This window comes from Oryza brachyantha, chromosome 4 (assembly GCF_000231095.2).
Source record: "Oryza brachyantha chromosome 4, ObraRS2, whole genome shotgun sequence".
NCBI classification, from domain to species: Eukaryota; Viridiplantae; Streptophyta; class Magnoliopsida; order Poales; family Poaceae; genus Oryza; species Oryza brachyantha.
This window is the reverse complement of record NC_023166.2, coordinates 15,283,099-15,351,057: the sequence shown is the minus strand read 5'-3', so window position 1 is coordinate 15,351,057 and position 67,959 is coordinate 15,283,099. Positions and strand designations below refer to the sequence as shown.

Here is a 67,959-nt window from a genome sequence, read left to right as displayed (position 1 = left end):
GAAGGATTTTCAAAGAAAATTATGAGGAATTAAACTGTTTTATGTGAAAATCCTATAAACTTCTTGTGTGCTGAATATTCCCAAACCAATAATCAGGTCATGTAAAATATTTATATTTTTTTTTCCTTTTGTGCAGCGAGCTTTACTTTTCAGATAGAACTGTAATTAATTGACTTACCGGTCTATGAAGACCATTGGGCCCGTAGTCGGCCCATATAATAATGGATCACGGCCCACCAATACAAATCCGCGCGGGAAGATGCGGAGGCATCGAGAGGTAGGCCCCGCTCCCTCCGATTCGCTCGCACGAATCTCAAGGTACGGAGCCCCCCACTCCACTCTCCCTCTCTCTTATCCCCTCGCGAGCTCAACCTGAGACGGGAGCCCCTCCTCGCCGCACTTCCGCCTCCCCGCGCGCTCCACGCTGCCCGGCTGCTGTGCCGTGCCGCCACCACCGGCGACGCCATGCTTCTCCACATCCTGGGCTCCTCCTCCCTGGCTCCCTCGAGGCCCTCCCCTCTCCGGCAGGGTGGCTCTGGGTCTGGGTCGGGGTCGGCGACGGTGAGGTGCGCGTCCTCCTCCTCGCCGCCGCCGTCGTCGTCATCGGCGGCGGCGGCGGCGGGGCAACAGGTGGCGAAGGTGCACAGCTACGGTACGCTGGACTACGAGCGGCGAGCCGCGCTGCGGTGGAGCAGCCTGTACCGGCGCATCGCGGTGGGGCACGGCGGGCGGCCGGTGGGGCGCACGCTGGCGGCGTGGGACGAGGGTGAGCGCCGCCTCGACAAGTGGGAGCTCTGTCGTATCTCGAGGGAGCTACGCAAGTTCCGCCGCTTCAACCTCGCGCTCCAGGTATGCTTCTGATGATTGATTGCCTGCTTAATCGAGTCTCTCAGCCATCTAATTTACAGTTCTTTTTAACTTGTTATCATAAGGTATAATTTCAGTTATTTTTGGGGTACTACTCAATAAAAGATCCGCAAATTTGGAGAATTTTCGTGCTACTTTAGTTCGAATTATGGCGGGCCAGATGGCCAATATTATTGGTAATATTTGGCCGAACTCCTAACTTTGGCACTTTGCTAAAGATGTAAAATATGAAATTTTCTATCTGATGTACACGTTAGTTGCCATTTGGTAGTTGCAACACTATTTAGGCTCTATTTGTTTGGGCTTATAAGCTACTACCTCCATTTCATAATGTAAGATGTTTGACCTTTTTTGTTGTAACGTTTGACCATTCGTCTTATTTAAAAATTTAGTGAAATATAAAAAATGACAAGTCGTTTAAAGCTCTTTTGATAATAAAGTAAGTCACGAGCAAAATAAATGATATTCCCATAATTTTTAAATAAGATAAATGGTTAAACATTACAAGCAAAAAAGTCAAGTATCTTATATTATGAAACGGAGGGAGTAACTTTTAAGCTTAAAAGCATATGCCTAAACAAACAAGTAGCTTTCTCATTGGGATTTTTTAGAGCCATAAGCCACACTTATACAGTTAAGTCAAAACTCAAAAGCTAGTTCAAGTAGCTTTTTTGGCTTATTTGGAATAGATGTAACACCCACACTGTTAATTTTGATGCTATTCGAACCTAGCTTTTGGCTTAACAGTGTAAGAGTGGCTTATGGCTTTAAAAAAGCCCATTGAAAAAGTTGTTTATTTATTCAGGCTTATCCCTGTTGGTTTAAATGTTGGCTTATAAACCCAAACAAATAGGGTTTATAAACCATATAAGCCGAAAAGTCGGCTTAAAAGCTTAAGCCAATAAGCCTAAGCCTAAACAAAGAGGGCCTTAGTCTGGAATTTAATGTCAAAATAATGCTAGTAAATGCCGTGTGAAAAACACAAGTTAGAAAACAAGGGTAATGGACAATGGTTAAGGTTGGGTCAAATTTCTTTATATTCAAAAAAAGGTTGAGTCAAAGTTGGAATTCTCCGTATTGTAAGAAGATTTCTTTTAGAGAAATATTTTGAGTAAATTTACCACTAACATTAGCAAACTGAGTTGAGTTCTCAAAATATATCTTACGGATATGTAACCAGATAAATATTGAAATATTAATTTTTTTTTCTTTTTTTTCCTTAATCCAATGCATCAGTTTAATGTCATCCTTCATAGTTCCCAAAAGGTACATATTATTCTTTTGTACCTCTTTGTAAGATGGAAGGTATCAATACCTCCTCTTAAGGGTAAAAAGATAATACTTCTTTGTGCCTCTCCAAAGAGAAAAGAAAAGTAAAATATTCACCTTGAAAAGGTACTACCTCTATGTAATAATGCAATGTTTCATTACAGTAATGCTTTGAACAACAATTGATTTACTAATATATCATATATGTGACATAAAAATATAAGTACAGTCGTAAGTACTGTATACTTTTGAATACGGATCTTATAACATCAATTTTGCATCACAGAAATATATTCCAATAGAGTAATATTTGGTCAAATACATGTCCTAATAAAACAAAATACACCTTATTTTTTTATACGGAGGGAGTAACATTGTTTCTTCCAGTTTAGAGTAATAACTAGGTGCAGGGGACAATATATCCTTTTCCGTGCTCGCTTTTGTAGAATTGAAGTCTATTATTGTTATTATCTTATTTTTTGATGCATTTAACATTTTTATGACTAAGCCTATAAATGTAATTGTCATATTAGTTCTCATCAGGCATTTTCTGGGACATGCATAGGTGTATGATTGGATGACAGAGCGCAGGGATAGATTTTCACTCTCATCTAGTGATATGGCAATCCAACTGGATCTGATTGCAAAAGTACGTGGTGTTGCACATGCTGAAGAATATTTCGAGGAGCTTCCTGATCCCCTGAAAGACAAGCGAACATATGGTTCTCTTCTCAATGTTTATGCCCAAGCTATGATGAAAGAGAAAACAGAAAGCACATTTGAGCAGATGAGAAAAAAGGGGTTTGCAACTGATACATTACCTTTTAATGTGTTGATGAATTTTTATGTGGATGCTGAGGAGGCTGAGAAAGTATCTATAATTATTGATGAGATGATGGACAGAAATGTTGCTTTTGATGTCTGCACTTACAACATTTGGATAAAGAGTTGTGCGGCTATGCAAGATGCTGATGGAATTGAAGAAGTCTTTAACCAGATGATTCGTGATGAGACTGTAGTTGCAAATTGGACTACTTATACAACTCTTGCTAGTATGTATATTAAGCTGGGGAACTTTGAGAAGGCAGAAGAATTTCTGAAAGAAGCTGAAAAAAGAACTACAGGACGGGAGAAAAAATGTTTCCATTTTCTCATCACACTCTATAGTCACCTTGGCAAGAAGGAAGAGGTCTACCGCATCTGGAATTGGTACAAAGCAACTTTCCCCACAATTCATAACCTGGGTTACCAGGAGGTACTATCTGCCCTTGTTAGGCTAGGAGATATTGAGGGAGCTGAACTTCTGTATGAGGAATGGGCATCCAAAAGTTCCAATTTTGATCCTAAGACTATGAATATTTTGTTAGCGTGGTATGCCAGAGAAGGATTTGTTACAAAAGCTGAGCAAACTCTGAATAGATTTGTTGAGAAAGGTGGAAACCCAAAACCGAACACCTGGGAAATCCTTGCCACAGCATACCTGAAGGATGGTCAATCATCTGAAGCTCTGTCATGTTTGGAGAAAGCCACTGCAGTTGTAAGTCCAAGTAAATGGAGACCAAGACCCACCAATGTTGAGAATCTCCTTGCAATTTTCAAGGAGAGAAATGATACCGAAAGTGTAGACAGGTTGATGAATGTACTGAGAAGTAGAGGGTGCGAGGAGAATGAAGAGTACAAGTCATTGATCAACACCTATGCTTTTCAGGGCACATAACTGCGAACGAACAGCAACAATTTGATGACATTACACCCTGAAACAAATGCATTACTTGCATGTAATGCCTTTTAGACTCTACAGCTGTCTCTACTCCAGTCTCCAGAGTAGATCCATTGGGCAGTTGATTTTCCTTAGGCAAAACCGCGCGGGGTACATAGATATACCTTCTTTCCGTTCACTTGGCTCAGTTAGAAAATTGTGAAATCGCCGAAATGGCGGCCAAGTACAGGGCTCATTTCTATTTTCTACATGTATAAGGAGTAATGAAATTGTTAAATCCTCAATAACAATTTTGAAAGTTTAAGGAATGTTGTCCTAAACTTTAACCATCAACTTTATCTTAGAGTTTATAAAGTTTAATAAGGCAACATTAAGATTATTTCAATGCAAATTTATGCATAGTTTTTTTTAACTAATCATTTGAGGAAAAAATGGTAGTCAAAGTTTTAAAATTTACTAAATCTTATCCTAAACATCAACTATTTATGGCCTGAGAGAGTCGAAAGATTTCCATGCCGCTAAATGCTTGTGTTTGTTCATTATAGAAACATATAAATAAAATTCTAGTACCACACCTTTCTTTGAGAGAGATCGATTGTATTACCACACTGTGAGCTAGGGTTGAAAACGGGATGGGAAAATCCCGTCCCGACCGACACCGTATATCGATTTTCCTATCCGAATATCTTTTTGACATGAAAAACAGGAAACTAGGAAAAAAACCAGGAAAAACCGACGAAAACGGTTTAGGTGTTTTCCCGACCGTTTTCACGGTTCTCGTATTTTCCCGGGATAATTCCCGTGGTTATTCCTGTACATGGGCTGCAAAATGGCCCAAATCTCCCAGCCCACCTCGCACCTCCCCGTTGCTTAGTAGTTAGCCCAGCCCAAATCCCGCATAGACACCTCGACGCATCGGCTCGGCTAGGGTAGGCATCTGTGCAGTTGGCATCACCTCCATTCCTCCTCTTCACGCAGTGCGACGACATCTGTGTGACGACATGACCTTTACTGTTATTCCCGTTTTGAAATATCGATTTCCGATCGTTATTGGAATGTTCCCGATCGAAATGAATCGTTTTCAATATACTGTGTAACCGATTTCATTTTCTCGACCGGCGTTCCCGCTCCCGCTCCCGTTTCCGAGACAAAAATGCAGGAATAAATGTGGTTAGATAGTTTTTCCGACCCTTCCTGACCGTTTTCAACCCTACTGTGAGATCAGAAAGTAGATGCTTGGTCCAACTCTTTTCTTTTCCTTTTCTTTTTCTGAGAACTCTTTCAGCAAACTCTGTCAGCATGTTGCGCCTTGTCGAAGGCCCAGCCCAGCACAGGGCCCAAACTCTCTTCCAGCTTTCGCACGGAATAAAAGGCCCATCGTTCATGGCGAAGGCCGGGGAGCGCACCTCGCCGCCGTCTCCTCCCGTGCCCTCTGAGCGCCGCCGTGCTCCGACCTCCGACCGGCGCTGAACACTGCCGTGTCTGAGTCCAAAGACGGCGATCGACCGTGAACAGAGCCGATCGAGACCGTGCCACGGTGGACGAGACGCTCGTCCTCACATTTAGGGATGATTGTTTGGCATTTTTATTAAAAAATAAAGTCGAACGACGTATCTACAAATAAAAAATAACTTATAAAAAAAGTCTTTACATTCTTAGTGATCTAAAAGTGAAAGCTAGAAATAAAAAATAAACTTCGATAAAAAAAAACTCTAAGATCAAATTTAAATTTAATGTTAAAAATTTAAATTTAACTTATAAATATAAGTAAAAAATGAAAAAACGAGGGTGATCGTCTCATCAAACTATTACCTCATCTGCTCCAACGAAGACGCCAAGAAGTCGCCCTCCATGATCTCCCCCGCACCCCTGCCTGATCAGTTCATCTGACTGATTGCAGTTGCAGATTGCTCATAATAGTGAGCGAATTGGAGCATGTGGGGGTCACTCATCCGAGGGGCTGCACGAGCAGGGGTGGTGGTTGCAGTGAGTCACTTGTTGCATCCAAGTGCAGATCAAGATGCAGCTGCACTAAACTAATGGATCCAGATTCCTTCACAGGCTCACACAGCTAGGTGACAAATCTAACAAAGAGAGGGCTCACACAAGGTAAAATATTTGTAACGATCTGGAGCTCACTTTTATTTCAGGCTGCTTAATTGCACCCCCATTTAATTTTTCGGAACGGGAGTTTAGTTTAGGCAGCAAATTGCAGTTCAAGGGTACTGAAATTATGTCCTGGTCTTGCGCACAATTATTCAGATTAGGACGTCAGAAGTTAGAACGCGATCGAGACCTTCTACTGGTTCTCTCATTAGTTGGCGAGAAAGTTAGCAGGGACACGAAATATTTTGGTTTAATGAATCCCAACGAATTACCACTAAAACAAACCAGGCTCTAGAGTTGCACAGCTACTGATTAGTTTGCTTCGAAGCAGAAGAGGACTTGTCGTACAACCTTTTTATTCAGGCAGACGTGATCGCCATTTCCGTCAACGTTGTCAATTTGTGATTTGCACGTCCTCGGGGGCGATCAATCCTGTGTGTGATTATTTTCTTCGAGTGATGAGCACGAAACGGTGAAAAAACAAAACTGAAATCATTTGCAGAAGTAAGAAGAAGATTAGTCCTTCCTCTCGCAGCCAGATCTTGCTCGCTTGCCGTGCATTCCTCGCGCTCCTCCAACGTCACTTCTCTTATCAGTTTTGCCCACTCCCTGCTCGAATGTGCCAAGTAGAACAGCCCAGGATGCAACTCCTGACAGTAAAGAATGGAGTCTATTCTCTTTACTTCACCAAGATTAGTACCTAAAATACCTAACTGATCAACAGCCAGCCATATACTGGTACCAACCGAGTCAAAAATACAACGAATATTCGATAGTAAAATGTTAAAAAAAAGGGGCCTAAATGCACTGTACGTACCAAGGTGTGAGATGATTGAGCCATTGGATGAACATCGCAAAGCTGAGAAAAACTACTCGATTTACTCAAAAAAAAAAACTACTCGAACGATTGTGCTGTTGCAAGTAGAAATTGTGCGCGCCGCCGCGGCCACATTCCCTCCATTTTATATGACGAACACTTCAGCCATCCACCGAAGGTCCACTCCCCTCGCCGCGACTCCTCCATCCAGCTCAAAGAATTCGCCACGCGCGCGCCGCGCGAGCAGAAGGCCAGCGATCCTCTCCGTCTCCGATCGACCATGCTGGCCGAGGAGGAGGACCTGGCGGACATGCCGCGGGTGGTGGGCGTCCTCTCCGCGCTGCTGGAGCGCGTCACGGAGCGGAACGACGCGGCGGCGGAGCTGGAGCTGGAGCTGGCGGTCGCGCCGGCGGCGGCGTCGCCGTTCCGGGCGACGACGAAGCCCGACATCTCGGTGCGCGCGTACATGGCGCGCATCGCGCGGTTCGCGGGGTGCAGCCCCGCGTGCTACGTCGTCGCCTACATCTACCTCGACCGCCTCCTCCGCCGCCGGCGCGCGCACTCCGTGGACTCGTACAGCGTGCACCGCCTCCTCATCACCGCCGTGCTGGCCGCCGTCAAGTTCATGGACGACATGTGAGTGTGCCCTCCCCCACTCTGCCACCCGTGGCCACACAATAATTGATTCGATAGCCATTAGCCATAGCACGCGCGTGATCGATCGAGTTCTTGGGATATTTGCGGCGTTCCCATTCTTGGCTTTAGTTCGTGCTCTTACGTTAAACAGCAAGAACCAAATCAGGATAGAAACAGAATTCTATGTTTTTGCGATGAATTTTCATACAACATGGTAAACAGATCACACTGAATTTCGCTATTTATAAAGGAATATGCAAATTGGCGTGCTGTTTGCACAGAAGAGGAATTCAGAGAAATCAGGATAGGCATAGCTTGATTCTGGCTCTAATTACATTATTTGTGCTTAATATGGACAATTCAATCCAGCTACTGATATTTTTGGACCAAACATTCTTGTGTAATTCTTATCTTGCTTCGTTTGTTCAAATCACTGTCAATCAAATACTTGCTGGGAGTTAAGAGTTAATACCATCATGCCAGCCCCAAATTTGGACTGTTGTGTGAACAACAGTACGCAATCCTGGTGAATTATGGATAAAGAAGCTTCTGATGAGATAAGATCGTCATCAAATTTTGGAATCCAGTACCGGAACCCTTTTTCTTTAATTTTTTTTTCAGGAATACACCAAACACCATGTAGCCATGTAGGAACTAGGAAGCATCAGCTCAGTGCGTTCTTTAAGTAGCAGAAACCAACAAACCCTTCCCTAAATCTTAACAAGCACAGGCGACTGAAAACCTCATCAAACTGTACATGAGAAAGAACACATTGCAGTGCAGAAATTTGTTAGGCTATCTCACGGCCTCACACTGAACGCACCAAGTGTTATCTGCTCTCTGTTGAGAGGTGTGTGGGCAGCAAAATTATGCTTGTCCGACAAAGAAACCAAGGTGGTTCCACTGTTCCTTCCATCCAAACCACACATGCACTGGGGACCCAGGACATAAGATAGGGTTTTTCTCATTTCTTTTCTCCTCCCCTTTTCCCTCTCACCACCTTTTCCTCTTTTTTGGAATTTAATTCATTGCCAAGTTGTGGTGATGTCTAGCTGCTAGCCTAGGATGGGGCAGTGGCAACTTGCCCTCTTGCTGATGCTCATTAGCCCAACTCCCTCCTGCCAGGAGCATCTCATCTGACCCAAAATCACTATTTTTCTTCTGAAATAATTACCCAATTGACAAGCCATCATCAGATATCTTTCTTCCCTCGAGCAATGAACCGTACCACTCAGTTACCCAGTTGATATTAATCTATAAAAGATTTCGATCTGGTGTGCCTCTTTGGGCGCCCATGGTATCATCTGGTTGACGTTAACTGCACATATGTTTGGTAGCCTACTGCCACTAACAGCTCTAGCTTGCTTCTGCAAACAAGATGTGTAGCGTCCGGCTGGTCTGATCTGAAGAAATGTGCGTGCGTTGCAGATGCTACAACAACGCCTACTTCGCCAAGGTCGGCGGCGTCAGCCTGCCGGAGATGAACTACCTCGAGGTCGACTTCCTCTTCGGCGTCGGCTTCGACCTGAACGTCTCGCCGGAGACGTTCGGCCACTACTGCGCGGTCCTCCAGTCCGAGATGCTGTGCCTGGAGCTGGAGCCGCCTCCTTCCCCTGCTCCGGCAAGGCTGCATTGCTTCCTGGCTGAGGACGACGCCACCGGCAGCGGCGGCAGCAGCAGCAGCAGCAGTGGCAGCTGCACCGCACTCAGCATCAGCTAGCTGCGTGAACAGTCAGCCAGACGCCGACGGATTGCTTCCAAGCAAGCAGGCGGAGGCCGCCTGCATGCATGTACAGAGGCACGATTGCTTGGAAGCATCAAGCAAGCAGTCCAGTCCAGCACATAGTACTGTCACTACTGTGATGTCTTCTGTTTGCTTCTTAGATCTTCACTACTACGTGAGTAGCTTATTAGTAGGTGAGGTGGTACATGTGTAATCGCTGTGCTCTTGCAGTGCCATCGTTTTCTCCTCTGCTGTAGCTATGCGGTGTTAATTGTGCTTCCCTTTTTTGGTTTATCGTTTTCTCTGCTGCAGCAAAGGTTGGTGTGATTCATTTCACCATAATGCAGAGAGGGGAAAACGATGTGATGGTGATGATGATGATCCTGGCTGCAGCGCTTGTGATGGATCCGTGCGAATCGCCGCATGCCGTGCACGGATGATTCTAGCATCGATCCTGGATGATGCCATGCTCACCAACTGATGAGTGAGTACTGACCAAACTGGCCGTAGAACCTGTATGATTACGTGACAGCAAAAACCCCTTGCTTAATTAGATCCCAACTATTTCGTCGGTTTGTCTATCCTCTCTCGCTCCGTTGGTCTCTTTGTGGATTGGAACGAAGAGAGGGTACCTAGTAGCAACGACGACGGAGAGAGCCAGAGACTAGCGGATGCAATGGATTGTTTGACCGGTCAAAGTCACGACGAATGTGCCAGTGAGTCAGCGTGAAGGTGCCAGCGGCCCCTGCCACTTGGCCAATGCATGCGGCGTTTGGCGCAGCTCCCGGTGATCTACAGCTTTACGCGCCAAAACACTGAGAACCGAGATCGTCCGCAGTATCACAGACTGACATGTGGAACTATGACTTGTGGGGTCCACTTATCAGTCTACGGTACTGCAGATGTACGTCCAAACAAAGAAGGCATCGGGGTTGCCGGCTACCGCTGGGGAGTCCGATTGAGCCTGCAGCGTTCCGATGGCTAATTCCTCGTTTTTTTTTTACGTTTCCAAACTTCTAAATTATATTTTTTTAATAAAAAATTATAGAAAAATTGCTGTAAAAATTAAAACCAAAGTTTCGAATCCTAAATAACTAATATGTCACGGTCACGGTGTTTCCACTCCAATTCGTTCAATCAAACTCGTCAACTTGACCTTTACATCCCTATTTTTCGACAATCAACTGGTGATCTCTACCGTCAACTGTTTCCTACGGCTGAGATGAAGTCAGCTTTCTTAATTTCACTTTTCTAAGAGCAATTTCACCTAATATTTATTTGTAACTAACCACTAACTAATTAAATCTACAAACTAGGTGCTTTGCGACATAGTGCCGCTGAGGATAATCTCTTCTTAATTACATGACTTTGCTTTATCGATTATATAAAGAACATAGCATAATCAACATGATTTTGCTGTGTTTGTTTATACATGGAAACATTGCATTGGTATATTATTGCTCTGAAATGATAAAAAAAGGACAGTACTTAGCGTGCTAACTTAGAAGAAAAGAAGTATACGGTCCTAAGTTTGTTGGCTGAGACGTTATCAGCTACGGGTCAAAGAAAGTAATTTTAAATTAACTATACTGTATACATTATTGATAGGGTTAGTTAGAAAAGATTGAAATGGCTCTCTATCTTAGCATTGAGTGTTGCTATACTACGATGACTTTTCACAGTACCTGTACGATCAAACGGCCCATAAAATCGCGCAACGGCAGCATGATGCATCCACTCCATATGAAGAATGCTCACGCCGTATTGTCATCGCTGTTTGTTTTGTAGTACGTAAAAATCGTATGTATAGTATTTTTTTCCTTAGCATTAGGATAGAGAGAATCCCCGTAATCTCTAAAATTTTACCTAATCCTCCTAATGACCCTGAATTTTGCTTTCTTTCTTATAGTATTTATTAGGAATGCTCATAGGGTGGCCGGCAAGCTCCTTAACCCAAGCTCAACAGCAATTCCAACATGACAACGCCCTTCAAGGAAATGATAAGCATCTATCTATACTTATACTAATTGGGCACTTTCTAGGAGCTCCCACGTTAATCAGAAAGATCTAGCCATTGGTTACATAAAAGATAAAATCTAGGTCATACACCATACATTACATGGCTTTATGGTATGTGGGCTGTAGTAAAAGCCCATCTCAAAGTCCATTTATCAACATCGTCATAAGCTGTCTGTCATTGGTTTTGTGAATCAAATAATCCTTACCTATAGTATTTATGTAATATCATGGGCCATTGGTTTGGCGGCTAGTTGTTGATAATTGATGGGTATGAGCTAAAATGAACTATGATATATGTACTGAGCAAGTTCAATAGTATAGCCAACTATCAGCTTCAATTTGCCTATAATTAATCTAATAGCCAATTCATACAATAGTCACCTATAAAACATTAATACATGATACCATATATCATACACACACTGCATCTTAGAGCTCATGGTGTGTAGCTATAAATTAGTAGTCCATTTCTCTCTCATCTCTTATCTTTTTAAAATGTGTTTATAGCTGACTTATTGTCTACTATTATACCTGCTCGTAGTGGTGCGTGATGAATTGCTAGATATGATTATGAATATGTGGGATAGGGAAAATACGATACTACTAATACAAACAATGCATTATGATAAATGATACTTAAGTAGTGTGTGTGATGTTTTACTATGGAGGTTGAGTGAGTGTAATCTAATACAAATAAATTATGAAATATAGCAACAGAAATAGATATGGACAACCTTTTGTAACTCTAGACTAAGATGATTGGTTAACTTGGAGTGATAGGTTCACAGGTTGTGATGTTGGCAATGATTAATCTAGCATGTATCAATATGAAAGGGTACCAAAGATTAAAAAAAAAAGTCATGATCAGTAATATAGATTTAAGAACGGGTGATATTAGTCGTAATTAAGGACACAATAATGACCAACATTATCTAAGACAGTCAATAAAATTTAACACATAAGCTCGAGGGCGTTACCGGACAAGTAAATGGTAGACATTGTTAAGCCATCAATCAAGCATGAGCTACCAAACTAAATATAGACAACGGTACATCCGTATATGAGATGTATCAAGTGAGACACTAATACGAAATGATAATTTATGAGAATTGGTTGTTCTATGAGATGTTTTACTAGCATGATCTGATAGAAAAAAAAACGAAATAATACCGCGTCATCTCGTAGTTAAACATGCATAAATTGAATTTGAATTCGAGGAAAGGAATCTGACTCGGGTCCTGACGCTCTAACGACGGTAGTTATTTTTCACACCTTACACTTTTTAAATATAGGGAGAAAAGAGTAGAGTTGAGTTGGCGATCAATAAATTATCCAGGTTAACATTGGCATTGGGAATCATAGTCTTTCGCTCTTTTGGGTTGGTATTTTCCAAAGTAAATATTAGTATCCGACTAAAAAGGAGAAAATCCAAGTATAGGAATAGGTACCATTATCTTGGAAAGCCACCCGGATGGCAGGCTAGTATCGATCAACAGCTAGACCCATAATGCATCCCTCCGTTCAAAAATAAATTAATTTATCAGTTTTTTCTATAATATTTGACTCTTTGTCTTATCTAATTTTTACGATTAATATTTTTATTAGATGATAAAACATTAACAATACTTTACATGTGACTATTTTTTAAAATTTTTAAAGAAAATTTCAAATAAGACGGACGGTCAAGACACGAAAACCAAAAGAATTACGAATAGAGGGGTAGAACTATGGGGCTGTTTGGATCCTCCAACTTTTTTGTTAGTTCCTGTCACATCGAATGTTTGGATACTAATTAGAAGTATTAAATATATTAATAAAAATCCATCCCATACTCTGGACTATTTCGCGAGACGAATCTATTGAGCCTAATTAGTCCATGATTAGCGAATGTGATGCTATAGTAAATATTTGCTAATCATGGATTAATTAGGCTTTAAAATTTTGTCTAATAAAATAGCCTTTATTTATGAAATTAGTTTTGTTATTAGTTTACATTTAATACTCCTAATTAACATCTAAACATCCAATATAACAATGGTTACAAAAAGTCTCTAAATCCAAATAGTCTCTGTAGAAGTAGGAGGGAGGGTGGACGTAAAACTGGGCATGACCGTACGAGTAAAACCCCATGAAGCTGCGGTCATGTATGGCCAAATCGGGTGACGCCGCGCCGACATGGTGTATGGCCAAATCGGGTGATGTCGTCGTCTATGGGCCCACATGTCAGCCACCATGACCTAAGTTAGAGAAGCTGGTTTTATGGCGTACCCGTCGTATCTGACTGTTTGACTCGGATTTAGTACCTCTTTTAATCATAGAAATGAAAATAATGGAGAAATAGGAAAAACATAGAATTTTGATAGGAATGTAAGCGTAAAACAGAGGATTGCAAAACACAGGCAAAACAAAACACAAGATTTGACGAGGGATAAAGACTCAAAAGGATTTTTTCCCATGTGGTTCTATCCCTTGTTAAGTTTCCTTTAAAACTTATATGTGAAGAGGCATTCTATAGGAATTTCATAAGATTTTATAGGTTTTATTACTTTGATTCAAAAGATTTTATATGAAAAATTCCATATTTCTATAAATTTTCTTTGGATCAACGCCCCGGCCCCCGTCCCCGGTAACCGTACCGCCGCCCCGCTGCTCGGCAGTCGGCACCCCCACCACCACCACCTCCGTGGCGCCCCTCCCGGTGGCACACCGCTCACCTCCCCTCTTGCCCCTCCCGCTGCTGACCCCCGGCGTCCTCGGCCGTGTCCTGCCTCCTCACTGCTCCACCATTGTAGGAAAAGCCCCTCCCTCCTCGCGCGGCGCCGCGTCGCCCCCCCCCCCCGGTCCTCCCGGCTGGTGTCCGCCCCCCGGGGCGCCCGGCGCGATGGCCGCGTCTCGCTCGGTCACTTCTGTTTGATCCGCCCCTCGAGGGCGTTATCTCCGCGTACAGTGGGAGTGGTTTTGGGAGTTGGTGGGTGGGGGTGGTGGAGGGATTCTGGCCGGACTTCTCGTTCGAGCAGGCGGATGGGGACCCCGGCGGTGCCAACGAGGGCGGCCGCCGGCCCCCTGAGGTACAAGGCGCTCGCGTCGTGGCGCTTCCAGCCGGGCTTCGTCAGGCAGCCGGTCGAGCCCCACGCCGCGGCGCCGAGCGCCTTCAGCGGAGGAGGGGTCGGGGGCACGCCTGGCGCCAAGGGTCCTCGCGGAATAGGGGCGTCGGGGAAAGGCCGCGAAACCAGAGGAGGGCGGGGAGGTCCTCAATCGAGGAGATGCACCCGCAGCTCGAGCGCTAAGGCCTCTGATGCGAGTGTGGAGAAGGGCGGCCGCCGTGATGCCGGAATCGACGGTTATTTGCGCAAATCCGGCAGCAACGCCGGTGCGGGGGAATCCAGATTGGACGGCTTGAGAAGTGGCGGTGGCGGTGGCGTTGGCACAGCAGCTGGAGAAGATTGTAGTTTGGGGAAGTCCAACCCTAGTAGTATCGTGAGAGATACTGATGTGCAGCATCTTGGGAGCGGCAGCAACGCAAGAAGTGGGGAATGCGTTTCCGATGAAAGTGTGAAGAAGCCTAGTGTAAATAGTGTGTCAAAAAGCAATGGTTCTTCTGCTGTCGATTGCATGCTGAAGGTTGACAGCACCACGCCCGATAGACATGCCGATAATGCTGCTGTCAAAGGTACCAACTTTGCAGGTCCTGGCAGCAATGGTGATGAAACAACTCGCAACGGGCAGAAGGTAGTTGCTCCATGGAGGTTCCAGATTGGTTTCAAGAGGTCATTCTCGAAAGCTTTCTGCTCCGACACTGAACCATCTGGGGCCTTTGGCGTTCAATTCTACAGAGTTCAAGATGCTTCGGCACAGTCCACTCCAGCAACAAGGAGTTCTGTGCGCTGTTATGCAAGTGCTCATTCTGGTGTTAGAGTTTCAGCCATGCGTGACTTTTCGATGAAACGTGAGAAGGAAACATCAATTCCATATAAGAAGAGGAAAACTGGGAAGGGTAATCCTATTCAAGTGATGCCAATGAATAGAGTTGTCCTCGCTAGGGAAAACATTATGGGATCTCTGCAGGATTTTCGCTTAATTTATAGGGACCTTTTAGATGAAGAAGAAGACAAGCCTGCAGAAGTAGTGATTAGACCTGATCTACAAGCTTACCGAATCTTCAGGGAGCGGTTCATCACGGAGTGTGATGAAAAGAAATATATTGGCCATGTGCCTGGAATCCAAGTTGGTGATATCTTCCACTTGAGGGTAGAGCTCTGTGTTGTTGGTCTTCATCGCCCACACCGGGTAGGTGTGGATCATATCAAACAGGAGGATGGGACTTGCATAGCTGTTAGCATTGTGTCATATGCACAATCATCTGATGTTAAGAATAATTTGGATGTTTTGGTGTATTCTGGATCAATGACTGCTATTGCCAATCAGAAGATAGAGGGTACCAACTTAGCACTCAAGAAAAGTATGGACACTAACACACCAGTCCGTGTTATCCATGGTTTCATCACTAGCCTCAATGGAAATTGCCGACGAAAGAAGTTTCCTACTTATATATATGGGGGTTTATATACAGTTGAGAAATACTGGAGGGAGAAAGAGGGTAACGATCGTTATGGTTATATGTTCCGACTGAGAAGAATGGCAGGACAGAGACATATTGACATCCAAGTAATTCTGGAATCAGGACAAGCTGAATCATATGGTAGTATTATCATAAAAGATCTGTCCCGCGGATTGGAGAAGATCCCTGTATCTGTTGTTAATTCAATATCTGATGAGTACCCCATGCCATATCGCTACATTGCACACCTGCAGTATCCCCGTAAGTATCATCCAGCACCTCCAGCAGGCTGTGGTTGTGTTGGCGGATGCTCAGATTCTAAAAGGTGTGCTTGTGCAGTGAAAAATGGTGGGGAGATTCCTTTCAACGATAAAGGCTGCATCATAGAAGCAAAACCTCTTGTTTATGAGTGTGGGCCTTCATGCAAGTGCCCTCCTACATGTCATAACAGAGTTGGTCAGCATGGCCTTAAGTTTCGCCTGCAAGTTTTCAAAACCAAATTGATGGGCTGGGGAGTAAGAACTCTTGACTTCATACCATCTGGAAGCTTTGTGTGTGAATATATAGGAGAAGTGTTGGAGGATGAAGAGGCACAGAAAAGGACGACCGATGAATACTTATTTGCTATTGGTCATAATTATTATGATGAAGCCCTTTGGGAGGGCTTATCAAGATCCATACCGTCACTTCAGAAGGGTCCTGATAAAGATGAAGAAGCTGGTTTTGCTGTTGATGCTTCAAAGATGGGAAACTTTGCAAAATTCATCAACCATAGTTGCACCCCTAACCTTTATGCACAAAATGCCCTATATGATCATGACGACAAGAGTATACCTCATATTATGTTCTTTGCCTGTGAGGATATTCCACGCTGTCAAGAACTTTCGTACCACTACAACTATTCAATAGATCAAGTTCATGATGTCGATGGTAACATCAAGAAGAAAAAATGCCTTTGTGGCTCTATTGAATGTGATGGCTGGTTGTATTAGGCTCGAGAGTGTACAATTTCCGCAGGCATAATTGAACTTCTTTCATTGGCATGGAGCCTTCTTCTGGCTTACCCTGTCATTTATGTTAATGCCCTTTTCCATTTTTACAGTTCCGCCAATTGGTAAAGTGCTAGATCAATTCTTTTATTTGCACTGAGTCATTTTATAACTTGCCGAATCATTTTATATTGCGTTGATAGAATGTCTTCTAGAACTGTTTCCACCATTCAACTTGAGCTGAGAATACCCATTTTACACATGAAAGTGCTTTAAATATATTGTTTCATGTGGCTCAATATATGACAGAATATGCTCTTTCGACACAAAATGTTAGATAAAATGTTGCAGTTGTGGTTAGTACATTACACTTTTTGTTTAGATTCATTTCCCTTAAGTTTTTTTTTTCTTATAACATTTTGTTGTGGTAGGCTATTATTAGGATATTCTGCGCATATCTTAAAGAAATAACGAGACGAGCTAAGATAGAAACTTAAGTCTTAAGATGATTTGGAACAATATTGTTCGTTCCTATTTTCGTAATTGTTCTGCTCACTTTGTCATATTATAAGATGTTTTTTGTCATACATAGATTTATCTGTAGATCCATGAATATATTTTATATGTGTTCAAATTCATTAGCATCCAACTGAATCCAAAGAAGACTAGAACATCCTATAATATGAAATGAAGGTAATGCAATTTTGTAGAAATGATAACGTATGATTTTATTTCGTCATGGATTATTTCAAGTAGAAATAGAAATGAAAATTGTGAAGTCTGAAGCATTGATAAATTACAGCAGAAGCCTCTTTTTCCGCGCCTTAATTTGGAGCAGGGTTCAAACGACCGGTTTAAATTCAGAAAACCAACATTTGCAGGGGAAGATCAAAACCTGGTACATATGGGTTATGGCCAAGAATGGACATGCTTTGTATTGAAACTTTTCGAGGGTGATTGTTTGATTTTTTTTAATGGAAAAGCCAAATGATATGTTTATAAAAAAACATTGTGAATAAAACTTTTATATTCCTAGCGAGCTGGAATATAAACTCGGTGAAAAATCTCTTAAAATCAACTTCAAATTTAAGATTAAGATTTTAAATTTTAGCTTATAAACATACGAAAAGATAGGGATGCTCGTCTTAGACGATGAGTTTATGCGAAACTTGAAAGTCGAAAGAATGAGTATTCCACGAATTCAATTGGTCTTTTTTCCCTTCGATGTTGTATTGAGTTGACCCTTGTTTTTATCCTCGTGAAACTTGCGTTGAATTAGCTTGATGTTTATACATGTCAGATTGTTCAGTCCAAAAGAATATCACCAACACCAGCTTTTTTAAAATGTTCAGTCCAAAAGAATATCGCCAACACCATCTTTAAAAAAAAAAGATAAAAAGAAAGGGGTGGTGTTGGTGACATTCTTCTGGACTGAATATACGAGCACCCTCATAAACCTGAATATACGAGCACGATCTGCGCTTATTGAAATGAAACCCACAAACATCTTATTGCAGTATTTCAGATACAAAGCTTAAATAAAGTTGGCCATATTATACAAGAACCAGAAGATAACTTGCTAGTAGATACCAGTATGATAGGAGTACTATCCAAGCATCCATTATCCAACGCACAGCTACTACTGATGCCCACGCAGCAAAGGCATCAACGTCCAGCGGTTTCAGTTGCCGCCACCGCGCTGTGGCCGGTGGTGGCTCTCACCACCGTGGGATCCCCCGCGCGCGCTCCAGCCTGATCCGTTCCGGCCTCCGAACGCCCCGCCGCCGGCGCTCCACCAGCCCCCGCCGTGATCTCCAGCGTAGCCGCCCTGGCCCTGGCCTTGCCCGCCACCCCAGCCAAAACCGCCGGCGTGGCCGCCGCGCCCGCTTCCTCCTCCGCCGCCGCCGAAGCCAAACCCGAAGGCGGTGCCGCCCGGGCTCTGCGCCGAGCTGTGGCCGTGGCCCCAGGCGCCTCCGGGCCCCGAGGCCCACGCCCACCCGTACCTCCAGGAACCGTCGGGGCCGGACCCCTGCCCGGAACCGGAGTCCCCGGTCCATCCGGGCGGCGGCGGCGCCGCCCGCCCCCTCCCTGTCCCCTCCTGCCCCGGCGGGTGGCCTCCCTGCCCGTCCATGCCGCCGGCTGTGCGCTGTGGGCACAGTTCAGAGCTGCACCAGGTTTATCTGAACTGAGCTGCTAGTAAGCTCGGTCAATTGCTTCATCGCTAATCAAGCCACGACTATTGCGTCCAGCTTGCGTCCCATAGAAAGAGGGAGCCAGCAGAACAAGGTGAAGAAAGCTTCGCAGACGGGAAAGACCGTGTGCGAAACATACAGAACTCGAACAAAAATATATTGATGCATAAAACGATTTTTTTATTATAGTTTATTTTTTGTCTTTATTTTTAGATCCTATAACACACATATAAAAATTTTATTCATAAATTATTTTTTATTTTCAAATATGTTAGTTTGACATTTTTTAAAAAAAACTATGGGGTGACATTCACAATGGCATAAACATTTGGAAACATAATAAGCCTTGGTGTTTATAAACACCAATATGGTATCATGAAAGTAATTCAAATTCGTTACTCCGTTTGTCCTAAAAGTAACTTTATTTTTTACTTATGATACACATAACCATGTAAAGATTAAATACCATTCATTTTATCAAAGCATAATACAATTATCACCTACTTTATCTATTCTTAATATATTTATTACCTTTTACAAACTCCAGTACAACGATTACTCAAAAATAAACTTATTTTGGGACATACTATAAAAGCTAAAATATCTTATTCTGGGACACATGTATTACACTATAGAGTTAACATAACGCAGAGATACTGGGAATTCATTTCATACATCTCCATTTGCATGCATCTGTCTGCTGATGGACAAGTTTCCTAACTGCATGAATGTCTCTCCAGTCTCCAAATAAAATGCTTGGGATCCACATGAGAACAGTGGTTTCTCAACCGAAATATCAGATGTAAACAGAATCGTGTTGACCACACCCAAACTGGCACGCTTTATTGTGATCACCGAGGTTCAGAATCTTACCGTAGAAAGAATTGAATCATTCATCAGAAGATTTGGGATTTGTCTCCTGTCTTCCCTGTTTTCTGGCACTGGAGTAGCAGAGGTAGCCCTCCACAGACTTGTGGATCCGCTAGATATGGTCTTGCACCAGGATCATAACTTCTGCATGAACCCATATTAACACAGGTGTCTAACTGTAAACGGCGAATTGGCAGTAGATCCATCATGACCTCCTCAATGTGACAGTAGATGCTAACCTGTGAACACACGAGAACATGAGCAAACAAAAGGAATTGCATACTGAAGCTTGTACTACAATGGTTTCGTAATCGTATAACATAAAACAAGCTTAAATGTGCCCTCAGACATCCAAGGAAGGATTGCGCAGCATCAGCTCTCAAGCCTGGCGAGGCGAAAACTCTTAGGCGGCAACTGCGAATGTTATGAGAAACAAGCCTTGTTTTTTATCATCATTGGGCAGGCATAAGAACAGTACGATGTATTGAAAAATGAGACATGAAACAGCTTAAATATAATGCACATGAATTTACACTGAAGGTATTAAAACAGGAATTGAGCCCTGAATATATAACAACAAATGCTACTCCCTCCGTCCCAAAATAAGTTCATCTTTCTAGCGAAAGAATTTATTAAGGGGAGTACTAAGTACTAAACAGAGCTTAAATATGCCCTCAGACATCCAAGGAAGGATCGGACAGCATCAGCTCTCAAGCCTGGCAAGGCGAGAGCTCTTGGACGGCAACTGCGAATGTTATGAGAAACTAGCCTTGTTTTCATCATCACAGGGCAGGAATACAATACAAGCTCTACATACATACAACGTGAAATGCGCAACATGAAACAACTTGAGCATCAAACGTGAAGTTTACTAGACAAGAGGGAACAGACATGTCCTAAGACAGGCAACGTGAGAGAACTCTTGGCAGACAGCATTTAACCCTACCAGCAATATTTGAACCATGAATCAAGGTCCAATGTAGCCATGCAGGTATACACGTCTTCTCAGTGCAACTTTCATGGTATTAAATGACATAGCACAGGCAAAAAAAAGTGATGCATTATACTCAGATATGTTTCATGAAAACCGCACAATAAATCTTACTGGATCCAAGCATACGCTAGTAGGAATGGCAAGAACCAATAGATAGAACAATAACGAATATATGGCTCAGACATCCAAGGAAGGATTTAGCAGCATTAGCTCTCAAGCCCGGCAAGGCGAAAACTCTTAGGAGGCAACTGCGAATGTAATCACAGAAAACCGGCTCTGTGGACCGATGAAAGAACAGTCCCCAGGTTCCTATCAACTTGTGAGACGCCAGAATCAGCTCTGTCTCGGCCTAATCATAGCATCACTGCTCAACGCTCGTGGCTAACAGTGACGTGGCATCAGGCCTAAACAATCCAAACCGTCCACAATTAGCGCCACTAGCTACAGTAGCACGCGAAATTGAAACATGAACCGCGAAAAAACCATAAAAAGTCAGATTTGGTTTGATCCGAATACTGAAATCCTCAGCAGATGGAACGCTTTGGCACATGTCGCACATTCGATTACTAAACCAAGCAGCTGCGAAACAGAAAACAGGGAAAAAGAACAATCAAACTGGAGCTGAGTAAAGCATGGATCATAGATGGCTCGGATCTCCAATGGCCTAGGGGCAGAGAAGGGGTTTGGAAGAGTTGTGTGTTTTGGCGGCGGCGGCGAGCTTTCGATCTGGGAGGTGGTGGCGTGGATATATAGGGAGGGAGGCAGGGGCAAGAGGTGCTAGGGTTCGCGGCGGAGGCGGAACGCTAGTGGGCCGTCACCTTGGGCCGTGACCATCATGGACGGGGCCAAGTTGGCTTCTTCTTTGGGCTCGAGCTCAGTCTAGTGGGCTGTAGTCATTCGGCCTAGTAAACTATAACCCCACTAGATTTCTCTCTTTTTTGCAATTTTCTGTATTTCTTTCTTTTCCAGTGAAGCACCGTTTGGCCGAGATTATTGGCCAGTTCGTAACGGCTTATGAGCCACAAAAGAAAAAAAAGTAGGTAAAAGTTTTGTATATGTGTTCTTGGCAATTCAAAAGACAAAGTAAAATGAGAAATGCCCAAAAATCAACTCTAAAACTAAATTTTAATTTTTGGCAGCGTCCGATATAAACTGAAAGGCAAGCAGCTGGGAAGTGCAGGCGTGCAGCAAATGGTTCAGTTGTCTCATCTCTAACAGAAACGCAAAGGCATTTTAAGCACATTTTTCTTCTCCCCAGTGTAGAACTTGTCCTCTAGAAAGTGCAGGCGTGCAGCAAATGATTCAGTTGTTTGTAACAGAAACGCAAAGCATTCTAAGCACATCTGTTTCATTTCATTTCTTTCTAATGAAATGCGCATAATTATTTCTGTTTGCCTCTTCCTTCTTTCTCCAGTTCCCTTTGCTACTCAAATGTTATACGTTCTTTTTACAGAGGTAACTTTAGAACATGGGTGTCTTCTTTTCTAATGAATGAAACCATTCCATTCTGTGATATGCTTCCCGGGCTCCTAAATTATGTGATTTTAGCATAACTTTCTATATATGTATTTCTTAAAAGATGTTTTTGGATTCATTTTTTAACTTTATAAATAGTTACTTTATTCATTTGTACTCTTGAATAGCCATTACGAAATCACTTACCTAGTCAGCAGGAGGCACTATATGGGTTTTCTCGGTTCAGGTGAACGTATGAGTTTTTGTTGGGAATTCCTTCTGCGACTATTTCCTATAATTCTGATTTAGAATACAGATTTTAACCAGAACGACAACGACAGGACAAAAGAATGCAACAGCCTTTCCGAAATTCAAATTGCCTCTTGACTTTCAGACTTTACATCGTTTTGTCGAATAATATAATCGCGCAGGATTCAATCACCAGGACAATGGATTAGTGAAAACGAAAGAAGAAACACCACATTTTTGTATGGATTATTTCAACAGAACTCCCTCCAACCGGCCACTTCTGATTTATTTATCTGATCAAGCATTTGTAACCCAACTTTTTCGGACAGAATGAATTGTTTGGGGAAATCAACGCTTCATGCCTCCCAGCCCCTCAAAAGGGTGGCACGTGCAACCCGATTAACTCCCAGTGAAAACGCCCCCATCCTCAGATTGCAATCTTGAGATTTGCACATGGCCTTGATGTGCTGGAAAGAACTGTTCATGTACTTGTGGAGCTCCATGTTCACTTTCTCTTCATCCCACATGAACCCTTGGATGTTCTGCAACCGTCCAAGAAGCATAAGGAAGCTGTTGTAGTCAACCAAAGCTCATGTGAAACAAGATTGTATGTACCAACATGTCATAGTCAATTACCTGAACCCACTCAAAATAGCTAACAATCACACCACCGGAGTTAGCATAGATATCGGGCAATACAGTCACTCCCTTCTTGGCAAGAATCTATAATGTATACAAAATCAGTCTGAAGTTCTTGAAACAGGAACTGCTTGCCAAAATTGGCCATATTTCTGACATTTCTTAAGGATAAAAGTTACAGTACAGTGTTTGCTCTGTGCCTACCTCGTCAGCTTCTGGATCCGTTGGATGATTAGCAGCTTCAATTATAAATTTGGCCTTCACGTCAGGTGCATTTTCCCTTCAGAAGGTGAATTATACGTAAATCAGTTGTTTTTCTACGTTGTATACTAAACTAACTAGGAAAGAATCAGATGAAAAGGGCTATTTCAACATGTAACATGATTGACATGTATTTAAAAAACAAGTGTGTACCATTTAATGTCAAAACCATCAAAACAAAAGCTAACAGATATGTAGGAAAAGGAGAGGGAAATCATGGTTTTGTGGTGGAGTGAAAATGCATCTTCAACCAGGTAAAAAAGTTTCAAGAGCCATCCCAACAAACGAATCATCGGCAAAAAGTTAAGGATCGACATGGACACTAGTTTTACCTGTTGAGCACTCCACCTAAGGCACATGGGATGAGAACATCACATTCATGCACTAGCAGCTCTGAAGAATCCATGACTTCCGCATCATGAAAATCTTTCAAAGAACCACCGTCATTTCTATGCTTCATCAGAGCAGGTATGTCTAACCCATTCTTGTTTCTGATTGAGCCTGTTACATCTCCAAGTGCAATCACCTTGCCACCCTTCTCATGGATGAGTTGTGCAGCCCATGAACCAACGTTACCAAAACCCTGTAACATTTCCATTGATTAATAGGAAAAAAATACAAATGTTGCTGGCATACTGACAATGAACAGAATGCATTGCTAGCTGGATTTCAGCTTTTAAGTTCTAATCATTTTAGGAAGACAGCTAGTTTTTTCCCCTGTTGTTATGTCTGTGGTGCATGGTGTTACCTTTCAACCATCCTAAAACTAAACTACATAACAAGGGAATCAATTATTAATTATGACTGACCTGGATAACAAAGGTTGATCCAGAAATGGACTTTCCATGTTCAGCCAAGAGAGCCTCAGTAGCATACATCACACCTCTTCCTGTAGCAGCATCCCTACCTAATGATCCACCAAGATCCTAGAATAAAGAGATCGATCCAATCACAACGTGCCAATAGTTTTACACCAACTAGATTCTTGTTGTTGTATAATGTATAGTATACTTACTATTGGCTTCCCTGTGACAACTGCTGGTGAATGACCATGGAATTTTGAGTACTCATCCAAAATCCAAGCCATGGTCTGTGTCAGAATTAGGGGGATGTTACATGATGAAGGGAAGTAGCACAAAAATACCAGAAAAAAAGAAAATATACCTGAGAATTAGTTCCCATGTCCGGGGCTGGCACATCAGTATGAGTTCCAATAAGATCATGAATTTTCTGTGTAAATACACGCGTCAAACGCTCCAGCTCACTTCTACTTAATTCACCAGGAGAGCATCCAATGCCTCCCTTTGCTCCACCATATGGAACTGCGGCAACAGCAGTCTTCCATGTCATTAATTGAGCAAGTGCATTTACTTCATCTAGATCAACCTGCGAAGAAGAATGGTGAAACCATGACTTGTCAGTTTTAGTTTTAAAATCTAGATGAACAACAGACTACAATGAATAACTTATAAGACAAAGTATGGTCAGCAAACAATACCACAGTTGACTTTCTACCTTAGCTTGTCAAAGTCTAAGGTAGTACTTAGAGAAAATTTCTTTGCAAATTAACAACTGCTGAAATAGTTGCTTACAAGAGAAATTAATCGATAGGTCAATTGATACCTGTTAAGCTATTGAAAGAAATACCAACTCACCATGAAAGAAAATCCATTATTTATTAAGTAAAAAGTAGAAGGTGGCAATAAAAATCTCAGAAACTCATCACTTTTACTGCTTTACTGTTCTGTTACCTAAAACTGGAAAAACCCTCATCTTCATTTGGAGCCAAACTGGTTCACATCTATAACTCTGGCTTTTTTTCCAACAGGAAAAATACCAAAAAGTGTGAGTTTTGGAAAGGGATTATTCCTTAGGCTAAATCATAAAAAGCACCTATCTGTATGAAATTTAATGGTTTATAGCAACAAGAACCAGAGTGTGATTGTAGCCGTAAAGAACAAAGAAATTACCACAGAAGAAAGCAAAATTGCTTGTATCCAATACTGCAATAGCATTTGTAGTGTCTCCAAATGACAGTAGATTAATAGTTCAAGAAACAGAAGAAATTACAGAAATAATTGGACAGAGCAAGAAGATTGGTATGTGTCCATTGGCTTTCTTTTGTCAGTATGGATAACAATTTATTCTATGGGCTATGCAAAAAATGCATTCAGGTGTCTAGACAGTTCAACAGAAAGAAATATACATCTGAAATTCTGAATTGTAAAAGCACTCAAGCACATAGCAGTACTAAAATAATACATGCTCTGCAGAATGTCAAGGACTCTCAATTCACACTATCTACATGACAAACTGACAGCCCAGACGATCCCAATATCATGAAGTAGACTACAAAATGAAATTGAAAGTAGCATCACGCACATTTCCTAAAAGAATAAATTAACTCACTGAACTGGAAGGACCATATGCAAACAACAAGGAAATAACAACTTAACAAGTGTTATAGATCTACCTCGCCAAAAACGGTCGCTGTCAAAATATACCGAGTGTACAACCTATTCTCTATTTATGCTTAATCATCTAGAAAATTCTATCACTGAACAAATTTTACATAAAGAAGATGATGACAGCCTACACCCCGGCATTACTGGACAAAATCAAAAACAGATTCTTATCAGGACAGAGAATCCTCACCTCAGGGTGATAACGAATGCCACCTTTCATTGGCCCGCGGGCATTGTCGTGCTGCACGCGGAACCCAATGAAGGACGCCAAGGTTCCGTCGTCTTTGGGGATGGTGCATTCTACCTGAACAGAGAAGTACGCCTGATGAAGCAACAATCCAGCAGCAGCAGCAGCAGCAAACAAACTGGAAGGGGAAAACATCACAGCCACCAACCTTGATCTCGCGGAACGGGATCAGGAGGCTCTTCTCGAGCTTGGAGTCGAGGCCAAGCAGCCTGGCGGCCTGCCGGAAGTTACGGCTGGTGGCGGCGAGCGCGTTCATGGCGGGCCAAAGGTGGCGCCTTCCAAGAACCGCGGGCAAAGATTAGCGCGCGGCCCGGCAGCCGGAAAAGGACCCGCCTTTCCAAAGAGCGCACGGTTTCGGACGGCGCGCGAGCAAGATCAGGGCGAGGCTTTCGCGCCCAAAAACGGCAAGAGGAAAAAAAAGGTGGGGTTTTTTTCTCCCGGGAAAGGAGGAAGAAACGGTGGACGCACGCGAGGTCGGCTGTGCAGCGGTGCTTGGCTGGATCGTGGGGAAGAAGAAGAAGACCGCTGTATTAATAGGGATCCAGGTAGGAAGAGAAGGGAAGCAAAGATAAGATCAAAGAGCTGTGCTAAACTCCTGAATATTATCCTGATCGGAGAAGGTGACTCGGAGCCGATTAGAAATTTAGAGCCAGCAGCACGTGTGGGGAATTTTTCGGATAGTAATTAAGAGGGATTATGACTGTATATAAAGCAACTAAGCAAGATGCTAGTAGAAGATTGAGGACGAAGCGGGTCAAAGTTTGTAAATTTCGAACGCCTTCCAATTTCCTACGGGTTTCTTCCATTGCTCGGGCAGTTTTTCTTTTTTTTTTTTTTTGTCTCGGCCTCTCCCTCTTCGTCTCCGTCCTCGATGAATCTTCAATGTTAGCTCCACCACTAGTGTCAAGAACTACGTTGGACCACTGGCAACTGAAACTGTAGTACATGGTCCACCTGTAAGGAGCAGTGCCTTTCCGTTCGTCTTTTTTTTCTGGCCCGCTACTGCCTGAAGCCCAGACCTGAAATGGCTGTTTTTCAGTATTTTTGTCTGCATCAGACCCCGTCCGGATTCTCGACGCCCCGCACTTGACTGCTAGCGTATTTGTCAGCTGATTGACAGATCGGAGTAGCCAACTCGACATCTCGTTCTTCCCGGTCCAAAGGAAAGAGAGGTTAGGGCATTCACAGTCCTCCTCCGTGGCCACGGAGGACAGAACACGTCATCCAAGCTGATTCGGTCGTCTCGCAGAGATGCGCGTCTCCTCGTGAAGAACCGTGCGTCTCTGCCCCAAGCTCGGTGAAGCACCCGCTAGGGCAGCGCACTGCAGGAGCTCGCGTCCTCGCGGTGTGGTCTGGGCACGCGCCGATGACGCATTCGACGCCACTACCGCTGCCCTACCAGATCCGTCCCGCCGCCACCCCCATGCTCAGCCGACGACGACGCCAACGCAAAGGAGGGGAGCGCCGGGCCGCCGGATCCGCGCCGGCGGAGGAGGAGGGGAGTGTCGGGGTGCCAGATCCATGCCAGTGGCGATGGAGGAGAAGGAGAGCGCGAGGCCACCGGATCCGCGCCGGTGGCGGAGGAGGGGGCACCGGGCATCAGCGAAGGAGAAGGAGGAGGGCGCCGACGTCGTCCGTGAGAGAGAGAAAGGAGAGTGCAGGACAGGAAGAAAGGGAGAGCGGCAGGGGAGAGAGAGGAGTGAGCTACGGTGGGTCCTATTTAAAGTTGTGGTGGGTCCCACTTTTCATGTGGCTTGTACTGTGAAGTGAATGGTTTCTGAAGTAGTTTCGTCTACGTGGCATGTGAGGGAGTGCCCCCACTGTGAATGCCCTTAGTGCAGCGTTCAAACTTGAATGCTCATATGAGATTCTCCGTGCACGTAAACCCTGACGGGTGATTAGAGTATACTATTGACGTCGTTGACTTTTTGATTTTTGTTTTGACTCTTCGTCTTATTCAAAATTTTTTGTCTAAATATATAAAATTATAAATCATATTTAAAGTTACTTTAGTAATATACCAAATCATAATAAAATAGTCCATAATTATATAATTTTTTTGAATAAGACGAAAGATCAAATATAGATAAAAAGTCAACGGCGTCAAAAAAATCGGAGGGAGTAATAATTACTCCAAAATATAACTACATTGATCCAGATTTGTAGTTATATAGTTGATCAAATCTTATTATATATAGCAATATTATGAAAAAAATATAAAACATTATTTTTGAAAGTTGAATTTATTGGATTTTAAAAAATTACCTATTCAAAAAATATATCGTTAAGTGTTACTCTCTGTTCCAAAAGTATGAGTTTCTAGTATTTGAATAAGCATTTCTATCGCTATTTCAGACCACTTCTTATCTTATCAATCACTTCTAATTCAAAATTCGTACTATTTGTCTCCAGATGCCCTCACATTTTCATCCGTTCATTATTTATTAAGGCACCAGTCTTTTCTTCTCAATATTAATTATTGTTTAAGAACATATAAATGATTATATTTGGAGACTAATGCAGTACTTAAGCAAATAAGTGGGTTCCAACGCTCTTTAAGCCATGTTGAGCGGCGCTTAAGATTACGAGAATCAATTAGTGAGAAGAAGTTAGCTTCTTCAAAATTATAGGTTTTCCAACTTCTAACTTCTACTTTATTCTCTGGATTATCTAACAACAAGTTCTCGGTGTCAGAGTGATGTTTGAGAGTTTCTGGTTTTTTTATAACATGTGAGAAAATGCAGTTACCAGAAACTTTCTTAAACATGGTCTTGGACTAGAATAAGACTGGATTTGAGACCGAAAACCCGCAATGTCATGTTTTGTTGAGACTTGAGGCTATTTATAGTGGGGTTGTTGCCCGGTGGCAACGACCATGCCTAGCCAATTTGGAGCTTTTCATCTGTGTTGGTGTTGGTATTGCTCTCAAGAAGTCACTTGTCACTTTGCGAGGGGTAAAAGCCTTGTTAAGATAATGAATTAATGATACTAAACGTGTGGCAAAGGCTTGAAGTTACACCAGGGAGGTTGTGTTCTCAGTGGATACCTCCTAAGCTACCTCGGTCACTAACATTTGGCTTTTGCCGTCATTACATAGATCTGGTGAGTACAAGGCTGGATCTAATGAGCTTATCAGCACAAAAGCGATGGTCGTGAGACTTTAGACAAAAAGAAAGAGGGAAGCAGCGAGGTCCCGTGAAAATATGAGACTCAGTTCAGAGCATTAAGTAGAGGCCTAATATCGCGTAAAAAAAACTAATGATGCTTATGCAATGGTTGTGTTGGAAAAACACTCATGTCGCTTCAAGAAATTTAGAATTTAGACCGAACCTTTATTTTCTTGTGGAATAAAATCTTGAAGAACTAAAATGTTATATATACTTATTATACAAGATAACTTAGACTGATTTCTAATTAAAAAAACCCAAAACTATTACATATACTTTATAAATCTTAGTGCCCATAATTTTTAGGGGCCCTGTACGGTCGCCCACCTCGCATGACCCCGGGATGCCCCTGGAAAAGACTATGGACAAAGAGGAAAGAGAATGACGAATATGTGAGGAGAGGGGGTTTATATTTTATTTGTACGTTTTAGGATATTATGTGCAAAATACCGAAGTTCCATATAAGCTTCAAAGAAATAAGATTTGAAATAGAAAACAGCAATACTGGACATATAAAATTAAAAACACCATCTAAGCCACTTTGCACCGTGGATTAAAGGGCATAACGGAAGGAAATTTCATAGGACCGCAGTCCTTCGCTCATGCAAAAGGACTTCAGCTCCTGCTTAACACGTGTTCACTTACTGTAAAAATCAAAGCTTTATCTATTCTTAAATATTATTACATTTGCTTTGAGATTTGTAACCTCAGACGTGTCAAGTGGATGATAGAGTCCTAAGGACGAGTGTAGGACCACCGTCCTATGAAATTTCCTTCCATAATCTCGAGCGTATGCGTTGCTCTCTTCATTGAGTGCAATGCTAGCAGCGGTTGCCCGACACCACATCCCCAGGAAAAGTGCTGTTCAAGTGTTCATAGAAAAAAAATCCACCTGTCCAATAGACAGACACCGGTGGATGTATGGCCGTGGAATGGGTGATGATATTGACGAATTTGCGGTAGGTTGTATCTGCTTGCACAGTGGCAGCACAGTGCCGCCCATGCCCGTAATTGGTTAAGCAAATCACGTGTCAAACAAAATCTCTCTTTCCCATCCCGTAGTGGAGGCTGTCTTCAGGGAAACGGTTGTCGGTTGAAGGTAAATCTTTGATTTGGTGCATGAACAACAATCTGCACCATATTATGCGTATCCGTGGGGGCAGAAGCAGATTTTTCACCAGTCGAATAACACAAGACCGACCACTTTGGGGATCAAATCAAATCTTCTTCAGCTTTCTATTTAAAAGGTACGCCACGGCCTTTCGTCTAAAAAGTCATATCGAAACCTCTGATGTTTTCCAAGGATACGAACACGAAGGCAGGAGACAGACCGGTAAGCACTAGTGTACACGCTCTAGAGTCTAGACCAGGGTTCGTATTACCGCGGCCCCGGCTCTCCGTGGAGTCTAAAAATTTAAATTTGAGGAGAATTAAAAAATTTTGAGAAAATTTAATGAAAAAATATATGTTATATAGGTTGATATATAGTGTAGTTTTGTCAAGAAGTCATTAAAAAAGTGTATTTCCGGCGTAATTAAAAATCATAAACGAGAATTTTAGGAAACAAAATTAAAAATAGCCTATTGCAAATAATATTTCATAGGAAGATGTTAAGAATATTTTGTTGTTGAGTCATTATTAATTTACACTACCCACTAGAGTACATAATGTTGAAATACAAATATACAAACGATAGATATATATATGGAAATATGTATGGAGAAATATTATATGTGTATGTTAGTAATAATGAGTAGTAGGTATAGTTGTGGCACATCAATCAAAATAATCAAAATAAAGTTGCTGTTATTTGTTATTGGTGTGAATTATTTGGTGAAAGGTGATATGATGGTGTATGTTTGTATGTTGTAATATCAAAAATTTAGAAAAGGTCATGTGAAAATTTTCTTATTTTCCTTATAACATGTCCTATTTTTCCTATGTCATAAATATAGTCACAAAATATTTTTCTATTTTTTTATGTATTTTTTTAATTTTTTTAAAGTTTCTTTTTCCATTTGACATTACACCCGTGTTTCGGCCGCAAATACCACCCGGGAAACCATGGCTTCCGCCGTTCTCATGCGCTGTTCCATTAAGTAGTTACCACGTGAAACCATGCATTAACCACGTCTACCGCGTGGTTTTAAATTTAAATTTTTTGTTTTCAAATTTGTTGCGGTTTTTGCGGCATCCGCGATTACCGTGCGGGTTCCGCGTCTGCACGGTGCCGCGGTTTTAGCGCCCACGGTAAGTGAAACCCCGGTCTAAACCAAGGCCGTGTATATGCCTACGTCTCGGCTCGATGTGCTGATCCCGAGCAGCCACCGCCGTCCAATGCAAAGTCCAACGTCAAAGGCTCAAAGACGTCACTCCGATTCATATTTTTACTTTTATTTATATATATAAATTTAATTTAAAATTTAAGATTGATTTTAAAAGAGTTTTTATGAAAATTTATTTTTATCCCTACTTTCATATCAATAAATATATATAAATATAATTTATAAATATGTCATTGGGAGAGGACAGAGCACAGAGGCAGCCACCGACCGACGGGACAACGCCATCCCGCTGGAATATAGCGCGTACCACACGTCCGCTCCGCCGTTCGCTCGCGATCAATACGGAGCCCCCTACCGGAGCGAGCGAGCGCCGGTGGCGCCAAGATTTCACAAATCACAAGGTCAAATGGTGGCCGCGACAGGTGAAAGCGCCCTGGCTGCGCCGCGAGGCCCGCTCCGCGACCGGGTCCTCGTTCTCGGGCGGGCGCCACGCGCTCCCGCGGTGACACGGCGCGACGCGAGGCAGGAGGGTAGGTGGGGAAGCGGATAAGCGCGGCCGCCGCTGCGCCGCGTCGCAGCGGCGTCATGCGCCTCATCTCCGTGGAATATATCGGGACCGATAGATAATCCTATTCTAAGCCATCGCTAACCAGCACGCATACTCGAACGCTGGTCACGGTGGCACCAAGAGGATAGGGGAAGTGAGCCCAAAGTCAATTGCTTGCATTCTTGCCGGCCGTAAGCGTGGCTTGAGCCAGCACGCGACGTGGACTTGCGTGAACAGTGAATGCTTGTTGTTAACACTACCATTAGTTAATTAGTTCATTATGAAAGCTAAACAATTATGAAATCACTAGCAGCAGCAAACTTTTAAAAGGCGTCCATGGATGCTTGTGGCATCTGCCTAGAGATGCTGGGTAAGGATTGTGCAGTACTGCAGGCTGACACGTAGGACCCATAGCCATAGGGTCCATATGTTAATCTGTAATACTACAAAGATACTATTCTAGAAATGTTATACTAGACAGACCGTATGCTTTTTTTGCCTCGGAACAAAAAGCCCATTTTGTGTGGACCAAACGACTCGGGCCTCTGGCTCTCTGGGCCAGTTTGGAGCTATGTAAGCCCACCGATCAACATTGCACGGTCCAGCTCAAGATGCTACGACTACGAGGTTGCGTATTATATTGTAGTGTAGTACCATTCAGAGCGATACGAACTCCGATTCGTGTCAACCAATCGATTACTATTACTGTATTAGACGGCCTACTAGATGGAGAGTAGTTTGACAATTGGAGAATTTTACACGGGAAACCTGTCATTTAAGATTTCCCGTTTGCATGGTACATGATTGGTAGCGACTAGCGATCCAAGCTTCGACCTGACGAAACCGTCGGATCAGCATTGTAAGGTCTAGAAACCGTACGTATCGTATTCACACGAATACGTGTACGTATATATTTGTATTTGTATACGTCACGGGGCCAACACTGCGGCGGGGTAGACGGCGAGGGGGATCCTGACGGTGTGCTTCTTGTCGCCCTTGAGAACCACCTCGCCGAAGCTGAAGGCGTTGCCCGGCGCGGTGGTGTTGAGCACGACCCTCAGCGTGGCCGTCGCGCCTGGGGCGACAGTGAACACCTCCGGCGACACGCGCACCGCCACGCCGCCGGGCGCCTGCACGTACGCCATGTACGTCTCGTTCTCCGCGCCCACGCTCGTCATCCGCCGGTCCACCCGCCGCGACCCCACGAGGCTGGCCACCGTCACGCTCGGCGTGTTCAGGTCCGAGCACCACCGCGCCCGCGACGACGGGCAGGGCGCGCCCACCGCGCGCCGTATCGCGGCGTCGTCCACGCCAGGCACGGCGCACAGGAACTGCAGGTAGTCCCTGTACCCGGCGTCGAACACCAGGCCTGGGTCCACGGCGCGCGCCGCGTTGATGGCCCCCGCGCCCATGTCGAACGGCGTCGCGCGCTCGAGGTCGCCCGAGTCACGCCGCGCCATCAGGGGCCTCCCGGAACGGTCGGTGACGTCGGCGGTCGTCATGATCGCCGACATGACCATGGCGGGGCTCCACTTGGGGTGCCTCTGCCTGATCAGCGCCACCACCCCGGCGACGTGCGGGGTGGCCATGCTTGTGCCGGAAAGCAACGCGTAGCTTTCACCACGGAACTCGACCATGGCGTCGCTTGTCGGGCTCCAGGCTCCCCAGATGTGATGGCCCGGCGCCATGACGTTCGGCTTCAGGACGTCCGCCGGCTGCATCTGCAAGTTGTCCACGTCCGGGCCCCTCGACGAGTAGTCAGCGACGACGGGCGCTTCCTTGCTGTAGCTTGCGCGCCGTCCCTCCAGAATTCGGACGGTCGCGCCAAACGCGGTGACACTTCCATCCGCGTCTCGAGCCAAGTTGTTCTCGTAGTACTGCAGTAGAGCCTGCATCCGATTGCGAAATGGAGCCAGTTACTTAGAAAGACAAAAATAAGGGCATTGGCAAATCATTTGATCTGAATTAGTATCTCCACACTCACCTGTGCATCAGCACCCTTCAGAACCATGGCTGAAGGGATTGTTGTCGGAAATGTGGGCTGATATTCGACGTCGACATAGCCTGAATCACGGTCAGTGAAGATAACACCAGCAGCACCAATTTTCTGAATCGTGTCGACAATGCCAGCAAGGAAGTCGTCTTCATAGACGAAGTTTGACGATGGAAACATGCAGATAATCACCTTCCCCTCGACAAGTGATCTTATGAAGACATTTGGATCTTGGCAATTGGAAGATCCATCAGTCGAACTCCCGTTGCTCACATCATCAGCCAATGCTAGAGGGTACATAGTTTCACCTGGTGTCGATGCTGGAAAGAACAAGGAAGACTGTTGAAACAAAATTGGCACTAGGTGAAGAAATTGAAACAAGAGAACCCTAGTATAGTCTAAGCCACGTTATTTTGAGGGGTGGTAAGTTAACTTACCCCGACGCAAAAAATATAGTAATAAATTAATACATAAACAATTAATTAAATTATTAATTATTAAAAAAATATAAAATAGATTAATCGGATTTTTAAAATAATTTTCCTATATAATTTTTTTGCAAAATATACATCGTTTAATAGTTCGGGAAGCGTGTGTGTGAAAAACGAGAGAGATTAGTTAACTTACCAGGGCAGGCAGCCGAACGCGGCCCTAGTACTCTTGACTCTACAGCTACTTCAGTGTAGTCTAACAGACTGACGTTGTAAGCTAGAACATAAGGCCGCGTTCGGCGAGAGGCCTTAGATAACTTAACTCACACGTTTTGTTGTTTTAAAAAAATCAGATTAATCTATTTTATATTTTTTAATAATTAATTAATCATATACTAATATATTACTACGTTTTCGTGCTGGGTAAGTTAACTTACCCACCCCATAAACGAACACGGCCAAAGAATCTTTGAGCAAAATGAACCATAATTCTAAAAGCAATGGGAAAAAATGTCCAATGGAACTTTGTATCTATAGAGAGACATTAGAAACTTTAGAAGATTCAAATTTATTTATAGTAGGCTCATAGGTTGAAATGAATTACGGGAAAGGCCGCCACAAGAGAAGACTTGTCCATTTCCAGTTATAATGGATTTGTTGTATTTCCTGTCAGTTGTGGATGCCCCAACACTTGTTATCCATGGACTGAAAGAAACTATTGAATTTGCATCAGGGCCTCCATTACCAACCGCTTGAACAACTGAGATCCCAGCCTTGGTGGCAAGGAGCAGTTGTGTCTCAAGCAAATTGAGAAACGATGCTGGCCCAGATGTAACAGAAGTTGGTGCCAGTGAGAGACTGATAATATCAACGCCATCTTCTACAGCCTACAGATAAGTTAAACATACATTTTAACCTATAGATGGAAATAAACAGTAGTTACGCAAGAAGTATGAATTAAAGACCTGGTCCACTGCAGCTATAACATCTGACATGTATCCGCCAAAAGAATAGGCAGCTTTGTAGATTGCAAGACTGTAACATATTTAGAGGAGACATCACGACATAAAAGTAGAAACAGAGTTGTTCTTATTGCTCAGGGTTTGCTTTGAACATCTGAAGAAAGGAATAAGGATTGTTCACTTACTGAGCTCCTGGTGCTATGCCGCTTGCTTGCCCAAAATTGTAGCCTCTAGATATTGCTGGTGTATGAAAATTGCCAGCTGCAATTGACGCTGTGTGGCTGTGTAGACATTGTTTTTCATCAGTTGGTTTTTGCAATTACTTCAAATTAAAAATGCAACATAGGTAAGTCGTACAAACAAAAGAAAAGTCATGCACCTTCCATGGCCATCAGGATCATAAGGAGATGCATAGTGCACTGTAGCATTGAACTCTCCAGTTGCTTGACCAGCACGTGCAAACCACCTTGCTCCAACAATCTTACCATTGCATGAATCCGGAGGAAATCTATTGCCAGTTTGACATGTTCCTTTGAAACTGACAAGCGGTGGCTTTGCTTGGCTAGATGTGCTTAAAAAGCTTGGGTTACTAGGGTCAATGCCAGTATCTACCATGCCAATGACTACTCCATCACCAGACTTCTCGGCGCCACCAAGAAGCGGCCAAACTCCATTAGCTCCAATGTACCTCGGAGTGTATGTTGTTGTCTTGGCCATTTTTATGTCTTCTTGGATGAGTCTAACTCCTTTTGCATTCCTAAGAATTTTAATTGTCTATACATATAGAAAATCTTAGTTTGAACTACTACAAAGACAAAATACACAAAATACATACTCCATATTTCATAAGAAGGTAAGTAGGTAAAATAAAAACTTTCAATTAAATAGAACAAAGAGAAAAGTACCTCTTCAGATTCTGCATGGACAGCAAAGCCATTGAGAAGGTGGGTGTAGCTGTATAGCTTCTTATAAGATCCAACTGGGAGTAATGAGTCCAGGAAGATATCATGCTTCGTTGTGGTCATTTTCTTGTACTTCTGAGCTTCCTCACCTCTCCTACATGAAATTTCAATCATAAATGTTATTTTCCAGAACGAATTAAAGTAGCAGGATTCCTACATGGAAATCACATACATTACTTTCTCCTGGCTTGATTTGGGGGAAATGACTGCGTCATCCTCCATCACAACCATAAAAACCTTTGCAAATACATGTGATGGACCACCATTTATGATCAGAAAAGTAAGGACAGAAAAGAATGCTAGACATGGCTTGAAACAAGCCATGAAAACACCGTCACTGAATGAGTGTATGAAGTCTGAAACCTACATGCCTGAAGGTATGTCTTTATAAGTGCAAGCACAGATTGCCCGAAAGAATGTTAGGTGAGGATTAGAGGAAATTAAAATGGACCATACACCTGACACATCAACAAATGATTTCCTACTAGCCAAGACACCAAAAGCATGCAATAAGCACTTGCCAACCTCCATGGGAGCTTCGAGTCCTCAACCACCAAGCAGTTCTATTGATTTCCTTGTTTGATGAAAGTCAAGTTGGATTATCATTTGTTTTTCCAATGCCATGTACTTTGGTGCAAACTGAAAACACATATATCTCCAAACAAGATTGATGATTAAAACTAAACAAGCTGAAGCTGCATGCATATATGACATGCAGCTTGGGCAACCTATCAAATTCAGAGGTTAAATAAGGGCAAGGCCGTGCATAACTGCATTTTGAAACATCGTTTGCATATTACTCCACATTCCACATCCACAGAATCAATCCATATATCTGATATGGCTTCAAGAATGAGCAGTCGCACTGCAGGCACAAAAATACATTTTTGTTGATTTCCTCTTTGTCATTCTTTGTGTGACTGCAAGAACCCAACCTACCTCTTGCCTCTGAAAATCACACAAAGATGCATGCGAATATGTGTGCCGCATGCCCGCATCACAGCGCCTGCTGGCAGGAAGAACACTCTTTGTCGCCCGAATGGCCGAGCAGGGTAACACAAAGAGGAATAGAAAGTAACCCAAAATTTTGCGATAACCTATCATCCAACATTCCAACCATATTCAAGAGGAAATGTGCAAACCAATCGGCCCAGAGAGCCTCGATCTCCATAGATGCTTCGGTTTGGCATCTTGGAGTGGCAGTAGGGTGAGCAGGAGGAGGAAGCGGGGATGCCCCTCTGCTCCCCTCGCGGACGAGGCCCCCCATTGTTTCCTCGTCATCTTGCTTTCCGCTGTGCGACTGGTGGTTAGCCGCAGTGGAGAATGAAACTAAAGGAGGCTGTGCCTGCGGAGCACACACTAAAATGGAATAGCGTTGCAGTTTGTTCTACTAGGCCCAAGGCCGATTGATCTTGGATTGGGTTTATCTTAGCACACTAAACATGGCCCATTGATCATTGGCCGACTAGTCAATTCACCACTCGCCACTCACCATACCACCATCGTCGTTTGGTGCTCAACTGCTCACACAAGGAAAATAGTTGAAAAAACTATCAAAAACAGGGACAAAGAATCTCAAATTAAAAGGGCGTATGCACTTTTCTACCAAAGTTCAATGTCATGGTTGTTAAATCTACATACTTAATTAATTATTCGTTAATTCACCAGTCGTTTTACCATGTTGAGGGGAGAAGTTCTTTACCCCTCATCCCGAACGTATCCTAAGAGCTTATATGATCTACTGTATATGTACTAAAATATTGAATTCTATATTATTTTGCTGAGACTTTAATAATAAAGAATGGATGAATGGGGATGCCATGTAGTGGATAAAATGAGACTAATCTTAAATAAGAATGGACCGATGAGACAAACAATATTTTGAATAGTGATATAATTACTTACATTTTTGAACAAGATTCAAATACTTATATTTTGAGACTAAGGGATTACATACCAACTTTTAGAACCTATATATATCAATTTCTTATTAAATAAAATACACTCACATGTATACCTCACCAGCTAGCTAATCAGACGTAACCCCCTCCTTGAGCGGATTTCTCCTTTTGCTCCTCAGCCTAGCCTATGGGGTATTAGCAATCATTTTCAGTTGTTGTTCACCTCCCAAAGGCAGGTTCTTATGCGTTACTCACTCATTCGTCATTGGAAACACTTCCCGTCGACTTGCATGTGTTAAGCATGCCGCCAGCGTTATCTGACCCACTCATATCGTTACAAACTCGCACACGCTCAAACAAACGGAAAGTCATGTATGTTAAGTGACTTCATCTTCATGAATTATTCGTAGTAATGGTTCATTCTGTTCCATTTTGAAGGCACTGTTTCAAACATCAGCATCTTTTTTTTTCTCCTGGTTTCGGTATGGAAATTAACTGTCCTCCGCCATATTTTTCTCCTTCGAAATTTGTGTGCAATAATACTGATGGGTTCAGATCTATATTAGTTTTTGCCCCCGACGTGTAAACATAAGCAAGTTATTTTTTTTCATGGAAGATGATTACATCTTGGCCTTTGCAATACACAAGTTATTATACCATACAGCACTGCAGTTCAATACACGATCTCCCTAAGGTATATTTGACTTTGGGCAATTGGGCCTTAACAAATATCAGCTTTTCTCAATAAATATACTGTACACTCACATGAACATGCATGACAACCTTTTCTGAATTCAAGGTATGGGCGATTGGATTAGGATTTATACTATCATCATACATTTTCAATATCCCTATTCCAAAGGACAGGCTAGGGTGCATGCCTAGACCTGTAGCATCTAACCTACACCCTCCACTTTGATTAACATGTGATTCCATGCTAGTCTTCTGCCACAAATCAAAATGATTAGCAGTTGCAAAGCCGCCCTCTCTCTCTTTCCTTCAAGGCCATCATTAGTGGCAGCCGATGTGTCAAGTGATACCTTGTGTTCTTTCTCCGGGAGCCCCATATAGTGCCAGCTAGCTGCTGCTTAAGCCTTTTTTACATAAGCATCCTACACTAATAGTGCTTCGACCGCACAGGGGGCCGGCAGCCTGCAGGCTGCAGCTAGACAGCTAATCTCTAGCTAGCTAATCTTTACTCAAGTAGAGTATTAATTACAAACAGTATTCCACCAATCGATATGCAGCTCTGAATGGTGATGCTTTCATGCAGCTAGCTAGCAGTTCGTCTGCGTCCGCAGCGCAGGGTTGCTTTGGGCCTTTGGCTAATCGCTGTGTGTGTGCTCTCTGAATCTTTGACTGCTCTGAACCTGTCTCGGCCTCTCGTTCATGCCACATGATGTATACACACTAGTCTTCTCCAGCTATCCTCCTACGTATTCTGCAAAGTTTCGTGCTTTTTGTAAAGTTGATCAAGGAATTGAATCAGAATACAATGAATCACTTTTATTCCACAGTTTTATTCGGCTTATCATATAACTTTTTATCAAACTATTAAATATACCTAACTTGGTCAAGGATTTGATTCGGCATGTTGCCATACGCCCATACCCAGTGATTGTGGGTGGTAAACCATTTTTTTATGCTTTGTTAGTTTGTTTCTTCTTGCTGAATCGGTAATCTTAGCTCCATGTATGATCAGGAGATAGAGCAACTTGATTAGCACTTACTACTATTTCGTCCTTTTAATTTGGATTCAGCTTCGGTGCTTTGTTGCACATGTGTGAAACTACTGGGAATGAGATCTAGTTACCTGACAGTCCTTTTTTGCTTAATATTTTTCGCCAAGTACCAATTGCTTTTCGACACGTCGGCATGCCCCCATGCATATGATGTTTCCTAGTTCATGTTTATAGTATGCCTCTCACTGTCTCCTTATAGGGCTCATGCAGATTTGACCTCCTTTGCTTGCGGTTAGGTATTAATCTTACCTGCTAAACCAGTTGTCATCAGGAGACAGAGGAATCGTATCTGGGCTCTGCTGCATGCATGGATTTGATCACCATTTACAAACAGCTACTTGAGGCATCTACTTATCTGTACCTCTGAACCTCATGCCATGTGAGCTTCATTTGTACTAAGCAAGCAGACAACACATTAGCTTTTTAGGAGCCATGATGACACAGTAATTTCCATGGTCACACAAGAATTATTATATAGAGTACTTCTCTACCAGTGACCTAGCTAGCTGCTAGTAGCAATTTCTAGGGTCATGCAATGCAATGCAAGTCTCGGCACGCAGGAGACTTCAGAGATCAGATCACTTAATTTTTGCAACTGTATAGTTCAGACTTTCATACTGTTCAGAGTTGGACTGGATGTACAGTGTTGTTTCAGAGGAGGGCATTTAGCACACCCTCAACTTTTGAGCATCAGAGCATGTGCAAATATGGCTTTCATGTGTCCTTTGAGCTGAACACATGTATGGAGTGAGCATGCAGCAGTGAGACAGTGGCACTGAGCACTGAGCAGGCTGCTTGGAAATTAAGTTGCAAAAGACAGGGCCTTAATTTGAAGCTACTGCAGCATATGCAAAGCTCTTGCTAGCTAGCTAGGTCAGTACATATATGCGCTGTCCCAGAGCAAGCAGAGACAGAGAGACTTCATTACCCACCGTCCATGTAAACTTAACACCGAATTCGAATATTGAATGCTCTTTCGCGGAATATATAAATTCCAAATAGTGGATGCGGCTCGTCGCAGCAGCTAGCTCAGCTGAGATGGATCAGTGAAGAAGCTAAGCCATGAGCAAATTATAATGATAGTGGTAGAGTTATATATGCTGGGGGAGCTGGATTAGTCGGTCGATCGGTGGCCGTCATGGCGCTTCGCGACGTGCTGCTGTCGATCGCGCAGACGCCGCACCGGCTGCGGCGGCGGGCGCTGGTGACGTGGACGCCGGCGCAGGAGACGAGCGAGGTGCGGGACCGGTCGGGGGCGCGCATGAAGCGGCGGCTGGAGTGGTACGACCTCGTGGGCCTCGGCGTCGGCGGGATGCTGGGCGCGGGCGTCTTCGTCACCACCGGCCGTGTAGCGCGCGACGCCGCGGGGCCCGCCGTGTTCGTCTCCTACGTCGTCGCCGGCGTCACCGCGCTGCTCTCGTCCCTGTGCTACGCCGAGTTCTCTGTGCGCGTCCCCGCCGCCGGCGGAGCCTTCAGCTACCTCAGAGTAACGTTCGGTACGTACGCGCGCGCGAGTTCGCATGCAAAGCTAACACCTTTCCGCCATAAAATCCGCAGTTAATGGGCCGTGCAAACGGTTCCGGGACAAATGTTGAATCCCACATTGCTCAACGATGGATCGAGCGGCTAATTGACCCAATTAATCTGCTGCATCTGCGTCGGATTTCTTGTCAGGTGAGTTGGTGGGGTTCTTCGGAGGAGCCAACATCCTGATGGAGTACGTGCTGTCGAACGCGGCGGTGGCGAGGAGCTTCACGGACTACCTGGCCTCGACGTGCGGGATCACGGAGCCGGACGCCTGGAGGATCCAGGTCGACGCCATAGCCAAGGGCTACAATGAGCTCGACTTCCCGGCCGTCGCGCTCATCCTTGTCCTAACTCTATGCTTGTGCTACAGGTACATTTTGATTACACAGGCACTGATCGATCGATAACTGGTGTGGTACCAATCGATTGATAACGATAACTGTTAAGTATAGGCGTTGAATCAATATTGCTCAATTAGTGTTTTTGGTTATCTTAAGTGAACATCTTGATCTGTCACTTTGCAGTGCCTGCAGCGTGCTTAACCTGCCCTAGCTTGATTTAATTAGGCAGCATGCATGTGGTTTTGTGTTCTTAGATCCTATATTTTATGGCAGACATGGTACTGATAGAGTAGAGCTACTGTCCTTTGCCATGAGCTACTTATGTTTGTTGGTGATCAGTCTCAGTTTGGAACAAAGAGAAACAAAAAATTAAATGCATTTCAAAATCTGCAATTTAAACAAACCAGCGCATTGATGGGGCGAGTTGGTTTTGTGACGATCGGTTCGTGTCAAGTGCAGCACAAAGGAGAGCTCGATGCTGAACATGGTGATCACGGTTTTCCACCTGCTCTTCTTCGTGTTCATCATCCTGGCAGGCCTGTGGAACGGCAGCGCGCGGAACCTGGTGAGGCCGCACGGGCTGGCGCCCTACGGCGTCCGCGGCGTCCTCGACGGCGCGGCCATCGTCTACTTCAGCTACATCGGCTACGACTCGGCGTCCACTATGGCCGAGGAGATCCGCGACCCCGCCCGCGCGCTCCCCGTCGGCATCGCCGGCTCCGTGCTCGTCGTCTCCGCGCTCTACTGCCTCATGTCCGTCGCCCTCTGCGCCATGCTACCCTACACCGAGGTCAGTATGCGCATCTCCATCCTATCGACCGATAGATCCGCGTATGGCGGCCGATGTACGTGGGCTAGCTAGCTCATCATATATATCACTGGTTGTGTAATGTGTAGATATCGGAGAGCGCGCCGTTCTCGTCGGCGTTCAGGGAGAAGGCGGGGTGGGAGTGGGCGGGCAGCGTCGTCGGAGCCGGCGCGAGCCTCGGCATCGTGGCGTCGCTGCTGGTGGCGATGCTTGGGCAGGCGAGGTACCTGTGCGTCATCGCCAGAGCGCGGCTGGTGCCGGCGTGGCTGGCCAAGGTCCACCCTTCCACCGGCACTCCTATGAACGCCACCCTCTTTCTAGGTACCTCGAAACACACAAACAAAAGGCTGTACTTGTGGATGCAGATGAGCTAATCGGTTAGGATTATGTATCATAGCTTTTTTTTGAAAGTTCATGAGCAAGTTCAATAGTATAGCCAACTAGTAGCTCCAATTTATCTATAGTCAATCTAATAGCTAATTCATACAATAGTTATCTACAAAACATTAATACATGGTTTCATATGCCATACGCACATTGTGTCTTGGAGTCCGTGTTACAGCTGGTACAAATTAATAGTCCACTTCTCTTCTCTCTCTTCTCTTATTTCTTTAAAATATGTTTACAAATTAATAGTCCACTTCTCTTCTCTCTCATCTCTTATTTCTTTAAAATATGCTTACAGTTGGTTTATAGTCTGCTATTGTTCGTGCTCTTAGTTGAGAAAATTGTTGTTGGAGGCGGTGAGAATAAAGTGCTATAACTTTTATGTCCTATACACTATACATTCGATCTGGTCAGTGTTAACTCATCTGCCGTTTTTGCTATTTCATAATTGGAGTTTAAAAGTGGAGGCTTAAATTTGTGGGAATTGTGAGCTTGCTACAAACATTACTTCCTTTCTGTTTCTCTTGACATCTTAGAACCCATGTTCCTCAGCATTCTATAACTTCACCTCCAGTTACATTTTTTAAACACAGACCAACCAGTTACATGTTAATTTGAAACCCTACATTAGTGAATGAAGATTGTATTCATAGTTTCAGAAAGGAAAAAAAAAGATTGTATTGTTAGTTTTGTCGTTACAAATGCTTTCATGATAATATAATTTTATGGGAACTAACCATCAAGTTGCATCTTGAAGACCGAAAAAGTCAAAAATGTAATAAATAGAAAAGATAAAGGTAGTACAATTTGCAAAGATCTGACCAGTAAGTTAATTTGTTGTGAACTGATGAGTTTATGGGATGTAGACGACCACTGCAACCTACATAATAAACCTAATTTAGATAGAGCAAATGGAGGCACGAAATACACCAGCTTGAGCGATGTCAAGTTCAGTGCTACTGTATCAGATCATGACAACTGCAAGGCAGACTGACTACTCATCATCATAACTCACAAAGTAGTGATGATAATACTATTGCTGGCATTCTTTGAATTATTTTCTTACCATCCCCATTATCCATGCCCAGGATTATGCACAGCGTCAATCGCACTCTTCACCGAGCTGCAGGTAGTGTTTGAGATGATATCAATCGGAACGCTCCTGGTCTTCTACCTGGTGGCGAACGCGCTCATCTACCACCGGTACGCGAAGCTCGGTGCCAACCGGTCGCTCCATGTCCTCCTCTTCTTGCTCCTCCTCACGCTGAGCTCCCTCGGCTTCTCCCTCTCGAGGAGGATCGATGGGCAATGCCGATGGGGAATGGCATTGTTCGGCACCATCTCCGTGGCGATTACGGCCATATTCCACTGCACAGTACGGCGAGACATGGCAGAGCCACCATCAGAGTGGACAGTCCCTCTGATGCCATGGCCGGCTGCTGCATCCGTCTTCCTGAACATGTTCCTGATGACCACTCTCAAGATGATGTCCTTTCAGAGGTTCGGCCTCTGGAGCCTTGTGATTATCATCTTCTATGTCTGCTATGGGGTGCACTCCACATATACTGCAGAAGAAAATGAGGCTGTCAATGCTATGATTCATCATGCCAATATGGACATGTCTTAGCAATAACAGCAAATAATAAATTGATCTAGGCGCTACTTTGGAGCTTGCTAGCCCCGCGATTAGGCCGTCTCCAGAATGGTCCCTAATCTAAAGAGGATGGGGTCAAAAGAGAGCCTGCTTTTGCATTAGGTTAGTCCATTCTTTTCCTGCTTTTGTGCTTGCAAATTGGCCGAAACAATCGCTTGTAACTTATTTTTGTCTCAAAGTGCACATGCAGGACTGCGAATGTCGTGTGTTTCTTTGCTCAAAGACTAGAAATTTTGTCTATTTTAAACATGGAAGGTGACTGTTTCGGAAGAAAATACCAAGCGGCGATAGCACGAGTAATTTTAGACAGCTAGATTTAAGCTGTTGTATTTCCTTTGTTTTAGAAGAATGCAGATTAAATTACAGGTGCAACAGGAAATGGCAATGCAAAAGAAGACAATGAAATGCTAGTTTATTGCTTCCATGTCCAAAGTAATGCACGAGATGTAATCTCCACTGTAAAAATACATTGTAAATTTAGCCATGAAAAGCAACCTAGCAGAGTCTGAAAAACACACCGATTTAGTTATAACTGAATGTAGTTTAAGTGTATCACATGAATATACAGGATAAGAAACTTCATGATATACTAGTAGGCAAAAAAGAAAACCCTGTGCAGACACACCTTCAGTACATTTCTAACTATATTTGAAACAGAGAACACAAAATGTTGAACATTGCACTCAGATTTATCAAGCATTCATATTGTACTCCAATACAGAAATATGTTGATGTTTAAATGCTACCTTTCTTGTGCTCAGAGAATCATACCAGAATATGTTCTGCCAGTTCAAGAGAAGACGCCCAAGTCCTAACACCTTAAGAGATGTTCTTGTCAAATAACTATGATTCACATAGGCAACAAAAAAGACACAACTGAATTATTTCAAAACATGGCTTTAGTTCTTTGAAAACCATGAGAGTATTCGAAACAAAGCAACCATAACTGGTCATAACATTCGATAAATTACCTTCAGAAAGGAGATATAATAAATCTAATCAATTCTCATAATACACAACCTTATCAAGAATTCAAGGACCACACATGGTGCACGGAAGTAAAGCCGAGCATCATGGAGAAATTTCATGTTTTCAAAATCAATATACATCAAGTCAATGAGCGTACCTAAATTTTCATTTGTTGACGCTCATCTCAAGTGGTTGCCCATTGATGAACATGCCAGTTAGCTAAAGGATGAGCAAAAACATGTTAAAGGACCACTTACTTTGATTGTGGTCCAACATCCTCCTTAAGTGGCACTTGCCTTGATCTGCAGCAAATCGGCTGACACATAAAGGAAACACAGATTACACTGATGAAATGCATGTATAACCATATTATTATACTTTGAAAAGTTTCCAGTAACCATGTGGGTTCTCATTGGACAGGAAGATTCTAGGCAATAAGAAAGTAACCCTAGCTATTGATCAACAATATCCTGATATTTTTCACCAAAAGCAACTAAACTTTCAGCTCAGCTCAGAGCATGAGACTTGACCTGACATGACACAAACAGATAAATCAGAAAATCAGAATACCAAGCAAAGGGAATGTCAGTTGCAAAAGATGGTGGACGCACTTCAACAAATTATTGACACGTCTACAAAATCTGCATCACAAGCAAGGCTTTATTATTATCGATGAGACAGATAAATTAGATAATATGACCATCAATGGTATGAAGTTATAGCCAATTCCTCTGGAAAATAAAAATTAGAATCAAGCATAGCATTGTGTGAAGGTGTTTTGCCAAGAAAAAAGTAGTTACAGAACATATTCAAATTTAAAGAAGGATAGTTCCAACTACAGAAGAACAGCCTAAGAGTTGCAGTGAATTATTTTTAAAAATGACCACCGCAGGGAATATCAATGAAGAACCTATGCATAAGCAAGTTTAAACAATTTCAAATGGGGAAGAGAACAAACTCAATTTTCATGGCATGAAGTAAGGCGGCCAACAATTTTCGAGTAGAATATGTCCTAAAGAAAGGCCTCATGGTATCTTAATATGAAAAATAGCATGCTTAACATTACAGTAGTTCTACAAAAAGGAGGATTGTAATATATTTCTTCAGAAAAATCTGTAGTCAAACGCTGCATGGAGTTTTCTGGAGGCATTCAACTTAGGAGCTATTTATCATCTTCTAATGTAGATACTGTGTAACACAATGTATGAATTTATTTAATGTCACACTATCAGTAAACCAAGAAAACTATTTTATGGAAATTGAACATCCCTACTGCATTTTCCTTCCACAACTACTTTAAAAAATTACTTGGAGAGAAGTCCACAATGAAGACATGCATGATGCAACGTATTCTTCATAGACAAATTACACGGCAAACAATGTTTGCATTGAAAAGCTCAACTGTCAACTGGATATTAAGATCTATCCAACAAATATGAGACCACAACGTGATAACTGCTTGGGCTTGAAGAGTTCAGATTGTGGTTCAGCCTCTCGGCTAACAAAGTTAAAATCAACCAGAAGTCCAGAACATAGTAAGGATGGATGAATTCGCACACATCCAAAATACAAGTCGCTGGAAAACAATTTCTGATATGAAAGGCCAAATCTTGTATAAATTCTAGATACCCTGAAGCTCGAAAACATCACCAATTCCAGTGCATTCCTTTTCCTTTCCTGCCCACATATCCTACTGTTAGCTCTGCCATTGACTACTTGGGTCGCTCACAAAGGTATTGGCCATGTTCACAAGCTGCAAAAGAAGAGGAATAACTAACTGTTTCTTCTGTGACCAGAAACTGCAAATCTGGGGCAAACAAAATTGAACAATTAAAGCTCGGGACAAATCATGAACACAGAACAAGCTAAGTTATTATTTTCCATATGCCATACAAGAGAGACAAAACGGGTACTACGGTTTGCAAGCTACGCCTACATCAGACATCCATCACAGGTACATATGAACAGCCCTAATTAACTCCTAAATTCGCAAGCCAAGCCAGCGCACAAGCAGGACAAGCAAGAAAACCTTAAAAGGGGGCACCTTTGCGCCACCGATTTACTCTAGCGAGTGGACGATGCGGTCGACGAGCGCTTCCATGAGCCTCCGCTGCGAATCGAGGTGCCGGAGTGCCATCTCCATGCGCATCTGCTGCGTCTTCCTAGCTGCCTCCATCCGCCTCTGCTCCGCCCGCAGGAAACCCTCTCCGATCGCCCTCAGCGCCTTCACCACGTCGCTCTCTCCGTCATCTTCGGCATCATCAGACATCCTCCTCTTCTTGGGCGGCGAGGGAGGAGGAGGCGGCGGCGAAGCTGGCGGCGGTGGAGATGGAGATTGCGACGGGGATGCGGAAGGGGAAGGGCCATCGAGGAGATCGATCGCGTCGAGGAGGGGGCAGGGGCGGCGGCGCTTAGATCGGAGCCGGCGGCGGAGCTTCTCGACCTTGTGGCGGCACTGCCGGGCGGTCTTGGTCGGTGAGGACGCGTCGGCGACGGCGGCCCAATCGGCGGAGGTCAGGTGCGCCCGGCCCACCGAGAGGCGGCGCGCGGTGTAGGCGCGGGCGAGGGCGAGGGTCTCCTCGGGGGTCCAGCACGGCGGCGGCACGCGACGGGCGGAGGCCGCCGTGTTGGTGGGGGAAGAAGCCATCGCGACGGTGGCGGTGAGGAGGCGGTGCGGTGGTGGTCTCTGGTCTGGGCGGAGGTTGGGGAAGGCACGGTGAGGGGGTTATAATGGAGGAGTTCTTTTTAGGCGGCGACAGGTGGCGGTGGGCGCACGCGGGCGGCGGTGGGCGGCGTCGGCGGCGGCGCCAACCGCGGGGTGTGGGGGTTGACATCTTGACCGACAACCCGCGGCGCAGCCGCGCGCGGCGTTAAAATTTCGTATGCTTCTTTTCCGCGTTTTGTGTTTCGTTTCGCCCTTTCTGCTTGGGCCAAGATGCGTTTTTTTTTGCTGCCCACTTCCTGGAAAAACTCTAGCCGTCAGATCACGGGGCGAGAAGAACACCGATTTTTTTGTGGCTATTTCGGAGTATTTTTCTTCGGCAAGAGTGCCGCCGTGACGCCCGTGTGTGTGGTGTGGTTGGCCGCGAGCGGCGGCATGCGGCGCGACCCGGTACGGGGAAAGGAAGAAGAGGGGTGGTAGCGTGCGGGAGCGGGAAGAGGTGGCGCGCGGTGCGGCTGCGGCTGCGGCTGCGGCGCGAGCGGTGGGGGGAGGGGGACCGCGTGCTTCGCCGACGCGCCGTGATGGTGACCCCACATGGCGATGATGACGCCGCGAGCGAGCGGCGAAGCGACGCGATGGGACGCGGCCCGCGCCGGCCGCTCGCTCGCTTGCGTGGCCGACGCGGCCGGGTCGGGGGTGGAGAGGGAGGATGGAACCGCCGCGACGTCATCTTCGACGTCCGGCGCGGTGCGGTGGGATGCGCCGGCTGCTGCACTGCACCGACCGACGGGCCCGGCCGGGGAGTTGAGTAGTGGTGTCGTGTCGTGCCGTGCCGCGTGCCCGGCGCCGCGCGGGGTCGCGTGCCGTGCGCGGCAGCCGGACGGACCCCGCCCGCGTGTCTCGTTGGAGTGGTGTGCCGTGGGTCGCGTCGCGTGCAGCACGAGGGAAACCGTGCGACGGTGGGCGGCGTGTTGACGCGGCCGCCTCAGGATCGGGCAGACCACGCCCCATCACGGCGTTGCTGCCGCCAGCGTCGTCGACGTGCCTGCCTCCCTGTGCACCTCTCTGCCTGTAGGTGTGGCTGGTGCAGGCGTGCAGCTGCTTCGCCCACTTGCAATCGAGTAGCTGTAGAATGACAGGTGACAAAAAGGAAAAACTGGAGAAGATAAGAAGATACTAGCGGGCATAAGTCTTAACAGAACCAGCCAACCATGTTCCTACAGTATCCTAACAGTTTATCTATCTCATACTCTATTCTAAAAATAGAGTATAAAAACTATAAATTGAGCTCCAATAGAACGACTATTCTATCATTTTATTTTTAAAGGTCATCCATACTAAGAGAGAACCTTCATATTTAGATGATTTCTCCATCCTCTAAAGAGATATAGAGAATGTTATATATGGATGATCTAGTGAAGTAGAAAGAGATACGAAGAATGAAACTAGTTTAGATGATCATCCAAATGAAGATATGGATGACTAAATTTAGATGAGATGTTGGAGATGCTCTTAGTGTTGCTAATTAGAAATACTCCGGGACAGACTACAAGCTACCACGCTATAAGCCTATAACCCACAGAAGTTTGGTTTTGGAACTCCTAATACTTTCAACAGGTACTGTATATGAAACATTATGGTGAGTTTTACCGTTGCTAATAAGAAATACTTATTGACTTGGAAGAAAGGGGACACAAACATAGTTGCCACGGATAACAATGGCTCAACAACAACCTTAGCCTTATAAAATGAAAACTTGGTTACATAAGGGTGACAAAAGATAATACTAAATAATTGTTTTTTTTTACATATTAATGGTTAGAGACTTTGGGTTGTTCGCATTGGTGCCACTTTAAACCACAGAATTGTATAAGTAGAGCCACACAATATGGATGCATTCAACTTGTTACCAAATGTTGCCAAATCCGGTGAAGCATACATCAAATATACGCCTCATGTACAAATCTCCAATGTACTATTGAGGTACCCGTAGGGGTTAACTAGTTTGCCATGCGATGTTCACATCAAGAGAGGCCCAAGAAAAGAATCATCGTGATAATGCCGCAGAGCCCGGCTGACTAATTCCTCTGTACCTATTTGGCTTCAATAGAAGGTTTGCTCCCCTTACTTTGCTTGCCTTCTCTATTTTTGAGTTTGGTTTATGTTTCTATTGTACTTTTTGGCGATGTACCGGGGATCTATGTTCCCCTAAACTGTCGTCCAAAAAGTAAATGCGACTCCTAAAAAAGGAGATTCAACACCTCGATAACGATGGACCTTGGATTTAGGCTTTCATCGGTTAACCAATTGCCACGATAAAAAGAGATTTGTGATTAAAACTTCTAATTCCTCTATCCCGAAATAAGTGATTATTTTAGGAGAGATGAATTATACCCCTTAATAAAAAGAAATATTTATGAGCTGGAAGATGGTTGGGGTAGGATGAGTGGAAATTTAAGATCTTACTCGTTCATCCTCAAAGATCCGAGGGATTGAGAGAATAATTCCACACCATTATTTGTTAAATAAATTCATTCTAAATACCCTTCAATGCCGTCATGTGAGTGAGATATTACCCGAAGATTAGCCGATTTCAATGCCATCATGTGAGAGATTAACCGAACAAAGACTAAACAGTCATGTGAGAGATTAACCGAATAAAGACTAAAACAAGGCCTCATTTTGGGGCCATAACCTACATTTCCAATAGCAAGCCAAGACTAGCGATAGCCGCACAAGACCCCAGGCCCCAGCAAATACTGAGCAACATCATATCACAACATACCAGTCGCACAATTTTTCCTTGAAATCTCAAGGCGAGCACTTCATTGAACATACATGTACATTAAGTCCGATCCCATGCTTACAAATGCTCATTACAAACCTTAAAAGCAGAAGAGAGGAGAAAAGCTGCAACCTGAGCTTAGTACACCAATATATACAGCTCGCACATGACGAAATAGCTGTAAGCATCTTGTAGCGCAATTGCTTACCATAATATCCAAGCACATCTTGTAGCACACCCAACGCAGGGATGAATTGATCGGTAGTTATCAATTCGATCTCACACCACATGAGAGAAATAAAGTAGTACTTGAAATAAGCAAACAGCATAAAAATAGACGGATAATGAATTTATTATAAGTGACAAAACTGAGATAAAATAAGCCTCAAGCAATCAACACGGTTGGGCCGGTGGTTAGATGATATTGAACTAAACGAATGCAATGAAACTTTCTGAGAACAATGCACAAAAGATACATAGTATGAACAATATTAATCATTCAATCAATTCATATATTATCTATACTTTTCTACTTCAAATAACTATAGCTTTTGTAATTAAAACAGTAGAGATGAACTGTATGGTTAAGTTTTCTGTTCTCCAATTCCAGACCGTCAATAAAAAATTGTTAATGGTGCTTTGCATTTGCTAGTTGAACAAAAACGCTTCAATAGACGAATCTTGTAAAATTATGGACATACTGTTTTCTGATCTATCTTCATTCCACTAAAATCAACAAACTCCCCCTTCCCCTCCACTTCTATTTTACTCAAGCACCCAATCATCCAACAACACGGTGCTGATTCCCTCAGACTTTAGTCCAATATCCAAATTCACTGATACCTTCTCTCTGTGCTGGATAGTGCAAATCCTCCATGCATAATGGTAACTAATGCAGTTCATCACGATCTGAAATAATTGTCGTAGCACTTACGGGGATCCTACTCCAACAAACTGAACAGTAAACACTAAATGATAATGATAATAAAAGAATGAGTAGTTTGTCAAGACTGCCAGAGCACTTCAAGAGCTGCCTCCAGAACAGCACACAGTCCCCTTTCTAGGTACTGCCAGGTCTGGCATACATATCAATAATTTCAAGTGTAAAATGTGAACTTTGATATCAGGATCCAATAATGGTTATTATCACTTATATGATGAATCAAGTAAATTTCAATCAATGCAGTTACTTGCTGTACAATTCCTTGCTATGCTCAGAGAACGATGCTATTAACATTAACGAGTTTACTAGGTTTGTTGCAGCTGTCCTCTGTAAATGGTATTTAGTAATATTAACCATTGGCCCCACCTACTCACTAGAACATTGCATCAGCCACTGTCAAAAGATATCAAGAAAAGGTGGATGTTCCCTAATATGTAAATATCTTGGTAAAATCTTCCATTTGCAAAAAAATGTTGCAAAAACAAACTTGGTAGGCACCACTAAATATATCTCCATCTATAATGGGATAAACAAAGGGCCCAAACATACCAAAACTATCCAGTAATTATGATAGCAGAACAGTTTAGATATCATAGCAAAACCAGATATTTTTTTCTGAAACTTAATTAGTTAGTGTATCATGCTTCTTGCAAATTTCTTCAGAGCTTGAAAATGTCCGAGTACCACTTTTTTTCTCAAAGATGTATATTAATCCATGTTCCATGAAGCCCTTGATAGAAATTACAGGAATGGGTAGTAATTGAAACATTGCGCTCAATGATGGTATTGCTTTGTTAGATATGCCTCGGTGCCCTGAACTCTATACTGCTACTAGTCAACAACAGCAATCCAAGGCCATACTCACAGTTCTGTAACTGCAAGTTCTGTTATCTTAAACTTATTATGGCAAGGGCTAAGTAATTGCTTGGTGAAAGAACTACTTGAGCCACATAAATGGTTTCTCCCTATTTCAGCAACCAACAAATCCATTTTTTCTGCAGTTAACAAATAGCAAGTCCAGAGTTTCAGTCTGATCAAGCATCTTTTTGCCTCACTCAGCAAATTATCAAACCACCAGAGTGCAGATGCCAACGGATTCAGAAGTAACAGCCTTACACAAAGCGCCCACTTCTAAGGCTTCATTTGTAAGTCTGATCTTCAGCCAGCACATCACAAGATGCTAACTATCTCCAAGGCACCTTGTATTTCAGGGAACTACCTCATAGTACTACTTTACTGAAACACTCCATATCTCTCAAAAATGTTTAGAAACACTGGAAGTAAAGATGACAAGATACCATAGGTGGCAATTATGTTCACAACTCTTGACCAAATAAAGCAAAGCCTTACATTAAAGAAACTAGCCAGAACATCCACAAGACTACTGCTTTAACCAACTCGGTGTTTCTGGCTTCTTTGATCATGTCTTATTCAAGAGCTCCCACACACAATTGCCACTTCTTGTCCAAATCCGTAGGCCTTAATTAAGGAGCTCCAAACAATCCAGGGCCTACACCAACCTCCTATGGTGCCAAGTCTGTTCCACAAAGACGATATGATGCGAAATCTGTACCATCAAAACAATTCACAGTTGATCACGAAGGGCATCCCTTGTTTGATAGAAGGGGAAGCATTTGCCTTCTTTGAAGGGAGCGCAGTTACACGGTTGTTGTGGTGGTGGTACTGATGCGAGATCTCAATTGAAAACTTTATGCAGGAAAAAATTAAACTCAAGGAGAACAGAGCAGATTGAACGCATACCTCAGTAATATGAACTAGAACCACTACCGCCATAGTAACCACTGTTGCTACCCGCATTACGGCCTGAGTAAAGTGATGAATATGAACTTCCGCCAACCTGCACAAACAAAGTTTAAATAAATTGGGGGAAATCAAAATGATAAAAGGCTTGGTGCAACAAAAAAAGGACATAGATGATGAACTGGAGATAACATTGTGATGAAGACTCACGTCAGATCCACGAGACATGTAGCTACCACCAAAATTTGAGGAGTACATTCCACCAGCATCACTACTGTTTGCAGAACCTGAAGTAGAAGCAGCACATGGTTTGAAAATTCAGAACTAAAATATTGAGCAAAGGTAGCCTGACATAACAGAATCATCAAAGGGTATATACCTCCATAACTCATGCCATGACGACCACTGCTGTACACCGAATCATGACCAGAGACAGATCTGCCACCACTATATCCCACATGTGATCGGCCAAGCCTTCAAAGATAAACATGTGTAAGAGCAAGATATTAAAAGCAAAGTCAGCAAAGCGAATGCACATTTCAAAATGTAAACCAACCTCTCGCTATATGTATCTGCATACCGGGCACTGCTGCCACCCATGTCATAGTCTAAGCGTGCCTTAGACTGACGAACACTAATGTCATGGTACCGAGGTGGCACATCATCCTGACATAACATTAGCAATGTCTTAGTTCACTGAGGAATAAAGAGCAAGCATGAAACAGAAAACAATAATTAACTGCCCTCACCATCTCAGCATATGAGCGTTTTGAACCAGACATTGTATCATAATCACGACCACGTCCCTCCCTATATGTTGGTAAAGGACGGTCAATCTTCCCTCCATAACCATCATCAGCATATGCTCGCCTATCCGAAAGACGGGGAGCATTACGAGGACCTAGGTCCGAATAGGCTGCCCCCCGGGGTGAATAATCTTCCCTATAAGAAGGGCGTCTATCCACAGGAACTCTTGAACTATAGTCCCCAAAGGTAGCTCTGCTCCTTGGTGGAGGAAGTTCATCACGCCTTCCATAATCTCTCCTTGGACTTCTCTTGGGATACACAAGAGCTGTATACAGATGAAGTTTGAGAAAGTGAGGTAGCTACAGTGGTTTTCACTGCAAGAAGAAAAAAGAGGGAATAAATTGCAGAAAACATCTGCACACCTGGAGGCCTTCTATCATATGATCTCTCTGGTGGAGGCAAACGCCTAACTCTATCTGGTATTGACACAACAGGACGCCTGTCTCTAATATCTACTGGCCTCTTCAGTGGGCGGCCCCTGACCGGTGGTGGTAAGCGACTAACATCAGGTCTTGAAAGACGAGGTGGAGGCCGGCGAAGTGGAGGACGATCATATGGAAAACGTCCACCACGAGAAGCACCCTGCCCAATCCTAAAATTTCCTCTTAATCCATGCTTCATTCTAGGAGGTCTCTGCAGTGGTCTTGATAACCTGGCTCGCACTTTTGCCTGAACCATCAAACAGTAAGGTATTGCATAATATTAGTTCAAGTCGAACAGAATGAGCAGATGGTAAAAAAGATCCAGCAAGCACATTTGGGGAAACAGACCTTGCTGTCGCCTTCACCAATCTCAGAATTAGATATCCCATCAGCACATGCAACAGCATTATCGTGTGTATCAAAAGTAACAAACCCAAAATCCTTTCTCTTGGCTGCTGGCATATTTCGGGCAAGTTCAACTTTCTCAATAGCTCCATATTTTTTAAGGTACTTCTTGAGACGATCTTCATCCCATGAGGGAGGAAGGCCATCAATAAATACAGTTCTAACCTGAACCGTCAAACCAGAATAAGGATTCAACTGTTTTAATAATATTTGCAACATAAACAGACAAAAGCACCAGAGTAGTTACCTGTGCCATTATTTCATCGTCAACTTCAGGATAAGAATCAGCAAAGGAAACCTTTGCACTACGATCAACTCCAAAAACTACATCCCTCTTCTGCAATCGCCTAAAAGCATCCATTGCTTCAGGGCGAGTAGAAAACTCAAGTAAAGCATACCCACGGTTCATTCCTGGATTATTGCTGTCCTCAACCAATAGTAGATCATCAAAATTCTCAACTCCATAACTCTTGAGTTTCTCCTTCAACTGTACATGCCAAAATAAGTTATTTCTTCAACTAACAACACAAAAGGAACAAGGAAGTTTTTAAGCATCTTACATGCTCCTTAGTCCATGTCTTGCAGATATTGCCGACAAAAAGAGTATCGTTGTCATGACTAGGAGCGACACCACATTGTTTGCCTCTCACCTACAGCATTTAACAAATTATTAGACTATATATAAGATATGATACACCATAATAAATTAAAAAAGAACCAAATCTTTAGACCAACCAGCGGATTCTTCAGCTCTGACACAGCCCGCCTTGCTTGTTCTACTGTCGCATATCTCAGAAAGGCAAAGCCTTTATTTTTCTTTGTAACAGGATTCATCATCAAACGAACTTCAGTGATCTCACCAACTTCACCAAAAACCTTCCTAAGGTCGCTTTCTGTTGCATCTTTATCAAGCCCACCAACAAAAACTTCAAACTCCTTCCGCTTGCGGTGCTCTTTCACCATTTCATGATGATCTTCATCCTCCACATCAACATTATGTTCTTCTTCGGCATTTTCATATCCTTCCCCCTCGCCGTCGTCCCCACCATCAAGTTCCTCGTCTACCATCTCCTCTTCAATCACATCTTCAGTATATTCCACCACTTCATCAACATCATCATATTGCTCTTCATATTGCTCCAAGTCTTTCTCATCGTAGTCAACAGCAGCCTCCTCTTCATATTCTGGCTCATCCTCAAACTCCAGTCGTTCACCTTTATCCTCTTCATATGATTCTTTTGTAGTTCCCTCATCTAAAAATGATATAAGCATAAGTTATAGACCTTACTACATGGGCAACTGCGGTGTCCAATAAAAATATAACCGAAAAAACAGTCACAAGTTAAGCATTTGCTCTTTTGTGTTTTGTTAAGAGCGCCTTTTGTTATCTTTGCATGAATAAAACTAGGAGAGATCAGTGTTGCCCGTTCTTAAAGCAAAGTTCCATGTACTCAGCCATTGGATGGTACTAAACTGAATCAAAGACCAGCTGCTGGAACAGTACTAACTACTAAATGATCTCACAGATCTAATATTCTGACAGCAACCACGAGCGAATGCTAACCAAGAATTAAATGGAAAACACTCGGTATGACAAGACATCCATTCCATGCTACTTAGGGCGTTTATTATTGCGCCCAACATAAAAATACATCGATGCAGCAATTCATCCTAATGTACAAAATAATCGACACGAATAGCACAAAACAAAGTAAACAATCCATACACGGGGAAAAGGCAATACCTTCACCGTGGCTCGCGCCGTTCGCTGCAGCATCGGGCAGAGCCTTCTCCTCCGCGGCTGGTTGGTGCGGTGGCGGTGACGGCTGGCGCTTCTGCTCCTCCACCTTCGGGGCCTCCTCCGCAGCCTTCGCCTCCTCGGCGGGCACCTCCTTCGCCTCCTCCACGGGCGCCGGCTCCTCCACGGCCGCCGCCTGCGCCTTCACCAACCTGCCCCTGGTCCCTGGCCCCTTCCTCCCCGCCGCCGCCGACGCCGCCGCGGCGCCCCTCCTAGCCTTCGGCGGCATCTCCCCCGCTCACCACAGCACAAACCGAAACCGAAAAAAGAACAACCTGGAGAGACCGCCACACACAAGACAGCGGATTTGGAAGGGCCAGGGATCGAATCGAGGGACAACGAGGATCCGAATCCACGCGGGCGTACGCACGCACCTCGCGTCGTCGAGGGATCGAGTTGGGGAATCCAATCCAAACCCTAGAACCGGAGCCGAAACCGCAGGCCTTGAGATTGCGGGGAGAGGGAAGACACCACGGAACCCTGCGCGACTGCGCGTCCTTGCCTACCTAGGTTATCCCGGGGTCGAGCCGCGTCATCAGCAATACCCCTGGGGTTGGGATATAATTACTCTTTTGCCATCGTGAGTCTCCCTTGGCGCGTTGACCGCTTCCTGCGAGGTAGAGGCTATTTTGGTCTTTTTCTTGAATAAATAATAATAGTGCTCCGTAATAACACAAGTCGGTGTCACGACTCACGAATTTTGATGGGCCAGATTTTATGGACGCGCGACCGGAGACTCTGCAGTGGAGTCTTTCTTTGGGAAAAAAAAAAGATCAAGGAAGAATAGGGAACACGAACAATATATATTGCCAATATTTTTTGCAGTGGGAAATCAGCTAGTGGTTTTGCAGTTTTGCATATACAGATATTCAAATAATTATGACTCAAACATTCAAACTTTGTTTCTATCAAACAGTCCGGATCACTCAGGACTCCTTTCCTCAACAAATATCGTTTTGGATAAGAACATGATCTTCAAACAAAAATTTAATCATTCTTTTTACTATAAAAAATATGATATTAACATACATATGATTCTAATGATTTTTCATGATTAATCTATACTAGTGTTCACGTTTCTAAAGTATTTTTTAAAATGTTATTTATAACCGGAGCTTGTACTTAGCTGACCATTGGGCATTAATATGCATGCATGACCCTCCTTATTGGTAAATCAGGTTTGAGAATATTTTTGGTGTATGGATGTGGCATTCATGTTCAAATTCAATTTGTTTGCTAGCTTGTTTTAAGTAGATAATATAGGGGTAAATTCCCTGTATACCCCTAAAAATTAACTCAATCCCTTTCATACCCCTGAAACTTACCCGATCTCTTTTATACCCTTGAAATTTTAACTTGATCTCTTCCATACCGGGTATGTCGTTATATTTTCTTTCATCTTATTATTAAGTTCGTGATAAATATTTTTAATGTCCTTGATGATTTAAGTTTTAATATAAGCTAAAAAATGATTGAAAAATTTGTTTGAGTTCATAATGTGTTCATTTTATGTAACTAATGAGGCTAGTACAAAAATTTTAACATAAATTTTAAAAACAAAATAATATAATAAATTAATTTTTTATTTAAAATTTAATAGGACAATAGATTTTTTATCAGGAGCACTCTTTAAAAAAATATCGTGAGCATGGTTAGTCATGTCTTTGTATGAACACTTCTCATTTTTATGACTTTTTAAAAATAAAATAAATACATATTATTTATTTTATTATCTAAAAATAAATTGTCATAGATAACGAACCGCACAAAAAAAACTCATAACTTCTAATAGTCATACGATAGCGTTTATATTTTTAATAATGTAATTCTTAAACTTCTATGCTAATTCAAAGGGTAAAGTGGTCAATTTTATAGAAATTAACCGGTCAACTAATGATCAACTAACATAAGGGTCATGGAAGAGATCAAAATCAAGTTTTTGGGTATAAAAAATGTAAGCAAAATTTGAGGACATATAAGAGATTAGTTAAAATTCTAGGGGTATACAAAGGGATTATCCCATGATATAGCTGCAAACTATAACGGGGGAAGTAAAGGTCAACAAGTCTACCTTTTCCAAACAACTAGGGTATCGAGTCATGCATTCATGCGACTGTGGACATAGCATTATGGCAATCTATTTATTTATTTATGATATCACGCAATTTAACATTTTCTTAGAGATCCCTTCATGGTTTAATATGTTTCAGACAACTGGTTGAAGCTCTTAGATGTCGGTGGGTCGATCGGCCATGCAAGGGTGAGGGATCTCTCTCACCCTCTCCCTCTACAACCCTTTACCCTAGTCTCGTTTTTCGTTAGCACGCTTTTTAAACTACTAAATGATATATTCTGTGTAAAAATTTTCTATATAAAAATTATTTTAGAAGATCAAATAAATTCATTTTTTAAATTTTTAATAAGTAGTACTTAATTAATCATATACTAATTACGTTTATTGTTTTTCGTACGATTAATTAGCTTTTACAACCGGCCGGTTCGAACGCAGCCATTCATCTGGCAACGACAAGTCATGCTTATCAACGGGTAGTCCGGTGCTAGTCCACTGTTTGTTTATACTGGCGTGTTGGCAAGTAGTGTTATTTTTTTCTCTTCTTTTCCTGGATCATAGCCTTCTTGGATTATAATCTTGTACCTATTTCCTGTTATATCAATGAAACACTGTACTGTTGGTGCTATTCGTCGAAAGAAAAAACTTCACCCCCACCTTTTTTGCTTCCGCTTCTGCTTATAAGCTAAAATTTATATTTTCAATCTTAAATTTGAAGTTAATTTTAAGGGTTTTTTTACTAAATTTTATTTTCTCAGTCTTAGTTTTTAAATCGCTAAGAATACATCTATAAAAATTTTATTCCCAAATTATTTTTTGTTTGCATATACTATGTTTGGACAGTCACCCCCTTGCCTGCGGCAGCAAGCAGATTAGCTATGCTAGTTTGGGGCATTATTTATCCTGTTCTCCGTTTGTGAGACGCCGCCGGTTGTTGGATTGAACGACAAGATAGTCAACCATGCAGGTCAAGATGCACGGTGAAGCAGAAAGTCAGGACACAGATAGCTCACCGAGCAAGCCAACAACGACGTATCCGGGTCAATACGTTGAAATGCATCACTGTTCGGCAGTCAATATCTCTTGTCAACTAGGTGCGGATTTTCAAGAATGAAGAAAAAAATAAGAAAAGGAAACGATGACCAGATGAGCACAAAGAGAGTAAAAGAAGTTGGCAGCATCAGTGGAGTGTGCCGTGTGGGATCATCAAGGTTCAGTTGTTCAGGCAGCGGCCGAGGGAGAGGTGGGGAATCCAGTCTCTCGTGCATTCTGCTGATGATCCTATGGCCGCCGTAATGTTTGAAGTTTGAACATTTCAAAGACCATTATGCTCTTGCAGAATGCAGATTAGCACGAAACCGTGTACGTTCTGCTTGGTGCAAGCAAAGTGACGATAGAATAAAGTGGTTGGCAGGGGAGCTGAGAAGTGTCTGGTTGAGCATTTCAGGCTTCGGAGCCGGATCACATCTTGCGCTCGTGAAGGTACAGTTCATGGTCTTCGTCTACCTGACTGTTGTATCCAACAATCAAGCCACTTGGAGGCATTTCTTGAGACTCTTTTTTAGTTCCTTATGCGAAGGTAGCTGTTCTCTTGTTGAATTTGTGTTCCATCTGGCAGAAAACTGGCTTGCTAGAATTTTTCTTCTCTGATCGATTGGTCATCCCTTCTGTTCTCTTTGCTCTTGGCCTTCTCCTGGTTGGATTGTAATCATGTAGAAGTTCAGACAAGTCATTGTCGAGCCAACGCGAAGAGGAGGAACAGAAAATATCCGTTTTAATCAACCTCTCTCTCTCTGATCTGTGAGTTGCTGAAGTATAGCAAATAGCGATCGATAGAACTCGATTTCCTCCAAGAAATGGGCTGCCTGTGTCTCTTCCAGGACAAGTGCAGGATCAAGAAACGGTCGGGGATAACCGCGCCGGCGCCGGCCTCCCCACCTGCTGCCGTGGGCATCATCTCCTCTGCCGTCTCCACCGAGGCGGGCTCCAACGTGTCCGTGCCCGCCGCCCCGTCAAGCACGTGCACGTCGTCGTGGGCCAACGCCACGAATTGCCCGTCAGAGTCCTCGAGCGCCGGCGCGAGGCCGTCAGCGTCGAGCTCCTCGGCGCGGAGCACCCCGGAGCTGTACGACGCGAGGCAGAGCGGCCCGCGGGAGCTCGCGCTCCGCGAGCTCCGCGGCGCCACGGGCAACTTCAGCCCGCTGCTCATGGTCGGCCAGGGCGGCTTCGGGTGCGTCTACCGGGGCGTCCTCCGCCTCCCCAGCGGCCCACCTCATGGCACTCCCGTCGCTGTCAAGAGGCTCAACCTCGACAGCCGCCAGGTACGGCCGCCAAAACAAGACACCCGCAAATTGGACGGATGGATCGATGTCGATGCTCATGCTCCCGCCATTTTGACTCCACTGTCGAGGTGCAGGGGCACAAGGAATGGCTGGCCGAGGTGCAGCTCCTGGGCGTCTTGGAGCACCCCAACCTCGTCAAGCTCGTCGGGTACTGCGCGTCGCAGACGGAGCGAGGCCAGCAGCGGCTGCTGGTCTACGAGTTCGTGCCGAACAAGACGCTGGACGACCACCTGTTCGACCGATCCCACCCCGTCCTTCCGTGGGGCGTCAGGCTGCGGGTCGCGCTGGGCGCCGCCGAGGGGTTGCTCTACCTCCACGAGGGCCTGGAGTTTCAGGTCATCCACCTTTCTCTGAAAACCGCACGTCAAAGAAGCCTCTTTTTATCAGCATCACAGACTGAATCATCTTCGTTGTGATCTTCACTGTTTGTCAGATCATATACCGTGATTTCAAGGCCGCGAATGTGCTGCTGGATGAGGAGTTCAGACCAAAACTGTCAGACTTTGGATTAGCGAGGGAGGGGCCATCGGAAGGTCAGACGCATGTGTCCACAGCGGTATGTGAAATCTTCAGAGCTCAGAAATGTGTCAGATACGGATCATCAGTTCATCACTTTGGTGTTCTTCCAGGACAAGTTCAGAAATGAATCCATTTCGCTTTGGGTGTTCAGGTGATGGGGACGTACGGCTACGCAGCCCCGGACTACGTCAGGACAGGGCACCTCACGGCCAAGAGCGACGTGTGGAGCTTCGGGGTGGTGCTGTACGAGATCCTCACCGGCCGGCGGTCGATCGAGAAGAGCCGGCCCAAGGAGGAGCAGAAACTCCTCGAGTGGGTGAGGCGCCACCCCGCCGAGAGCGCGCAGTTCGGTCGGATCATGGACGTGAGGCTCCAAGGGAGGTACTCCATGAGAGCAGCCGCTGAGGTAGCCGAGCTCGCCGCCGGCTGCCTCGCGAAGCACGGCAAGGACCGCCCCGCGATGGCGGAGGTGGTCGAGAGGCTGAGGCGGGCGACGCAGCACGACGAGCTGGATGGCGAAGTGTATCCTCCTCCGGAGGAGAGCTCACCGCTCTGTCAGGAGGCGGAGGCGGAGGCGGAGGCGCTGGCTGCGGAGGACGACGTGGCCGTGGCCGCCGCGGCGGCTAGGCGGCGGATGCTCCACCTGGCTGCTCTTGGGGAGAACGCGAACGCTCACGCGAGGAGAAGGCTCATGCTCATGAGGGCGGCTGCTGCTGCCACTGCTGCGACGTGACCTCTTCATTCTCTTGTCGGAGTTGAGACTCCTTGCTCCAGCCATATTTGTAAACCTAGGGAGTGTCTGGACTCCCGTAGAATGTTTGGATACTTATTATAAATAGTAAATATAGATTATTAATAAAACACATATATAATTTTGGACTAATTTGTAAGACGAATCTATTGAGCATAATTAATCTATAATTAGCCTATGTGATGCTACAGTAAACATGTTGTAATTATGGATTAATTAGGCTTAAAAAACTCGTCTCACTGATTACCACTCATTTATAAAATTAGTTTTTTTATTAGTCTATATTTAATACTTCAAATTAGTGTCCAAACATCCGATGTGATATGAGACTAAAAAGTTTAGCCCCATCTAAACAACCCCTACGATGGCCTACGATGGCCTCTGAAGTTTTTTTTTCTGGATGACTTTTTTTGATACAGGTTTTTTAAAAAAAACAATTTATTATGTGACTTTGTGACTACAAATGTACAGTATGGTTGATCCAAACAATACAATATTCAGTAGTGCCTAGGTAGTAGTAGTACTACTACTGCCTACTAGAAATATTGGTGACAACCTATGGAACAATATGGTTCTTTCGTGTGAACGACCAAATCGAACAGCGCACAATTTAACTTCGTGTAACTGAAAGCTGAAAAATTACAGGCATGTAGAAGCAGGTCAACAAACAAATTCAGTTCTCTGCAATGGGAAATGCTGACCCAATTTTGCTGTTCCCCATCTGGTAGCACTTGATGTTTACTGCGTATGGACCAATCTCGACGCGGTTATCTTCCCCTCCCATGAAGAAGCAGAGTGTGTAGAGTGCAACCTCAAATTCAGGGCTGACACCTATCAAAGTGCTGGACACTGATTTCAGAACACCATTCCACTCGAACTGAATGGTCAGTAGCTGTGTCTCTGAATCAGGCTGCCAACATGAGCACAACACATTTTAGCTCCATTAATCATAAGCAAGTGCATCTTATCAATGTTAAGACCAAATACTTACCGATTCCCCACGCCTCCTTGGGAATATGTAACCTTGGTAATCCACATTCCCGTTGGCTTCTTCCAGGTAAAACTGCAATTGTTTCACGAAATGCCAATCAGAGTTATTTTATACAGGGATACAAGGCTTCTGAAACATTACAATAACTTGCCTGGATCCAGTTGTGGAATCCTGAAACCTCATTCTCTCCTTGTCCTCGCCCCTTGATCTCACCAACGAACACATGCTCAAATGCAGAAGAGCTGCTAGAACTGCCACCTCTTCCGTACAAATCAAACCATAGGGATGTCAGCGTTCTCTTGAAGTCCTCGTAGTCTTGAGATGCGACTCCCTTCAGCACTAAATACCGGTGTAAGTACTTGATTGGCGCCGTCCTGGCAATCTCTTCAATGAATGCTACTTCCTCGTGCTTGTCCTGCTGAGTTTTAACTTCTTTGTACCCTTGATGTGGATTGTAATTATCAAGAAGCGCGCAGAAACGAGAGTAGGTGGGCTTTCTAAGCACATCATCTCCTAGCCAGCTGAACAAAGTTTCAGATGCCATATCACCCTTCTGATATACTTTCTTCCCTTCGCCACATTCAATTCTGTAGTCCTTGCCAGGTGTTAGGCGGTTCATGTCGAGCTCCCACAGCCGGTTACATGCATTCGATAAACTGTTGAGTTCCTCCCTTGTTGGTTCAACATTTAGAGCATGGTGGATCCGACCAGCATCCTCAGAGTACTGTTGTTCGGATGGTGGCCTTTTATATGCATTCCATGCTTCAGACTGTATCATACAGTTGTGTAGGTGCTCAGAATCACAGGCAAGGAATTCTCAGAAGATATATCAATACTGCCGTCAGATCTTACCAAATGGAACCTAACGATCTGTTCATTTATTAAAGGGTAACTGTAATGCTGATAGTGGGAGAACAATGCAAACATTGAGGTTCTCAGAAGGGTATTTTTTATAGGAGTGTTTTTATCATCTTTGAAAAATATCCTGAGGTGTCATATTTTTCAGTGTAAAAATTTGTTACCTTTAAATATAATATATCTTAAGATACCAGAATTTTACATTAAAATTTTTAGTACCTCAAGTACTTTTCAAGGATGGTAAAAAAATAACTTTTTTTTATAGTCCTTCAAATGTTATCAGGACTTATCCCATTATCTATTGTAAAATTTGATACCTCTATATACTATATACGTGATAGTATTTTTAACGACCGTAAAATTTCTCTTTATCACAAAATACAATAACCAAAAGACTTAAACTGATAAATAAAACTTCAGAGTATCAACAATGGTTAATCACATTATAATATCGATTGCTTAAATCTTGAGAAAGTACTGATCAATTGAGCCTGACATCTGGTTGTCTTATGCCAGAAAGAGCAACACAGCGTACACTTGATTAAACATTTTATAGCATTCAGGGTCTCAAATCAACAAGTTACAAGCATGTGGTTTGCTTGCACAAAATGGAATAATTTATGGTCCTCAAGTGCAATTTTCCCTTTTTTACATGCTAAGTTCAAAAACAGCAACATCAAACGTAAAAAGTTAATAAAAAATATCCTTTAGAAAATAATACATTATAATATAATGAGTATGACCCCATTCAACCAAACAAGAATAGTGAAAAGGTGTCCATTTGATATTTATTTATAGTTGTCGGTTGACATTGACTAGAAACACGGTCAAAATAACTAAAAAGACAATAAAAGATCCAAGAATTTTCTTTAAATTTGCAAATGATATCTGTGTTTGATTGTCAGAAGACCAAATGCAAACCTGGTATGGTTTTCCATGACGCTTTTTCTCACCAACTGTCTGCCACTCTCCATCGTTTCTCTCTTTTCCATCCTGAGTACCCCAAAATCAAAGAGGTAAGGTATAAAAAGGAGAAATTTTACGGTATTTGAATAGGTTCCTAAAGGAATCAAATTTTTAATGTAAAATTCTGGTAGCTCTATGTATCTAATCTAGTAATTGAAGGTATTAAAATATTTTACTAGAAGATATGATACCTCAAATTACTTTCTCAACGATGGTAAAAAACTTATACAAAACAAACTCCAAATACCTGTCCGTCTTCAAGCTAATGCTAGAAAAAATATAAATAACACCAGGAACAACTATTAAATAATTGCAATTTCCTTGTTTGAGCGCAACAATCACATGAAATACATTTATGAAATTATCAAGCTATATTGAGCGAAGTTTGAGACATACGAGCTTCGATAGAGCTGTGCCATTAGATTAACTCTTTATGTTTCAGGAAAAAGTAGATGAACCCCCTAAGTTTTATATCATATCCCCCTATATAGGAGGGTCTTTTTTTTTAAGATGGCACCTGAAGCCGTGAAGGTAACATATTTTTTAGTAAAAAAAACTTGGTACCTCTAGATGCTAGAAATCTTTAGTTAATTTTTTTAAAAAGCAAAATTCTCCATATATGAGGATTTTCTTTAAATTTATATGAGGATTTTTTAAGAAAAAGAAATCAAACTATTGTACATAGCACGTGTCTACTGCACTGGACTTGTACACTCTAAATCACTGCTCTGTGAGTGACTAATGAACAAGCTCAAAATCTACCACATACAGCCAGCATCTACAAGGCTACAATATGACAAACACATGCCGGTCAATTGGTCAGATTCATGACTTCATGTACGATAAATTTAACGTAAGTACATAACTGTTATCGCAAAAGAAAAAGGAAGAAGATAACCCAATCAAACCTGTTGCTGCCTCGTGTATGCTGGCGCTTGCTGCTGCTGCTGCGGGCGTCGGCTGCTACTGTCCCTCCTGTCCTCTTCCTCATACTACAGAATGAGCTCAGCTACGTGAGCAGAGTGGCACACTAACTAATTTTACAAAAATGTTTACACAAATCGAGAAAACCTGGTTGCGCTGATACTGCTTCCTGGCATTCACCCTCTCCCAATCCTCATCGTCTCTCCTCTCTTGTCTCCCCTCCTGATCGAGTTCAACCAGAGAATTATTGACTAATTAATCCTATTAACATAGCACTATCTGCAAACTGCCGGAAGAAGATGAACTAAACCCGGTTTAGATTAGAGTTTATCCAGCGAAACAGCAGCCGTCACTCACCCGCCTCGAGTTCCGGTGGTCCGGTCGCTCCTCCGGCTCGCCGCCCTTGTGATCGGAGACCACCTGCCGCACACGCTCAGACCGACAAAACCAACCAATTCGTACTCACGCAATTGTGCGAGCAGCTGGCGCTCACCTCGGCCCAGGTCGACCGCGACCGCTCGTCGCCGCGGCCCACCTCCTCCTCCTCGTCCTCCCGCGCCGGGCGGTGCCTCCTCGGCGCGTCTCCGTCGACCCGCTCCCCCCCACGCCCGGCGCCCTCGACGGCGTCGATGGCCACGTTGATCAGCCCCTTGATGAGCCCGTCCATGGCGATCGAGGAATCAAGACCTGCCGATCTCTCCTCCGCCTTCCCCAAGCGGCAGTACTACTCGCCCAAAGCCCAATGGCCGAGGCAAGCCGTGGACGAGGAGATCTGATCGGCTGTTGGGATCTACCTGGATGAGGAGTGGGGAAGGGATCGAGTGGTTTAGGGAGGATCCTGCATGCGGGTGACTGCCATTTCGACAATTGGGCTGGCCGGTGGTTGAGTAATTGCGAGGGTGATGCGGACGGCGAGGCCGTGGCATGGCAGGTTGACCTGGAGCTCGAGCTCCCCCAGCTTCTGTTAATTTAACCGCCGACGCCGACGACGCTGGCGTGTCCGCTCCCTTCTTGTTTCCGCTGACCTGTACGCTGCTGCTGCTTGGTGCCGGGCCGAGCGGTACACTCCGTGTAAGCCCATGAGGCTGGAACGTGTGATTGAACTCCGTCGCGGCCCACACGGAATGTGTGCTTTCGCGGTTACAGTTTGGGCCCTTGGGCCATTGCGATTCAGAAGACACCGTCCGCGCACCGGAGCAATT

At 43.7% G+C, this 67,959-nt stretch overlaps 10 protein-coding genes, 3 non-coding genes and 1 pseudogene across 14 annotated transcripts in view; 5 read left to right on the top strand and 9 right to left on the bottom strand.

Annotated features, from left to right (window-relative positions):
- Positions 1 to 4,214, top strand: part of LOC102708611 — a 9,604-nt gene extending 5,390 nt beyond the window's left edge. The window contains exons 8-9 of the mRNA XM_040523228.1: positions 367 to 849; positions 2,702 to 4,214. Of these exons, the coding sequence (XP_040379162.1) occupies positions 367 to 849; positions 2,702 to 3,853 (1,635 nt within the window). The 3' untranslated portion in view covers positions 3,854 to 4,214. The remainder of the gene's footprint in view (positions 1 to 366; positions 850 to 2,701) is intronic.
- Positions 4,215 to 6,938: 2,724 nt separating this feature from the next.
- LOC102721074 lies at positions 6,939 to 9,704 on the top strand (annotated as a pseudogene).
- Positions 9,705 to 14,065: 4,361 nt separating this feature from the next.
- Positions 14,066 to 16,987, top strand: LOC102720793 (histone-lysine N-methyltransferase, H3 lysine-9 specific SUVH5-like). The gene has a single exon (XM_006653569.3). The coding sequence runs from the start codon at positions 14,179 to 14,181 to the stop codon at positions 16,705 to 16,707; it is 2,529 nt and encodes an 842-aa protein (XP_006653632.2). The 5' UTR covers positions 14,066 to 14,178; the 3' UTR covers positions 16,708 to 16,987.
- A 1,136-nt stretch (positions 16,988 to 18,123) lies between these two features.
- LOC121054231 (glycine-rich cell wall structural protein 2-like) lies at positions 18,124 to 21,469 on the bottom strand. The gene is made up of 2 exons (XM_040523377.1): positions 19,770 to 21,469; positions 18,124 to 18,869 (listed from the first exon to the last, which is right to left on the bottom strand). The coding sequence occupies exons 1-2, from the start codon at positions 19,787 to 19,789 to the stop codon at positions 18,386 to 18,388; spliced, it is 504 nt and encodes a 167-aa protein (XP_040379311.1). The 5' UTR covers positions 19,790 to 21,469; the 3' UTR covers positions 18,124 to 18,385.
- On the bottom strand, positions 20,106 to 20,227 carry LOC121054344. The gene has a single exon (XR_005811748.1). It is a non-coding gene; the product is annotated as a small nucleolar RNA SNORD14 (small nucleolar RNA).
- LOC121054345 lies at positions 20,437 to 20,557 on the bottom strand. Its single transcript, XR_005811749.1, has one exon. It is a non-coding gene; the product is annotated as a small nucleolar RNA SNORD14 (small nucleolar RNA).
- LOC121054341 lies at positions 21,013 to 21,165 on the bottom strand. The gene has a single exon (XR_005811745.1). It is a non-coding gene; the product is annotated as a small nucleolar RNA snoR2/U65 (small nucleolar RNA).
- Positions 21,470 to 22,566: 1,097 nt separating the features above from the next.
- On the bottom strand, positions 22,567 to 26,577 carry LOC102708051 (glutamate dehydrogenase 2, mitochondrial). The gene is made up of 9 exons (XM_006652535.3): positions 26,225 to 26,577; positions 26,020 to 26,133; positions 24,529 to 24,750; positions 24,380 to 24,454; positions 24,174 to 24,290; positions 23,697 to 23,947; positions 23,308 to 23,383; positions 23,101 to 23,187; positions 22,567 to 23,006 (listed from the first exon to the last, which is right to left on the bottom strand). Exons 1-9 carry the CDS (start codon positions 26,330 to 26,332, stop codon positions 22,821 to 22,823), a joined length of 1,236 nt encoding a protein of 411 aa, XP_006652598.1. The 5' UTR covers positions 26,333 to 26,577; the 3' UTR covers positions 22,567 to 22,820.
- A 6,211-nt stretch (positions 26,578 to 32,788) lies between these two features.
- On the bottom strand, positions 32,789 to 36,818 carry LOC102720517 (subtilisin-like protease SBT2.5). The gene is made up of 8 exons (XM_040523376.1): positions 36,596 to 36,818; positions 36,367 to 36,517; positions 35,841 to 36,235; positions 35,647 to 35,742; positions 35,465 to 35,534; positions 35,104 to 35,386; positions 34,060 to 34,388; positions 32,789 to 33,964 (listed from the first exon to the last, which is right to left on the bottom strand). Exons 1-8 carry the CDS (start codon positions 36,745 to 36,747, stop codon positions 33,005 to 33,007), a joined length of 2,436 nt encoding a protein of 811 aa, XP_040379310.1. The 5' UTR covers positions 36,748 to 36,818; the 3' UTR covers positions 32,789 to 33,004.
- A 4,386-nt stretch (positions 36,819 to 41,204) lies between these two features.
- On the top strand, positions 41,205 to 45,021 carry LOC102720233 (cationic amino acid transporter 7, chloroplastic-like). The gene is made up of 6 exons (XM_040523403.1): positions 41,205 to 41,562; positions 41,741 to 41,963; positions 42,571 to 42,724; positions 42,832 to 43,063; positions 43,921 to 43,934; positions 44,196 to 45,021. Exons 1-6 carry the CDS (start codon positions 41,205 to 41,207, stop codon positions 44,754 to 44,756), a joined length of 1,542 nt encoding a protein of 513 aa, XP_040379337.1. The 3' UTR covers positions 44,757 to 45,021.
- Positions 45,022 to 47,201: 2,180 nt separating this feature from the next.
- LOC102719952 (leiomodin-2-like) lies at positions 47,202 to 48,798 on the bottom strand. The gene is made up of 2 exons (XM_006653567.2): positions 47,797 to 48,798; positions 47,202 to 47,505 (listed from the first exon to the last, which is right to left on the bottom strand). Exon 1 carries the CDS (start codon positions 48,397 to 48,399, stop codon positions 47,812 to 47,814), a length of 588 nt encoding a protein of 195 aa, XP_006653630.2. The 5' UTR covers positions 48,400 to 48,798; the 3' UTR covers positions 47,202 to 47,505; positions 47,797 to 47,811.
- A 4,145-nt stretch (positions 48,799 to 52,943) lies between these two features.
- LOC102719669 lies at positions 52,944 to 57,823 on the bottom strand. Of its 2 annotated transcripts, XM_040522986.1 has the most exons (13): positions 57,710 to 57,813; positions 57,282 to 57,610; positions 56,273 to 56,790; positions 56,098 to 56,187; positions 55,785 to 56,024; positions 55,481 to 55,702; positions 55,073 to 55,379; positions 54,653 to 54,975; positions 54,460 to 54,569; positions 54,283 to 54,377; positions 54,114 to 54,190; positions 53,904 to 54,000; positions 52,944 to 53,709 (listed from the first exon to the last, which is right to left on the bottom strand). In XM_040522986.1, the coding sequence occupies exons 2-12, from the start codon at positions 57,562 to 57,564 to the stop codon at positions 53,905 to 53,907; spliced, it is 2,361 nt and encodes a 786-aa protein (XP_040378920.1). In that variant the 5' UTR covers positions 57,565 to 57,610; positions 57,710 to 57,813; the 3' UTR covers positions 52,944 to 53,709; position 53,904. The 2 variants fall into 2 exon arrangements, with proteins under 2 accessions (XP_040378920.1, XP_040378921.1); XM_040522987.1 differs by having other exon boundaries at positions 54,484 to 54,569; positions 57,282 to 57,823.
- A 2,996-nt stretch (positions 57,824 to 60,819) lies between these two features.
- LOC102707765 (probable serine/threonine-protein kinase PBL19) lies at positions 60,820 to 63,054 on the top strand. Its single transcript, XM_040523520.1, has 4 exons — positions 60,820 to 61,727; positions 61,823 to 62,083; positions 62,182 to 62,304; positions 62,419 to 63,054. Exons 1-4 carry the CDS (start codon positions 61,263 to 61,265, stop codon positions 62,998 to 63,000), a joined length of 1,431 nt encoding a protein of 476 aa, XP_040379454.1. The 5' UTR covers positions 60,820 to 61,262; the 3' UTR covers positions 63,001 to 63,054.
- A 384-nt stretch (positions 63,055 to 63,438) lies between these two features.
- Positions 63,439 to 67,708, bottom strand: LOC102707485 (poly(U)-specific endoribonuclease-B). Its single transcript, XM_006652533.3, has 8 exons — positions 67,251 to 67,708; positions 67,115 to 67,177; positions 66,905 to 66,979; positions 66,742 to 66,825; positions 65,789 to 65,860; positions 64,161 to 64,778; positions 64,010 to 64,081; positions 63,439 to 63,928 (listed from the first exon to the last, which is right to left on the bottom strand). Exons 1-8 carry the CDS (start codon positions 67,422 to 67,424, stop codon positions 63,692 to 63,694), a joined length of 1,395 nt encoding a protein of 464 aa, XP_006652596.1. The 5' UTR covers positions 67,425 to 67,708; the 3' UTR covers positions 63,439 to 63,691.
- Positions 67,709 to 67,959: the final 251 nt, after the last annotated feature.

Bases quoted from the DNA above. Each gene is read 5' to 3' on its own strand.
- LOC102720793 (XM_006653569.3), top strand. From the start codon at position 14,179: ATGGGGACCCCGGCGGTGCCAACGAGGGCGGCCGCCGGCCCCCTGAGG.
- LOC121054231 (XM_040523377.1), bottom strand. From the start codon at position 19,789: ATGATTCAATTCTTTCTACG. The intron at 18,870-19,769 runs GTAAGATTCTGA...AACCTGGTGCAG, and splicing joins ATGATTCAATTCTTTCTACG to CTCTGAACTGTGCCCACAGC.
- LOC102708051 (XM_006652535.3), bottom strand. From the start codon at position 26,332: ATGAACGCGCTCGCCGCCACCAGCCGTAACTTCCGGCAGGCCGCCAGG. The intron at 24,751-26,019 runs GTGAGGATTCTC...TCTTCTTCGCAG, and splicing joins GCATTCGTTATCACCCTGAG to GTTGATCTAGATGAAGTAAA. The intron at 23,188-23,307 runs GTAGGCACAGAG...TATACATTATAG, and splicing joins CGGATCCAGAAGCTGACGAG to ATTCTTGCCAAGAAGGGAGT.
- LOC102720517 (XM_040523376.1), bottom strand. From the start codon at position 36,747: ATGGCTTGTTTCAAGCCATGTCTAGCATTCTTTTCTGTCCTTACTTTT. The intron at 36,518-36,595 runs GTATGTGATTTC...AATTTCATGTAG, and splicing joins TCAAGCCAGGAGAAAGTAAT to GAGAGGTGAGGAAGCTCAGA. The intron at 35,535-35,646 runs GTAAGTGAACAA...AATATGTTACAG, and splicing joins GGCATAGCACCAGGAGCTCA to TCTTGCAATCTACAAAGCTG.
- LOC102720233 (XM_040523403.1), top strand. From the start codon at position 41,205: ATGGCGCTTCGCGACGTGCTGCTGTCGATCGCGCAGACGCCGCACCGG. The intron at 41,964-42,570 runs GTACATTTTGAT...CGTCTACTTCAG, and splicing joins ACTCTATGCTTGTGCTACAG to CTACATCGGCTACGACTCGG. The intron at 42,725-42,831 runs GTCAGTATGCGC...TGTAATGTGTAG, and splicing joins CCATGCTACCCTACACCGAG to ATATCGGAGAGCGCGCCGTT.
- LOC102719952 (XM_006653567.2), bottom strand. From the start codon at position 48,399: ATGGCTTCTTCCCCCACCAACACGGCGGCCTCCGCCCGTCGCGTGCCG.
- LOC102719669 (XM_040522986.1), bottom strand. From the start codon at position 57,564: ATGCCGCCGAAGGCTAGGAGGGGCGCCGCGGCGGCGTCGGCGGCGGCG. The intron at 54,570-54,652 runs GTGAGGGCAGTT...ATGTTATGTCAG, and splicing joins AACGCTCATATGCTGAGATG to GATGATGTGCCACCTCGGTA. The intron at 54,378-54,459 runs GTTGGTTTACAT...TTATCTTTGAAG, and splicing joins GCAGATACATATAGCGAGAG to GCTTGGCCGATCACATGTGG.
- LOC102707765 (XM_040523520.1), top strand. From the start codon at position 61,263: ATGGGCTGCCTGTGTCTCTTCCAGGACAAGTGCAGGATCAAGAAACGG. The intron at 62,084-62,181 runs GTCATCCACCTT...ACTGTTTGTCAG, and splicing joins ACGAGGGCCTGGAGTTTCAG to ATCATATACCGTGATTTCAA. The intron at 62,305-62,418 runs GTATGTGAAATC...TTGGGTGTTCAG, and splicing joins AGACGCATGTGTCCACAGCG to GTGATGGGGACGTACGGCTA.
- LOC102707485 (XM_006652533.3), bottom strand. From the start codon at position 67,424: ATGGACGGGCTCATCAAGGGGCTGATCAACGTGGCCATCGACGCCGTC. The intron at 67,178-67,250 runs GTGAGCGCCAGC...CGTGTGCGGCAG, and splicing joins CGCGGTCGACCTGGGCCGAG to GTGGTCTCCGATCACAAGGG. The intron at 64,082-64,160 runs GCAAGTTATTGT...AAACAATTGCAG, and splicing joins GATTCCACAACTGGATCCAG to TTTTACCTGGAAGAAGCCAA.